Genomic DNA, 72,089 nt, shown 5'->3' with positions numbered 1-72,089 from the left:
TGTTCCACCACTCAGTTTTGCATTCCAAAGATTTGTGTCCTTGTTTCTTGCATTTGTAACTTCAAGCTTAGGTTTCTCTTCACATTGACTTGCTTTATGACCATGCTTATTGTAACTATAACACTTTCCATTGAATTTTTTTTACCATTACTCCAACATTTATTTGGTGTATGATATATCTTACCACAATGATTGGAAGTAGGTCTTTGATTGTTTTGATCTTCTTGCTGAGATGATTTCTTGTTCTCTTTTTAGCTTTCTAACTTCTTCTTGAAGATTGGAATTCTTTTCTAATAGATATTTGATTGCTTCATCAACTTCATCTAAATTTCTTTCAAGATATATATCTTCAATTCTTTCTTTAGTGTAGAGATTATCATTCATTTGTACTGCAAGATCTTTCCTTCTTTTCAATGATTGAGAGAGTTTCTCCTTTGATTTCTTTAGTTTCCCAATAGCAAATTCAAGATTCAAGTTTTTATTGTCAATAACCTTGTCTAGCCTATATAGCTCCATTGCTTCTAATATTTTCTCATGATATTAAACTTCTGATTTGAGAACCTAAAATGCTATGATACCAATTGTTGGAAATGTAAGGTAGGAAAGGTTACTAAGAGGGAGGGGTGAATTAGGAACCAATAAAACTTTATCATACTTCACCAATTAATCCTTCATATAATATTCTGATTTAATTGTATGCATGAAAGAATGAAAGAAAATAAACATACATAACACTTTTACATAAGATATGGTGACTCATAAACCTTCCAATTAGAAAGTAAAATTGGGGTGGGGATGATACCCACAAGCTTTAGTACTACACTATAAAGTTAACCTGTTAAGGCTTACAATTGACCACTTTTGGTGATCTACCCTATTACAAGCAATAAGGACTATGAGGTTCACCTTGTAAAAGGATTTACAAGCATACAATGAAGGATGCACTCGGTTAAGAGATTTAAGAAAGACTCTTAAGTCTACCCTATTAAAGGATTTTGTTGATGCATTTATTAGGATGAGTGAGTGGTTGATCTCTAATTTGTAAATATAATTTGTTGGTTGAGATTCATTATATTACAATGATCATCTAACTATGATAGATAATACTTTGTTATGTCTTATGCTACTTGTAGGCTTCTTCAATTTGCACTTTGTCTCATTATATACTCTTCATATACATTATTTGAATATGATACAATATATTACATATATACCAATCCAAATAACAATTTACTAGAGTCAACTACAATATCAATTCCATCATAATCCATAAAGTTGGCCCAACTGCCATAACTTGGGTTTCGAAGACAAACTTGATGATATTTTGATACATGAAAAACACTATCAATGCTTATAAATCTTTGGCACTCTATTGAACTTGAAGCTCGGTCCACACGAATCACTTCCAAGTTGCTTGAACTCGGTCAGCTCTGTGTGACTCACTACACTCCAAGAAACTTGGTAGTAACTAGATTTCTTAGTTGACACTTCATGACTCAATCAACACTACATCCACTTTGTTAGACCTATGAGCTCAGTACACAATATTGGACATGGTTAACCCTATGTTAACATTTAGTCAATTTTGTTAATAGTGACAACACTTATTCATATGTTGTATGGCTACCAAGCTCATTAAATAGTCTATAGTGTTTGCCATGTAATTCAGTAGCCACTGAGCTCTATAGTTCCTACCAAATATTTTAGTGGTTACAAAGTGAATTTAGTTAGTGTGAAGTGCAACAATTCAAACCAAGTAGAATCAGGTAGTGTGAAGTCTAGCAGTTCAACCCAATAAATTCAGTGGTTAACAAGCTTTACAGTTTCTACTGAGCTAGCAGTTCATGTGAAGAAAAGTTAGTTTTAATTGAGTTGTATGGAGATTAGTGTTTACTAATTAAAGTCACAGTAAACATGTAATTTAGTTTCTACCAAGTTACATAGTATCTACTGAGTCACTAGTGCAGACCGAGTTCAAGACTACTCTAAGATTATTAGTATGGACCGAGCTTCTGCTTCTACCGAGTGCACGATAATGTCAAGTAGTGATAGTGGATGTCATGTATCAGAACTTCACCAAGTTAGTCTCTAGAACTTGACTATCTTCATTTGGGCAGACTTTGTAATATTGGTGTTAACTTGTATATTGGTTTACTTTGTAATTATTTAAATTGTATTGATATATATGTAACATATTGTATCATATCCAAGGTAGTATGAATGTGTGAAAATAATGTGAAATAGAAGCATGTGAATGTGGATCAACATCAGACAAAGTGTATTGTAAGGCCATATCAACAAAGGAGCAATAGAGTCATATCTATTACATAAAGGTGATCATCACTTCAAAGAATCTCTATCAGCAATCTAGTTGTAAGTTAGAGATCTACGATTTTATCCTAATAGGTGAATCAATCCAAATCCTTTAACAAGGTAGATTTAATAGTCTTTTGTCAAATCTCTTTACTGATTGTATACTTATTGTGTGTTTTTAAAACTTCTAACAAGGTCGACCTAGTAGTCCTAATTGCTCCTAATAGAGAAGATCATCAGAAGTGATCATTGTAAGCCTTAATAGGCCAACTTTATGCTGTATTATTGAATTTTTGTGGGTATCATCCCCACCCTAGTTTTACTTTCTATTTGGAAGGTTTTTGGGTCACCAAATTATTGTGTTCAAGTGTTATGAATGTTTTATGCTTTCACTTTCTCAAGCATGCAGTTAGATTTGATTTAATGAATTAAATGGTAATTGGATTATTGAAATTAAGATCTGAATTTGGTAAAGTTTTTAAGGTTACTAAATCACCCCTCCCCTTTCAGTAACCTAGCATAGTCTTCAATATTTCCAACAATTGGTATTAGAGCTTTGTGGTTCTTAGGATAAAGTTTTACAACTTGAGCAAAGATCAAGGCTAGTGGAGATATTTAGACTTGATAAGGAAATTGACAATGAAAAACTAGATCTAGAAATGGCCATTGCACAACTCAATAAAGCTAAGGAGCAACTTTTCCAATCCCTGAAAAGAAGGAAGGAACTTACAAATCAAATGAATGATCATCAGTACATTGAAAAAAAGATTGAAGACTTTTTCCCTTCAAGAAGTTCAGATGAAGAAAATGATACAATTAAAAAACTCTTAGAGAAGAATGGTTCCCTACAAGAAGAAGTAAGAAAGCTCAAAAGAGAACAAGAAATTTAGTTAGTAAGGCTATGTCAAATCTTGGAACAAAGGAACAAGATAAAAGAAAAAATGAATGGAAGGAAAAATGAGATCCAGAACCAATCCCTTCAACATGTAGATCTCATGCATCAAATCTCCAATACAAATGAGGAAATTATGAGCCAAAGATAGATCAAGGAAAATTAAGAAATGATATAAATTTGGAAAGACAAATCAATGAAAAAATAAGAAGTGAGCTGAGATCTTAAAAGAAAATCAATGAAAAATTGAAAAATGACCTAAACACTAAAAAGAAAATCAGTGAAAGAATGATGAAATCCCAAGAAGACATGAATCAATTGAATCAATTGAATAAGTAGAATCTCTATAGACAAAAAGGAAAAGCAAGAATTGGATACAAAGAAGATCGTGAATCCTCCAAAAAAGGTGTTCAAAGGAATCAAACACCTACTTGCAATCATTGTGGTAAGATAGGTCATACATCAAATAGATGTTGGAGTAATGGTAAAGCAAAAGTGAATAGTAAATTCTACAATTGTAATCAACATGGTCACAAGGCTAATGAATACATGGAGAAACCAATGCAAGAAACAAGGTCACAAGGCATCAAACTGTAGAACCAAGTCATTCAATCTATTAGAAAAAATTGTGAAAGAAATATTTAGTTGGGACTATAACACTTGGTGTAGATGTCATTAATGTGGAGAATATGGAAACATTGGCATGAACTATGTTAAACATCATACAAGGAAGAGAGATACCACCATAAGATGTTTCACTTATAGAGAACTTGGTCATCTAGCCAGGAATTGCATGAAAATAGGTAGAATTGAAGATGAAAAGAAAGTAAAAGTAGATAACATTTGAAAGAAAATGAGGTAGCAACGGATTCCTAAATCTACCAAGGAAGCTAGTTCAAGAAATAATGGTTTTGTTTGTTAAGAAGTGGGTGACTCCACATTTTCCAACAAAATTCTTAAGGAAGTATTGGAATTGTGTTATCAAGATCACATCCAAATAGTTCCCAAATTAAAAGGAAGCAAAGATCCAAATCAGTATTCAAGATACAAAAGGATCACTGAAGATCAGTATCAGTTATCACCAAGTTGACTTCTCTACCAAGTAAGGTCAGATCATGGACTCTACTGAGCAAAGTCGGGAGTAACAAGAACATGTTTGATTATTGTGTTATGAAGCCTTTACCAAGAAATCTGAACAGATAGTGGATGATAGCATGTCGTGCATAATGATTTTATCATAGCTACTTTTGTACCAAGCATTAATGGTGAAGTTTTAACAAAGGACAGGAAATCAAATTCATTTTCACCAAGAATTTTAAGTGTTATTGCGATCAAGAAAATTGCAGTACAATCAAGTGACTTCAAGTAGAATTTGTAGATAAATCCTTTAAAGTTTTTCATAGCTTACCGAGTAGCTATGGTAGCATCAAGAAGTAGTAGAAAAGTAAGGAAAGGGTTAGAAATGTTGGTCTAAGGAGTCAAATGGAAAGCACCTGATTTCAAACTTGTGCCAGTGATTATTGAAACCCTTGATCCAAATAGAGTGCAATCATAGATCCCTTCTAAGGTACTAATCAGTAATGACATCCAAACTCATTTTAAGTGTGCATTTCAATAAATTAGAACCCTAGAGATGGATGATTCCCTAGGTGAACTATGTGTGAATGGTATTCTTAAACCCGAACATAAATATTTGGAAGACAAGGGTTTAACCCACATTCCCCACCTGCCTCAAAGTTTCCAAATCAAATGGATCATATACATACTAAGCAAAGTTCACAACATTTAGTTATGGCTTGAGCAACCGGTTTTAGTCACTAAGAAGATGATTCATCACATCACTAGACTTCCCATGCTCTCCAAGATGAAAACCACTAAAACCCTAGACCGAGTGGAGTTGGAAAAGAAAACCCTAGCTAAGTGCGACAAAAGAAGTATGAAGATTAGTAGTGTGACTGATGCAGAACTAAAATTTAGCATACATTTGATAGCTCACAAGATCTACAATTCTAGCCATATAAATAGTGTGTCATGTGAAGTAGTAGACTTGGCATACAAAGTTGTGAAGAATAATCTGTCATGTGATGTTGTAGATTTGTTGTTGAAGTAGTTTAACAAAAACATGGAAAGTATAAGGACTTCCAAAAATGACCCTAGCAAATTTGGTTCTTTGTTGACATGTTTATTTTTCTATTTTCAAAAAATTTTCCCTTCAAAAGGAAAAGTAGTATGGAGAAAGGATATGTCGGTGCTATATCAGATTAATGAATATATTGCAAAAATGGGAAAAAAATTTGTTTGTATAATGGATAATTATTTTGATGTCTTCAAGGAGAAAATGAATAACAAATTTAGGATACCCCAGAAATTGGTTGAAGATTACAAAGATGATGTTTGTTTCATGGTAGATTGTGACAAAGTTTACATTCAAGTAGTGAAACCTAGAGTTGTATCGGTAAAACCTCTTCCCTATGAGGTGAATATAGATGAAGCAAAGGAAATAATTGAAACCTTGATAAATCAACCTATTGATCCAAAGGCACCACACTTTGGAATGTACAATGAAGCCAAGGCAAGAATAGAGCTTGAAATCATGATTCCACAGGTGGTTAACAAAGGAAAGAGGAGAATAGAAAAACTCAAAACAAGCACACCTCTTATGTTGACCAAGGGTAAGGGAGAAGATGCTAAAGAAATAGAGGAAGAAAAGGAGTCAAAAAAGGAAGAAAATCCAATGAAGAAGAAAGGAAAGTTGACCATCACCAAGCCATCCACTATAGTATTCATAAGAATATCAAGGAAGAAAGGCAGTATACTTGTATTTAGAAAACCTCCTCCCACCTTCCAAGACATATTGAAACAATTGGAAGAAGGTGCTAGCATAAGAAACTTCAAATCATTGAGGTATGAAACCATGACAAAGGTTGAGAAGAAATAGGTTGAAGAATTGGTCCTAATAAAGATGGGAAAATGGAAGTATTCCCCTAATTAGATAGCCTCCTAGATCTCTAATTAATTATTAGAGAAAACAAAGCCAAGATGGGACTTTGCTATGCAAACATCTCAAGATGTCTATGCACAAACCTGGAGGTAGTTGCTACCGAGCATCACAAATGCTAAGTTAAAAGAGTCCATAAATAAAAATGAAGACAAGATGACTCTTAGATTTAATGTTTGTTTAATTTTGATAAAGGATATAGAGCATGTGGTCAATAATTCCACAAGTATATGGAAGAATGTTTATCACTTGCATAAACAAAGTGACTTTCCATTAGATGTTAAGGATGATGACAACGATGATGAGGAGAGTGATCCTATGAAGATAGCAGCCACAATCATTGCCTCACTTCCTCACTCTCCAGCTAAAATTGCATCATCATCAAGTTTGGAGAAAACTTCAACAAGTTTGATTGTGACCATAGTAATTACATCAAACATCCAATCACTCTTTGCTCCCTCATATCTCAACACATCACTGATAGAAGTTTTGACCACTTCATCTACTAAGCTACAACCTCCCTCTTCTTTATCTCTTGAGTCAACATCATCAGGCATGAGTGCAGTATGCTCTACAATTTTGAGCTCTTCAGTAGTAAGTACTTTAGTTTTGATTTCTACAATTTTGGATTATATAGTTTTGTCTACTATAGTTTGGATAATTCTATAAATACTTCAAGTTTAGATTCATCAAGCATTCTAGTTAGTATTCCATCTTTTGGTGCTATATCAATTTCCACTACTAGTCCTACTATCTCTACTATTGTTTCCATTTTGGATTCAAAGGCATTAAGTGCAAGGATAGTTGAACCTAAGGCTCAATTGAGTACAAATTTTTTGAGTAGAGGAAAGGAGATAGAGGAGGATATAGACCTAGATGAGGAGGTTGAGATTCCCAAATGGGATTTTGATAATATCACTATAGATCAAATGCATATAGCTGGTCAACTTCTCCAAAAGAAGACAAAATAGAAGAAATTGAGAGAGGAGAGAGATAGACGATATAAAATCATTGATGATGCCAAGAATATTTTGACTGAGGTGATAGGTGGTGAAGTTGATACTTCTCAACACATTCTATTTCAATTAGAAGAGGTAGTCCAAAGGTTTAATGAGGACTCTAGTGGTCAACACAAATTGATTGAGAAAGAAAAAAAAAATTGATAATCAAGTGCTTGAGCACATTGCTCAACAAATTGTCACTTAGCAAGTGGAGCTTCCCTCAATTTTGACCAATCTTGAAACCTCTTGCACAAATGTAACATCACTTTTTGAAAAGTTGTGTAATGTTACCAAGTTCACAAAGGAAATAAAGAGAAAACTAATAAAGATTGATGAAGATCTGAAGGCTAGTACATAGCAGTTGCAACTTCACCCTAGTTCAAGCTTTGCACATCATATGAAAATCATATTCTTGTAAGATATATAGACAGAGTTGTTGAGAGAATAAGTAAGGATCTAGTCTACACTAATAGATATTTAGAATATGATCCTTCCCATCATGGATACAATGTAGAAGCATATTAACTACTCAAAAACATTGATCCATTACAACAACTTCTTCATTGTAGATCACATGATAGAACTCTCTATAGAAGTGCAAGTTTCTCTATGTACGTACAAAATGTTGCAAGAGAACTAGAATAAGACTCTAGCACTCATACTTAAGGTACACTCTACTTTTATTTTCTATATTAGTTTCTCCATGTAAATAAGTTTTGAATAAATCTTTGGCATTATTGTCAAAAAGGGGGAGAGACACATAGTATGTATATATGGGGAGAGACACTTGTTATACTATGTATATTGTAAGGGGGAGAATCATGCAAAGGGAGAAAGTGTATATAGTAGAGAATTTGAAAATATAGTATATTGTATATACTTACAAAGACAAATTTTGAAAAATCTCAAAGAAAAAAAGTATACCATACCAAGAAAAAAACACACTGTGATTATATAAGTTTTGGTTGATAAGCATTTTTGTCACTAATGTCAAAGGGGGAGATTGTTGATATTTAGTTAAGTTCGTTATTAGTGACAATGCTTATTTAGATTCTATATGGCTATAGAGCTCATTGAAAAATCTATAGTGTTTTCCATGTAATTCAGTGGCCACCAAGCTTTACAGTTCCTACTAAAAAATTTAGTAGTTACCAAGTGAATTCAGTTAGTGTGAAGTGCAACAGTTCAAACCAAGCAGAATCGGGTAGTGTAAAGTCTAGTAGTTCAACCTAAGTAGTTTAGTGGTTACCAAGCTTTGTAGTTTCTACCGAGCTAGTAGTTCATGTGAAGTGAAGTAAGTGTTAATCGAGATTTATGGAGATTAGTGTTTACCGAGTGAAGTCATGGAAAACATGTAATTTAGTTTCTACCAAGTTAGATAGTATCTACTGAGTCACCAATGCAGATTGAGTTCAAGACTACTTTGAGATGATTAGTATGGACTGAGCTTTTAATTCTATCAAGTGCATGACAATGCTAAGTAATGATAGTGGATGTTGTGTATCAGAACTTCACCAAGTCAGTCTTCAGAACCCGAGTATCTTCATCTAGACTGACTTTGTAATATTGGTGTCAACTTGTATATTGGCCAACTTTGTAATTATGTAAATTGGATTGATATATATTTAATGTATTGTATCATATCCAAGGTAGTATGAATGTGTTAAAATAATGTAAACTAGAAGCATGTGAATGTGAATCAGCAACAGAAAAAGTGTATTGTAAGGCCATATTAGCAAAGGAGCAGCAGAGTCATATCTATCACATAAAGATAATTAGCACTTCAAAAAATCTCTATTAGCAATCTAGTTGTAAGTCAGAGATCTACTATTTCATTCGAATAGGTGAACTATTCCAAATTCTTTAACAAGGTAGACTTAACAGTCTTTTGTTATATCTCTTTATCGAGTGCATACTTCATTGTGTGTTTGTAAAACCTCTAACAAGTTGGACATAGTAGTCCTAATTTCTCGTAACAGGGCAGATCATTAGAAGTGATCATTGTAAGCCTTAATAGGCCAACTTTATGCTAAATTATTGAAGTTTTGTGGGTATCATCCCCACCCCAATTTTACTTTCTCTTTGGAAGGTTTTTGGGTCACCAAATTATTGTGTTCAATTGTTATGAATTTTTTATACTTTCATTTTCTCATGCATGCAGTTAGATCTGATTCAATCAATTAAATGGTAATTGGATTATTGCAATTAAGATATGAATTTGGTAAAGTTTTTAAGGTTACTGATTCACCCCTCCCCTCCCAGTAACCTAGCATAGTCTTGAATATTTCCAACACACTATACATCTTAGTTAATGCTATGATCTTCTTCACTTCCACTATCTAGCTCGATAGCATCTACTATGCTTGGTTTGCACTAAACTTTGTCTCTAATGCTTGATAAACACTATGTATCTTGAAAAACACTGCAAACTGATTACTTAACTTAGTAAACACTACAAATTGACTACTTAGCTCAGCAACAATTGAATCACTTGTTAAACACTACAAACTAAATGATAAGCTCAATAGCAATGTAACCAATTGACTAAGTGTTGAGTCACTTATAGAAAAATTCACCTTTACGTCAACAACATGTATATCCTAATTATTTACATAATTCCTAAAGAGAAAATATATAGTTCATCCCTTTAATCTACATGTCCTAATTTCATCCCCTTAAGCCCAATGTTCTAATTTGTTCCACTCAAAACACATATTCTAAAATTAGTTACATATGCTAATTTGAATAATTTAAAGATACAAAACACAAATTGAACTTAAATAGTTGAACATGAAAGAGAAAATATATAGTTCATCCCCTTAAGGAAAGTGTTTGAATTTCTTTTGGTCTCAAAATACATGTCCTAATTAGTTATGTATATACTCCTAATTCCAATAATTAGTTACAAATCAAAATGTGAACTTGACAAGTTAAATGAAAGAGTAAAAGTTCAATATAATTAGTTACATGTCCTAATTTCATCCCCTTATGACAAGTGCTTGAATTTTTTCCCAGCTCAAGATACATGTCCTAATTAGTAATGTATATACTCCTAATTCCAAAAATTAGTTACAAATCACAATGTAAATTTGACAAGTTAAATGAAAGAGTAAAAGTTTAATATAATTAATTAAAAGTCCTAATTTCATCCCATTAAGGCAAGTGTTTGAATTTCTACCGAGCTCAAGAAACATATCCTAATTTCAATAATTAGTTACAAATTTCAAGGTGAACTTGAAAAGTTAAATGAAAGAGTAAAAGTTCAATATAGTTAGTTGTAAGTCCTAATTTCATCTGCTTAAGAAAAGTATTTGAATTTCTTTTGGGCTCAAGACACATGTCCTAATTAGTTTTAGATTATGGTAAAATCAAGTTTTGAAGGGACTCAAAATGCTTTACAAAAAGCTAAAGATAAGCATTAAGCACTACCAGGTTTTACAAGGACCTGAAACCTAAAGTTTTAAATGAAGAAACTAGGTTTTATAGGGACCTAAAACAAAAAGTTTAAACCATAAGAAACAACCATGTTTTATAAGGACCCAAAACCTAAATTTTTAGAGAAGATGGAAAAAAAAATGCAAAAACTAGTAGAACCACCTAGATCAACACCCAACACACCCACTCCATAACTAGAACCTACAAAAATTCTTTGATGATATTTGCCACCTCTTTACTTTCTTCTACAATACTTTGGATAATGTCTATTGAAGCTAACATAGGAGCCTCAAGAGCCTTAGTGGCCTTATTACACATGTCCTAATTAGTTACATATACTCCTAATTATAATAATTAGTTACAAATCACAATTTGAACTTGACAAGTTAAATGAGAGAGTAAAAGTTCAATATAATTAGTTACAAGTCCTAATTCCATCCCCTTAAGACAAGTGTTTGCATTTCTTCCGCTCAAGGAACATATCCTAATTTGGTACATATTAGTTTCTAATTTCTATAATTAGTTTCAAATCACAATTTGAACTCGACAAGTTAAATGAAAGAGTAAAAGTTTGATTGCAATGTATGTCATCCTCTTAAGAAAAATCCTAATTTCATCCCCTTACAAAAAGTCCTAATTTCATCCTCTTAAGAAAAGTCCTAATTACTTACACCAAATTTCAAATTATTCAACCAAATTTAAAACTATGCAACCTACTCTGTAAAGTAGTATTATTCTTGAAGTTGTTTTTGAGAAACAAAAGAGTAATTCTCGACAAACTCAACAATGATAAAATTGTTACGAGTGGGAAAGTTTCTCTTAGTATTTGAAACTATTATGTTTTCTTAGTAAAAAAATCATGTCATATATATGGTTGAAGCAAGTTATGAAAACTTGACATAAATTCACTAGTAGGTATCTCTTCCTCTATATATTCCAACCTTGTTGATTCTTTTCAAACTTTTGTTTCTAATTTTATGTACTTACATCTCTTACATTTTACTATCCTCATCATATCAGTGTCTTCATTTCTCAAATTAAATTTACTCAGGTTACCACATATTTCACAAGTACCTCTTATGAAATCTATATCACCTATTGCACTATCATCTAGTTTGTCACATAAGATTAATGTTATGAAATTATTTATTCATTTAGGAAATGAATTTTGAGAACTACCACTTTCTTCTATCATCTTTCAAAATTCTCGATGATAAATATCAAATTCAACATGATATCGGCAAAACATTTCAAAATATTTATTGTCTTATCTGTCCAATCTTTGTGTTTGGATTTAAATTACAAAATGAGAGATACAATTCATGTTGTGTGACATCCAACCAATTTTTTGCATGTTGTAAATATTCCTTAGGTTCAATCCTCTACTTGATGATATCTCTTCTATTTGGTGAAGGATGAGTATTATCAATCCAAAATTGAATAAATAAGCTTTTAATTGTTTCCCCAATCCTATCAGATCAAGGAGCTCTACACATTAGCACCCAATTTCTTTCTAAATTATCATCCAATTTGTTTCTCCTTTTCAGATAATGTAATAATGTCTTTTGAATGAACTTGCTATGAGATGATAGTGAAGAGATCTATCTTTTTTGGAACATTTTCTTATTTAAAATAGTTGTCAACATTTCTCTTCATCCAATAGATTTATCTATATAGATTTTTTTTCCCCTAGTGGAGTCTAATCCTTCCTTCACACTTTAAACAATATTTCTTTTTTTAATTTAGATGTCCACATCCATTTCAATTAAATGATCTATGTTTCTATGACTAATTTTTCTCTTCAATCTTTCAACTAGATTAACATTCTAATTTGTTGTTTCATCTCAAGTTGCAAGAATTTTTTTTAAAAAGTCTGAAGATATAATACCTTTTTAGGGGACATATATATGTATATACATAACTTGAAATATTATATATAACTCGTAAGAGTTTGATTTACATACTTTTTTGACCATGGGATGATTGTTCTTTGATATCCATTGCTTCAACTTCAATTTCCTCCTGTGCAACATTTCCATTATTGACTATTGCACACACGATATAACAAATAAAATCTATAAGTTTTTAAAGGGAAACGTCTCCAAAATTAAAAATTAAATTTATAAATTTTGCCTAGACCTAGAAATCTAAAGAGAAATTATACTTGTGAGAGATACATGTCTTCATCTTGGAGCTTGCGATGAACCTTCACCAACCTTGGTAAGTTTTGTTGGTTGACTACATCCAAAATATTCATAATTTAAAAATCATAGGGTCAGTGCAAGAATTTGGGTCTCAGTTTTGACCAAAAATTGGAAGTGTTTTTCCTGTTTTTGAAATATCTTGTCAATTGATGCCAAAATTTGAGGCATTTAGAGATAAAATATAAAACAACTTCAGAAATAAAAATTGTAGTGCTCAAAATCTCTTTTTTGAATATGTAATTATTTTTATACCCATATGATAGAGCTTTTTTTTGGTATGGATCTTTAATAACCAATTTTTTAAAATGTCTATTTTAGGACCATACCACACTCATGTACATACACCATAATTTGACACAGTTAAATGAATTTCTGTGAATCCTTTTAAAATAAGTTAGCTAACACATGAAATATTGACATGAATAATTATCTTTAATTTTAAATGATTTTTTAAAATTAATTATTAATTAACAATTAAGCTAATTTCTAAACCCTCTCGTGTCTGGACGCAATAATTTAATCACAAATCAACATTTTTTATTTCATTTATTTAACTTCAAAAGAATTGTGTGGAGATTGATGACATGTAAAATAATTTAAGAAATATGAAAAATTAAAAAAATTATTAGAGTTTTAGTAAATCTCACTATTTTATGTTTACATGACACTTTTGATTAATAAATAATGCAAAAAAAGAAAATGAACCCATCACACTATATAATTTACATTTTTGAAATCAAAATACTAAGACCTATAATAGGTTTTCATTTTGTCAAAAAATTCAATGAAGAAGACTCTATAAAAATTATTACAATGCCTTGTCGAATAATTGCCTTAGTCAAAATTTGATATATAAAGGCATAGACATGGTCCCACCAAGCTTTTACAATGCCTTTTCGCAAGGCAAAACCTAATGCCAAAGGGAAATTATTTCTCATGACTTTAGAATTGAGAACTTGGTTCTTAATTCAAAAATCTAGTTATTGATTCTAATTTATCCATTATAAGAATCAGGCACTTAATTTTTAAATAATCAAGTACCTGATTCTATAAAATGGGTACCTAATTATTTAAAAATTAGGTTTCCAATTTAGGAATTGGGAACCTAATTCTTAAGTACCCATTGGACCCCAAAAGCTGACCCACAAAGTAATAAACAATCATTGCAATGATTGATTAATAGTTTTGAGCCGCAAAAATGAATTTTAGTCATATTATCATGCTTTCTTCTCATCTTCTACAATTTGGTAGCTCTGATTAATATGAATTGAAAGTTGGTGCAAATATGGGATCAAAACAACAAAGAAAGAAGAAAATAAGTTTTGGTAAATAAGGAAATTGTAACAAACAAAGAGAAGGAAGCACAATGTCAATGAGAGAGAAGACAAATAATTAGAGAGTTGAACAATGTTGGAGTTTCAATTTCAACTATTATTCTAGAATAGAAAGGCATTGAGGATACTTGCTAAAGAGGCTAAAGAAAAGAACCTAATACTTGCACTAATTTTATTCTCATGATGAAATTGGTGATTTTATAGAAGCATGTTATGATTTATATGATATAGGTTTTCTTCATGAGAATAGATTTTCAAATGACCATGCACAACAAAATCCAATGGAAATGCAATCCCTAAAAGAAATAAAAAGAAAAAATGAAAATGAGATTCAAATTCCAAATAACAATGAAAATGAAATGCTAATTGAAAATAACAACTATATGAATGTAGACATGGAAACACCAAGTACTAAAGAAACATGTTTGAATGATACTCAAGTGCATGAACATAATTTTTGTTTTTCTAATGATGCACTAGATAATCTTCATGGATTGGTTTCATGGAGAAATATTAGGACACATGCTAATAGATTATTTAGACAATTTTTTTATAATAAGATATTTGGGTTTCAATGTGAGTTGATGTTGCAACTAATTAAAATATCTTAAAAGAGAAAAGTAATGAAAAGGTTAGGAATGCATGTAAAACCCAGGAATAAAAATGAGTATTTAAAACAAGTCATATCCATTGTTGCTAGTGCCTTTAATGTTATTAGAAAGAGAAGGCACTTTAAAGATAAGAATGTAGTACAACGAGAAATAACAATAGCTTTAGTTAACAAATCAACTATTGACAAAAGATTGATTAGTAACATAAGTGGATATCTTAATGTGAGCCTTAAAACTTTAGAAATAGTTGTAAAGGGAAGGGTTAACTTTGAATGTGATCCAACAAATAGTTTGTGGACTTCTAGTGGTAGACTCCCAATATCTGGTATGAAACTTTCTTGTGAAGTCAAAAGTTTTGTTGAAATTTTTTGGCATGATAATACAAAAGTATGACCTAATTCAAGATATGTTCTTAAATTGAGAGTTGGCTAAAAAATGTGTGATCCACATCCTAAACACCTTTTGGACATGACTCAAACTGAAATGTTTAAAGAAAATTTAGATGATAAGGTGTTACCTATCACCATTAGTCAAAGATCTTTTGAAAAGTGTAAACAATGGTATGTAAGGATTAACAAGGAAAGAATCACATGTTGTAAAACTAATGTTCAATTTTGTTACCAATATGATGTATTTAAATCTATACACAGTACCATGCATATTAAAATTTTTTTGTAGGGATGTGGTATAAAAATACCACCTCAAACTATAAAGGATTTCATCTCAATTTTTTTCATAAGCCACTTAATGACCAATATTTTCTTTTCAATGCATATCTTTTTGGTGCATGTGATATGTGTGGTAATCTTTCTTTGTTAGATGAATGTTTGCATGAAAATTCATTGACAACTTTTGGACAACAATTAGTTGATCTAAAAAGATTCAAAACTATTGAATATCCATTAGAGGATGGGAAGATTGCAAAAAGGTGTGATCTAGTTATAGAAAAAGTTAGTTGTCATGTATTTATGGATGCGTTTAAGAGTGTGATCATACCAAAATATGTTAAACACTCTCAATATTCTAGATGGACTAATGAACAATTTTACATATGTAAGAATAAGTTTCCAATTGATACTATACTTTTAGTTGTTGATTTTTTTAAGAACTACACACTTGCACTCCAAGATGAGGTACACACACAATATTACAATTCAATGCAAGTGGCATTTTTTGTTTGAATAGTTTATAGTCATGCACCTGATTGTACAAAAGAGGATCAAAAATTATTGAGAGAGTATCATTTCTATATGAGTGATAATAAACTTTATTGATATAAGTTTGTCCAATATTGTTTCAATGTCTTCTATGATAATTTAAGAGAGAGAAATTCAAATGACACAACATGGGATATGATTAGATAATTGTACAAGACAATTCAAGAATTCTAGAATGTTTAATTGGTTGACTAGGACACAAAGGAAAACTAATATCCAACATATGTGGAGTTGTTTGAGGCTGGACATGGTAAAGGAGAACATGATAGTGCAAGTGCATGTGTGAAGAGAGCCTTTTGCATAAAACAATTAAAATTTGAGGAAAAATCCAAATTCAAAAATACACCTGATATTATGGAATGGTGTAACAAATATTTGTACACAAGATCAAGTTGGAACTCTACAATCAAAAATTTCTTCTGCCTAATTGAAGAGAAGAATATCCTTTCAAGATATGACTCATCAAGTTGATGATAATGATGAATAGACTGAGTATTGGCTCGCTAGATGTGTGGAACCTAAGAAAAAATTGATGTATCATCAAGTAGATGATGATGGTTTTGAGTATCCAATTGGGTTTGTGATTGTAGCTGGCACCTAGTTGCGTACATACCTAACAAGAAGAAACGGTTTACCAAATTTGAAGACTACCAATTAGAAAAGAAGATTTTACATGATTCTCATTTGGTTGTGGCAACAATTATCAAATTAGAAAGATACGAAGGGAGAGGATGTCAATAAGGTATTATGAACAATTTCAATGGAAGACCATGAGGCAATCATAAATGCATTGCAAAAGAGAGAGGATATATGGTATAGTAGGATGACTACAACATACACATATGTAATGTTTTTCTTTATTGTGCTCTTTTTATATATGTACTTCTATAATTTAAATATATGCATGCATTGTCAATAGAAAATTAGAGAACTTATATATACCTCATATTTAGGTCTCAAGTACAACTTATGCAAATTTAATTGTTTTAGGTGCACCCAACATCAACATCTTGTTTAATTATGCATAGTGAGTACATACATTAAACATATTTACATAATATAGATAGGTCTTATTAATTTATGCTTTTACTAACATTTCAATTTGTGTTTTTTCTTAAAATTTATTTTGTAGGACCTCATTTGAAGAAATGTGTTCAACCAATTTTTTATTTCAATCAAAACATGTTCTAAACATTTAAAAATAGGAGTTCACTTATATTTATGTTCTTCACATTATGTTACATATATATGACTTCACTTTTTTTTTATATGAGTTCAGTTGTGTAAAATATAGGAGTTCACTCCCATTTTAAAGTTAATGGTGAGCACTTGATATTAAATTCTTTGTTAATTCAAGTAATGAGCCCCAATATTTTTCTATTAATTTTACATTTAAACATGTTTAAATTAATGTTCCTATATTTAACTAACATTATTATAATTATTTTTCATGTATGATATACTAACAAAATGTGTCATAACATGAATAAAATGTATCACAATAAACAAAATGGGTCATAATTACAACATGATAAAATAAGAATCTCTACTAGATACACTAGCATGATAGTAAGTTGTAAAAATATATATAACATAGTCTAACTTTTGATAACATGATCTATGAAGTCAAAAATATATATAATATAGATAATTTTCCTAATACAAAGTATATCATAATAAACAAAATGTGTCAGAAAAACATAATGAAAGGTGTCAAAAGACCTAATCTATTTGATTTGCAGTCCTCTTTCCTCCATGCAAAGAGGACTCAGATGGATCATCCTATGTAACATGGTGTGTCTCATGATGTGGGGCATCATATGTCACATCCTATGGGGAATTGTGTGTCACATCATGTATGGCATCCTGAGAAGACAATATGTGCATGCTTAATTGAAATGGGTTACAAAATCTAGCTTGCAAATAAAATAAAAGATTTAGTACTTTTTTAAAACAATACCATGTGAGATAATTTTCCCTTTGTAATATGAGGAGGTGCAATGTCATAGCTACTAAATGTGGCAGTGGTGAGGTCCTATAATAGAATACATATATTTTAAAAATTTGATAAATATCATAATGAACTATTTTTAAATAACAATATTGGTCTCAAAGGATGATATTTGTCCCTCCATCTAGCTTAAGTCCTATAGACCCACCAACACTCATATGTGCAGAGGTTCTTTACTCTTTTAACCAAATCACACACACACATGCATATGCATATGCACACACACACACACACACACACACACACACAGAGACATATGCATATACATATACATACATAGGTATGTGCAGGATCATGGTCAACCAAACTATGGCCTTAAGTCTTTGTGAAAAATTAGCAAAGCAAGGTTATGTCAACCTGACACATAATTTTATAGTGGTTCTAGACTTTATATCAAAAGTTAAAAATATTTGATTGGTCAAAAGTTTGGATTTTAAGCTACTAGGCCTTATCTAAAGAAAAAAATATTTGATTGGTCAAAAGTTTGGATTTTAATGCAGTACTATGAAAATTTCAGGGAGAAAATAAAAAGGTGTACATCTGACCACCTTAATCAAAATCAAATGATAATACTTTTTAATATAATTAGAGATATAAAAAGTAGACTCATGCCCAAATGTTACACATATTTTTGGGTATATTTATTTGAAATAAATAATTAAATATGAATTTTCTACTAAAATTTTTTTAGAAAAAAAAAAGTTCCCACATCTGACCACCTTAACTAATAGAAAACTTTACCAAATTAATTTATTTTATTTTTCCTTATACTAGGAAAAGCATAGAATGTGATGCAACTTTTGGATTTAAAAAATGTTATACCATTTGAAAGTTATAGCTATTTTTCAATTAGTATGTCAATCAACACTTTACAATCATCTTCATTGAAAATTAACTAACAAATACTTATCAAACTTAGAATTTGAAAGCAATTATATCAATGGAATCTCAAGAGTGTTATAAAAAAGCTCTTTTTGTTTCACTCAATTTTGATGAAAATAACATTGTTAGATGGCTACCCGAAGTCTGAGTGTCAGTGAAACCCTTCTCAACATGTTTTTTGGGTTGACCAAATAGCCTTGGTAAATACCCAACCTAATCGGATACCCAAAATAAAATTTTATATCTGATCTAAAATTAGATATCCAATATGAAATCAGGTATCCAATCACTGTTTGATTTTTCAATTGCAATTTTGGAGGGAGGGAAATTTATTTGGAAGAAGTGTGGAAATTGATATTATTATTACATAGGATTATGATTATTATTATTAACTATTATTATTATATATGAAAATAATTATTATTATATATAGTAGTATGTATGATTATTATTATTAAATATAATATAGTTATAAATATAATAATTATTATTATAACTAAATATAACATAGTAATATATATGATAAATATTATTATTATTAAATATATATAGTAATATTATATGACTATTATTATATATAATAATATATGATTATTATTATTAAATCTATAATCTAGTAACATATATTATTATTATTGTTATATAATCTAATAATATATTATTATTATATTAAAATATATAGTATTATATTATTATTAAATATAATATTATCATAAAATGCATCGAAAGGGGTCATAGGTTAACCTTTGACCCCTTTCAACGAATTCCCAATGGCTCCCTAGGGGTCCTAGGATCCCTAGACACATATGTTGTCATGAAATCTATCGAAAGGAGTTATAGGTTAACCTATGACCCCTCACAACAAAGTATAACACAAAATATGTGTCCCTAGAGGTCCTAGGGCCCATATGGACATAAATTGTCATGAAATGCATCGATAGGGGTCATAAGTTAACCTATGACACCTCTAGACACACTAGAACCAACCAAATGTGTCCCTAGGGGTCCTAGGACCTGCAAGGACATAGGTTGTTATGAAATACATCAAGAGGGGTCATAGTTTAACATATGACCCCTCTCAATGCATTAGAACCAACCACATGCATCTCTAGGGGTCCTAGGGCCCCTAGAGACAAACATTGTCATGAAATGCATTGAGAGGGGTCATAGGTTAAATAAGCATTGAAACCAAACACATGCGTCCCTAGGGGTCCTAGGGCCCCTAGGGACATACATTCTCATGAAATGCATCGAGAGGGGTCCTAGGTTAACCTATGACACTTCTTAACATATTGGAAACAACCACATGCATCCATAGGGATCCTAGGGCCCCTAAGAATATAATTTGTCATGAACTGCATCAATAGGAGTCATAGGTTAACCTATGACCCCTCTTGATGCATTGAAACCAACCACATGCTTCACTAGGGGTCATAAGGCCCCTAGGGACATAGGTTGTCATGACTTGCATTGAGAGGGGCCATGAGTTAACCTATGATGCCTCTCAACACATTAGAACCAACCACATGTGTCCCTAGGGATCTTAGGGCCCCTAGGGACATACATTGTCATGAAATACATCGAGAGGGGTCATAAGTTAACCTATGACACCTCTCAACATATTATAACCAACCAAATACATCCCTAAGGGTCCTAGGGCCCCTAGGGACATATGTTGTCATGAAATGTGATGAGAGAGGTCATAGGTTAACATATGACCCCTCTCAATGGATTATAACCAACCAAATGCATCCCTAGGGGTCTTAGGGCCCCTAACAACATACATTATCATGAAATGCATCAATAGGGGTTAACCTATGATTCCTCTTGATGCATTGGAACCAACCAAATGCATTCCTAGGGGCGCCTAGGGCCATAGATTGTCATGAAATGCATTGATAGGGGTCATAGGTTAACCTATGGCCCCTCTTGATGCATAAGAACTAACCAAATGCGTCCCTAGAGGTCCTAAGGCCCTTTTGGACACACATTGTCATGAAATGCATCAATAGGGGTCATAGGTTCTAGATGCATTGGAACCAACCACATGAGTCCCTAGTGGTCCCCAAGGTCACTAAGGACATACATTGTCATGAAATGCATCAATAGGTATCAAAGGTTAATCTATGACCCCTCTCAACACATTAGAACCAACCACATGCATCCCTAGGGATCATGGCATCCCTGAGGATCCTAGGGCCCCTAGGGGCATAGGTTGTCATGAAATGCAACGACAGGGGTCATAGGTTAACCTATGACCCCTATTGACACATTGAAACCAAACACATGCATCACTAGTGGTCCTAGGGCCCCTAGGGACATAGGTTATCATGAATTGTGTCGATAGCGATCATAGGTTAAACTATGATACCTCTTGACACATTAGAATGAATCACATGCATCCCTAGAGGTCCTATGGCTCCTAGGGATATACATTGTCATGAAATACATTGACAAGGGTCATATGTTAACTTATAACCCCTATCGATGCATTATAACCAACCAAATGTGTCCCTAGGGATCCTAGGGCCCCTAGGGAAATACATTGTCATGAAATGTATCAATAGGTGTCATACTTTCTTGATGTATTATAACCAACCAAATGCATCCCTAGGGGTCCTAGGGACATACATTGTCATGAAATGCATCGATAGGCATCATTGGTTAACCCATGATGCCTCTCGACACATTAGAACCAACCACATGCATCTCCAAGGGTCTTAGGGTCCATAGGGACATAGGTTGTCTTGAAATGCATCAAGAGAGGCCATAGGTTAACTTATGACCCCTCTTGATGCATTAGAACAAATCAAATGTGTCCCTAGGGGTCCTAGGGCTCCTAGGGACATACATTGTCACGAAATCCATTGATAGGGGTTAACCTATGACCCCTTGCAATGCATTATAACCAACCAAATGTGTCCTTAGGAGTCCTAGGGCCCCTAGGTACATACGTTGTCAAGAAATGTGTTGATAGGGGTCATAGGTTAACCTATGATACTTCTTGATGCATTATAACCAACCAAATGCATCCCTAGGGCCCTAGGACCCCTAGGGACATAGGTTGTCATGAAATGCATCGAGAAGGAACCTATGACCCCTCTTGATGCATTAGAACAAATCAAATATGTCATTAGGGGTCCTAGGGCCTCTAGTGACATACATTGTCATGAAATGTGTCGATAGGGGTCATATGTTAACCTGTAACCCCTTTTGATGCATTGGAACCAACCAAATGCATCCCTAGGGACATAAGTTTTCATGAATTGCATCAATAGGGGTCATACGTTAAACTATGACCCATCTCAATGCATTGGAACCAACCACATGTTTCCCTAGGGGTCCTAGTACCTCTAGGGACATCGATTGTCATGAATTGCATCAAGAGGGGTCATAGGTTAACCTATGACACCTCTCAATGCATTAGAACCAACTACATGCATTCCTAGGGGTCTTAGGGCCCCTAGGGACATATGTTGTCATCAAATGCATCTAGAGGGGTCATAGGTTAACCTATGATGCCTCTCGACGCATTACAACCAACCACATGCATTCTTAGGGGCCCTAGGGCCCTTAGGGACATACATTGTCATGAAATGCTCGATGCATTATAACCAACCAAATGTGTCCCTAGGGTTCCTAGGGCCCCTAGGGACATATATTGTTATGAAATGCATCGATAGGAGTCATAGGTTAACCTATGACCTCTCTCAATGTATTATAACCAAACAAGTGAATCCCAAGGGGTCCTAGGGCCCCTAGGGACATACATTGTCATAACATGCATCGATGGGGGTCATAGGTTAACCTATGACACCTTTTAACACATTAGAACCAACCACATGTGTCCCTAGGGGTCCTAGGGCCCAGAGGGAAATAGATTGTCATAAAATGCATCGATAAGGGTTAACCTATGACTCCTCTTGATGCATTATAGCCAACCAAATACACCTCTAGGAGTCCTAGGGCCCTTAGCGACATACATTATCATCAAATGCATCAATAGGGGTCAAAGGTTAACCTATAAACCCTCTTAACACATTAGATCCAAAAAAATGTGTCCTTAGGGATCCTAGGGCCCCTAGGGACATACATTGTCATGAAATGCATCAATTGGGGTTAACCTATGACCCCTCTCAATGCATTATAACCAACCAAATGTATCCCTAGGGATCCTAGGGCTGCTAGGGTCATACATTGTCATGAAATGCATTGATAGAGGTCACAGGTTAACCTATGACCCCTCTTGATGCATTAGAAGCAACTAAATGCATCGCTAGGGGTCTTAAGGCCCCTAGGGACATACATTGTCATGAAATGCATCGATAGGTGTCATAGGTTGACTTATGACCCCTCTCAATGCATTAGAACCAACCACATGCATCTCTAAGGGCCTAAATGCCCCTAGGGACATAAATTTGTCACCAAATACATCAATAGGGATCATAGGTTAACCTATGACCAACCTATGACCCCTCTAGACACATTAGAACCAACCACATGCATACCTAGGGGTCCTAAGGCCCCTAGGTACATAGGTTGTCATGAAATGCATTGATAGGGGTCATAGGTTAACCTATGACCCCTCTTGATGCATTGGATCAAACAACATGCATCATTAGGGATCCTAGGGCCCTTAGGGACATAGGTTGTCATGAATTATGTCGAGAGGGGTCATAGGTTAACCTATGATGCCTCCTGACATAATAAAACCAACAACATGTGTCCCTAGGGGTCCTAGGGCCCCTAGGGACATATATTGTCATGAAATGCATCGAGAGGGGTCATAGGTTAACCTACGACCACTCTTGATGCATTATAACCAACCAAATGTGTCGCTAGGGATCCTAGGTCCCCTAGGGACATATGTTGTCAGGAAATGCAATGATAGGGGTCATAGGTTAACTTATGACCCCTCTCGATGCATTATAACCAACCAAATGCATCTCTAGGGATATACATTGTCATGAAATGCATCAATAGGGGTCATAGGTTAAACTATTAACCTATGACCCCTCTTGACACATTGGAACCAACCAAATGTGTCCCTAGGTTCCGTAGGGCCCTAGGGACACAATTTGTCATGAAATAAATTAACCTATGACCCCTCTTGACACATTAGAACCAACCAAATGCATCCCTAGGGGTCTTAAGGCCTATAGGGAATAACATTTTCATGAAATGTGTCGATAGGGCTCATAAGTTAACCTATGACCCCTCTTGACTCATTGGAACCAACCAAATGCATCCCTAGGGTTCCTAGGGCCCTTAGGACATAGGTTGTCATGAAATGCATCGAGAGGGGTCATAGGTTAACCCTTGACACCTCTTGACACATTAGAACCAACCAAATGTGTCCCTAGGGGCCCTAGGACCCCTAGGGACATAGATTGTCATGAAATGTGTCAGTAGGGGTCATAGGTTAACCTATTACCCCTCTTGACACATTGGAACCAACCAAATATGTCCCTAGGGGTCCTAAGGCCTCTAGGGACATAATTTATTATGAAATGCATCGATAGGGGTCATAGGTTAACCTATGACCCCTCTCGACACATTGGAATGAACCACATGCATTCCTAGGGGTCCTAGGGCCCCTTGGGACATAGGTTCTCATGAATTGCATCAAGAACTCTCGATGCATTTTAGAACCGACCAAATGGATCATAGGTCATAATAATAATAACAGTAATATTATATGTTGTTATATTTAATAATAATAATATATATTAATAACATATATATTGTATTATGTTATTATATTTAATAATTATATTAAAAATAAAAATAATATAATATAATAATCACATATATTAATAATAATAATAGGTCATAATGATATATAATACATAAATCATTACACATTATAATCTTAATCTTAATCCTTATTTCCCTCCAAAATTTTGGCGTGAATATCAGATATCCATTCTGAAATTAGATATCCAATTTATTATCAAGTATTCGATCTCAGATTTGATACCCAATTATACTGGCATGATTTTCCCAAAATATTCCCTATGACTGCAGACCTAAGAACATCGCTTTTTGTGGATCATTTTCCTGAGTTTTGGGAAAAGTCACGTTTTGGGGCCCAAATGATCAATTTTTTTTGGTAATATATCATTAGGTGTCTGATATTATCATCTAAACGGGGAGCAATAGTTGTCAAAAGGCTAAATGCAAAAGGAAGGTATCAAATAAAGACATTCTGACATATAGGGAAAGGGACAAATTAAATCACCGAAGGAAAGGATAAGGTATGTTAAATGTGAGTGAAGTTGACAATCAATTAGTCGAAGGTGAAATCATAGGGTCAGATAATGAATATGTGCAGTTGGGGAATGAAAATGTACCAATTGAAAATGATAATGGTAGGATTGAAAATTTAGAGAATGAAAATTTGGAGGATGAAATGCTACCAAGTCATAATGTAAATTGCATGATTGACCATGCCAAATGTGACAATGCACATGAACCTTATATATCTTCTAATTATAATCAACATGAAGGTTCTAGAACACCAAAATGGATAATTGAAATTGATGAAATGATTATGGCCAATTTGGAAGGGAAAAATAAAAAAGAACCATTCGGTTATGGACTTTAAGACTATATACAATTTTTTTTGGCAACAAGATAAGGGTGGAGCAATGTCACCTTTTTATGCACTTATTAAAGATGGAAAAGATGAATCCTATGCTTTCCAAATTGAAGATTTATGTCAATAAAAAATTGGAAAGAAATGTCATTATTGTGAAGAATCTTTTTAGTGATCTCAATTGCATTGGAAAAAATATTAGGGAGAAGGATAATAGAGCTACTCGAAGGGTTATTACAACCTCTTTGGTAAGTCATAATTTGAGAAAGGGTAGATATATGAAACAAACTTGTATTGACTTGAACTTAAATCATACTACTTTGAGAAGAGCACTTAGTAGATGAGAGAGAATTGATGATCCTTTTCAAAATGAAATATAGACTTTTGGTGGGAGACTTCCACATTCTAATAAGAAGCTATATGATGATGTGAAGGAAGAAATTACACAATTTTGGCACTCTTTCTCAAGAGTATCACCCAATGCTAAAGACGTGTTAAAGTTGAGAATTTTCATTAGAGAGTGCATGCCACATCCTAAACATTATTTGGAGGTAAGTTAAACTATGTTGTTCAAAAAATTTAGAGAGGGTCATCCAAGTCTCCATATATGACAAAGGGATTTTGAATCTTTGAAGCCATTTTATTGTGTGCCACTTAAAATTCTAAATACATGTTCTTGTAAATATCATGTCAAGTTTTCTATGCACCATGAACTATTATGCTTCGTTCATTCTACTTTTCATAGCAAAGAAATTTTGGAGAATTGTGGTGCTAGTGGGCTTCCAAAATCATCAAGAACTTGTTGGATAAATTTTTATGTCATAGAGTTGATGGTTGTTTCTTTTATAGAAATGCTTGTTTAAATGAGAAGTATTCAGAATGTGGTGGCTTATCCAAGTTTAACACATGTTTCCATGAGGGGTTTGAACAAGATCTCAGAAAGACAATAGTAAAAAAAGGTATATGAAATGGTGAAATACACATTGAAGAGGGGTGGTGAGGTCTCTAGATTTGAATTGGTTGCAAAAGAAATCAATGTGGCTAGTTTTATTTCAGATTTCAAGACAAATCTTTTCTACAAGTATGTAAGACATAGTCACAAGTCTCAATGGTTGCATCAACAATTTAGAATGTGTAAGTAGACTTTTCCCATTAGCACTATTATATCAGTTGTTGACTTTGCTGAGAACTACATATTGCAACCTCAAAATGAGACACAATCTCAGTATTACAACTCCATTTAGATTTCTATTTTCATCCACATAACATATAGACATGCCCTTGATAGTGTAGAAGATAATGAAAAGATTATTAGAGAGTATCATTTTTATATGATTGATGATACATATCGCTCTCGTGACTTTTTGCAACATTGTTTTGACAATTATTTTGATTTCTTACAAGAGCATGCAATTGCTATGGATAGACATGTCATTTGGTCAGATAACTATATAGGTCAATTCAAGAATGCTTGCATTCTTTATTGGTTGTGTAGGATGCATGTAGAGAGGGGGTACCTCATATTTGGAGTTTTTTAGAGTCTGGCCATGGGAAAAGGGAATATGATGGAGCAAGGGCATGTGTGAAGAGAGCTCTAGCTAAGGAGAAATTAAATATTTTAGGAGTAGAGCTTCTTGATGCTCATAGCATTGTTGATTGGTGTAGTTTAGCATTATCACTAGGGGGACTCTTGATTCAGTGGTATGCAGGTTCTTTTGGTTGGTTGAGGAAGGGTCATAGGTGATAGATTAGAGTGTGCTACAATGAGAGATTCATCAAAAATGCATTTATTTTGGAGCTCTAATTCTAGTACATTCACCATTTAGACATGATAGATAACTTGCTTTTGTCCTAGTTGTTTTTAGTGTGATTGGGATCACTATGAGTCAAGTGAGTGGGTGGACACATGGGCTCCACATTATCCTACTCCATTGTCTATCATACCCTCTATCAGAAATGATGACATGGAAAGTTCACTTGAGCATAACCATCTATTAGATCTTCTTTAGCCAAGACATATCTTTGCATTGGTTGCACCATAGGGAAATGATGAGAAATCCAATTATTAGTTAGCACATTATGTAAGAGGTAAACAAAAGCTTGCACAACCAATCACAGATGATGATGGATTCACATAGCCTATTGGTTCAGTGGTTTTCATTAGAACATGGCTATGGATATACATGCTTAGAAGTAATGGAATTTTTGCATTCAAAGACTATGAGAAGCGCAAAATAATTCTCATTTATTCGCATCTTATTACAGCAACAAATGTAAAGTTTTTGAAGCATCAAGGAAGACCAAAACTAAAATAATTTTTTACTATTACTAATGCTGATCATGAAGCCTTGTTGGAGACCCTAAAATAGAGAGAGAACTCTACTAGAACACTCGACTAGGTATATTTACTTCTTATGTTATTTTCTTCATAATGATTCAGTGAACTGATGATTATCTTGTTTAATACAATAAGTTACTAATATTTTTTATGATATTGGAATGTAGGTACATCGTTAAGAGTAGCCAAGCATGAAGATAAAAAGTTAAATAAGGAGTACAATGAAGAAAAATCTATTCTATTTTTGACACTATGATTTTTGACAATATTTTTATTGATACTACGATTTTTGACACTACTATTTATGACATAATGATTTTTGGTAGTTGTGTATTGATGTAATAATTATGAAACACTTGAAATATTGTAAATGTGAACTTGTTGATTTAATTTAAGAACCAAAAATGATTTTACTTAATGCAACTTATGTTGTGGGACCTAAAAAATGATGATTTTAATACATATTAACACCAAACTTGCATTGTGCCAAATGCAAAAAACTTGAGAGAGGTAAAAAATAATGCTTTTTCTTTTAATACTAACCCTATTTACACCCTTGTTCTAGCCATGGAGACCATCCATCATCCGCGGTCACCTTGTACCAAGGAGTCTGAGATGCTCTACGTGCATTTCTACGTTGATCTTCCAAGGGTCATAACTCAAAGCTCATGAGGGCTATCAATGATACATCAAATTCTAAAAGATGTCGATGCCAAGGAATAAAATAACCTATCTCATTTTTGAGAGATCACATTCTGTTTGGATTTGGCATAGCAATCTTGCTCAATGCCAAAACTTGCAGTGTGCCCCAGTTCATAGGTACACCACAACGTAACTTTGAAACTACTGATCTTGGTATCGAATCATCAGTACCATTAGCTCTAGATGGGTGGGTGAGCCCTAGTGAGACCCTTGTTCTATCCATGAAGACCATCCATCATCTACAACCACCCCATACCAATGAGTCTCCAAGGTGCTCTAAGTGCATTTTGAGGTTGATCTTCTGAGGGTCATAACTCAGAGCTTGTGAGGGATATTGATGAAAAATCAAATGCTATAGGACGGTGATGCTAAGGTCTAAAATAACCTATCTCATTTTTAAGAGATCATGTTCCATTTGGATTTAGCACAACAATCTTGCTCGATGTCAAAACTTGCAATATGCCTTAGTTCATAGTTGCACCATAGCATAACTTAGACACCACTGATCTTTGCATCCAATTTTCAGTTCCATTAGCTTTGGATGGGTAGGTGAACCCTATTGACACACTTTCTCTGACTACGGAGACCATCTATCATCCATAGCCACTCTGTACCGAGGAGTCTCTAATGTGTTCTAAGTGCTTTTCGAGGTCGATCTTCTGAGGGTCATAACTCAAAGCTCATGAGGGCTATCGATGAAATGTTGAATGCTAAAATGAGGTAATGCTAAGGCCTAAAATAACCTATCTCATTTTTTAGAGATCACATTTTTTTTGGATTTGGCACAGTGATCTTGCTCGATGTCAAAACTCACAGTGTGCCTTAGTTCATAGGTGCACCACAATGTAACTTTGAAACTACTAATCTTGGTATCGAATTGTCAATACTATTAGCTCCAAATGGGTAGGTGAACCCTAGTGACACCCTTGTTCTAGCTACAAAGACCCTCCATCATTCGTGGCCACCCCATACTAAGGAGTCTCCAAGGTGCTTTAAGTATGTTTTGAGGTTAATCTTTCAAGGGCCATAACTTGGAGCTCGTGAGGGTTATCGATGAACTATTGAATGCTACAAGATGATGATGCTAAGGCATAAAATAGCCTATCTCATTTTTGAGAGATCACATTCTATTTGGATTCGAAATAGTGATCTCGCTTGATGCCAAAACTCATAGTATGCCTTAGTTCATAGGTGCACCATTGTGTAACTTTGAAACTACTAATCTTGGCATCGAATCGTCAGTGCCATTAGCTTTGAATGGGCAGGTGAACCCTAGTGACACCCTTTTTCTAGCTATAGAGACCATCCATAGTCCGTGGCCACCCCATATAGAAGAGTCTCAAAGGTGCTCTAAGTGCGTTTCGAGGTCGATCTTCCAAGGGCCATAACTTAGAGCTCGTGAAGGCTAGTGATGAACCATTAAATGCTACAAGATGGTGGTGTCGAGGCCTTGAATAAACTATCTCATTTTCAAGAGATCATGTTCTATTTGGATTCGGCACAACGATCTCGCTCGATGCAAAAACTCACAGTGTGCCTTAGTTCATAAGTGCACCACAACATAACTTTGAAACCACTAATCTTAGCATTAAATTGTCAGCACTGTTAGCTCTAAATGGGTAGGTGAACCTTATTTACACCCTTTTTCTAGCCATGGAGACCATCCATCATCCACGGACACCCCATACCAAGGAGTCTCCAAGGTGCTCTAAGTGCATTTCAAGGTCGATCTCTCGAGGGTCATAACACAAAGCTCATAAGGGCTATTGATGAACCATTGAATGCTATAGGATGGTGATGTCAAGGCCTAAAACAACCTATCTCATTTTTGAGAGATCACATTCTATTTAGATTTGGCACAGTGATCTCGCTCGATGTCAAAACTCACAGTGTGCCTCAATTCATAGGTACACCACAACATAACTTTGAAAACATTGATCTTGGCATCAAATCATTGGTTCCATTAGCTCTAGATGGGTGAGGAACACTGATGACACCCTTGTTCTGGCCATGAAGACCATCCATCATCTGCAGCCACCCTATACTAAGGAGTCTCCAAGGTGCTTTGAGTGCATTTCAAGGTCAATCTTCCAAGGGTTGTAACTCAAAGCTCATGAGGGATATTGATAAACTAGTAAATGCTATAGGAAAGTGATTTCAAGGTCCAAAATAACCTAGCTCATTTTTGAGATATCACATTCCATTTGCATTCAGCACATCAATCTTACTCGATGCAAAAATAGATAGTGTGCCTCAATTCATAGGTGCACCACAATGTAACTTTGAAACCACTAATCTTGGCATCAAATTATCAATGTCATTAGATCCAAATGGGTGGGTGAACCCTAGTGATACCCTTGTTCTAGTCACAGAAACCCTCCATCGTCTGCAGCCACTTCGTATTGAGGAGTCTCCAAGGTGCTCTAAGTGCGTTTCAAGGTTGACCTTTTGAGGGTCATAACTTAGAGCTCATGTGGTCTATAAATGAAACATTTAATTCTATAGGATGGTGATGATGAGACCTAAAATAACCTATCTCATTTTTGAGAGCTCATGCTCTGTTTGGATTCGGCACAACAATCTCATTTGATGCCAAAACTTGTAGTGTGCCTCAGTTCATAGGTGCACCACAACATAACTTTGAAACTTCTTATCTTGGCATCGAATCATCAATGTCATTAGCTTTGGATGGGTGGGTGAACCCTAGTGACGTACTGAGGAGACTCCAAGGTGCTCTAAGTGCATTTCAAGGTCAATCTTCTGAGGGTCATAACTTAAAGCTCATGTTGGCTATTGATAACCCCTTACCAAGTTTGGTGAACTCATCTAATTAAGAATTTAAAGTTATAGCAAAAATTTCTCAAAATTGCAAAAGGTGCAAAAGTTGCAAAATTGCAATTTTGCAACTTTCACAACTTTTGAAACTTTTTCTTGCAAAGTGAAAATGAGTACAAAGAGTTAGTTAGGGGTTTGATCATAACCATACAAGGTTAGAAACAAATATTTAAGGTGTGAAATGATAACATGCATTAATGATGCCAAGAGTTAGTTTCAAGGTTGAAGGTGGAGTTTAAAATCAGATTTGGGGTTATGTGAACCTTGTGTAGGAGGTTAACAAGTGTGTTTATGTCATGATAGCACTTCAATTTAAACATTGCATCCAAATTTGATAATAAAGGTTGTTAAAATTTAATTAACAAATTATTACATTTGAATTGAATGTAACAAACGTGATCAAAATTAATGATATTCCAATGAACAATACACATGATCCACGATAAATTGAACAATACTAGATACTAAATCAATATGTATATCATTGTGCACATAAATGACAAAAATATATATAAATACATATATCCATAGACAAATTACACAAATATATATCAAAGTTCATGTATCCATAGACAAATTATACAAATATATATATCAAAATACATAGATCCATATACAAAATGTAGTTGTTCAAGCCATCAGAATGTGTATAATATCAATATTTCAATAAAAAATATGGCATATTTCATCTCAAAATGTCTCATGACACATCCTATGACAACTATACTATCCTAGGGTGCTAGTGGATGATCAAAATGTAGCCTCTTCCCTGCCCTAGGTGAATTAGATGCCTCCTACATAAACAAAAAAGGAAAACCCAAAGTTAGACTACTAAATTTATATGATTCTTTGTGTCTAACATTGAATTAATCAAATGCATAATGATCTTTTTTTTAATGATATTTTATACTATTAAACTTTCATAATAAATACTTCTCTCATTGACCTCCTGCATCGGTCAGGAGTCCTCTCGTATGCCCTCGGCAATGCTTGTACCTCATTGATTATGGCCTATGTATGTTCAAATATGTTTGTTAGATGAATCTATAACTTAAACCATAACATTATAATTTATAACATATTTAATCAAGAATTCAAACTACAACTTACTAGTGTAGGCTCCTCCTTAAGATATAGTGGCTTCACCATCAAAGATACAAAACTCTCCCATCCAACCTCGTGTGCACTAGGAGTTTGATATGAGATAAAAATAGTAGCTTTTAATATCATGGAAATGAATTTTGAATTTATTTATGAAGATAAGGAAAATAAAAAATAAATGATACTTATACATACAATGGGGCTCTTAATACAAATAGAAATGCCTGAGCGTCTATGACGCAAAATTTGGATGGGCTTATCGCCAGTAGCCACGCCCTATACAATAAAGAATGCAATTAAATTTTATTACCAAAAACATTTTACAAGAATGCATCAATATTTAATCAAATAGAAAGCACCCAATTACCTTTCCTTTGTTAATCGATCTTGGCTGATCCCCTACAGTTTGTCCCCTAGGGATAGGTGGTACCTACAAGATAAAAAGAAAGATTAAAAACCATATAGGCTACAATATCAAATATAAAAAACAATGAGAACACAACATAATGTACCGTAGATGTCTCAAGGTCAAATGAAATGGCCAAGAGTGTGGCATCATCAACCTATCTCAACTTCTCCTTAGTCATCAACTAAACATGAATGAAGATCACATACAAGTATAAGTCAGTATGGCTTAAAAATTAAAATTACTCTATTATAAAAATTAACTTTAAATCGTATATGTCATAACAAAAAAGTGTATAAATGTACTGACACAGAAGGAGTCCATGCATCTTCTATGGGACCTAGACAAATATTTTTGCATGTAATGCAAGTATGAGGAACACAAACATGTGATGATCTATCTGATGATGAGCTCGTGCCAGCATCATCAACACAGGGAGGCAGGACTGACCTAGCCTAAGATATCAATAGGCTACTCAATCTATAGATGGCTCTAATGGTCTAAGAGCTAGCCTCTGTGACAATATCAGGATGTTGCATTTGAAGAGGGGGGAGACATCAGTAGGGGGGACAAAAGTGCCAAGTTTCTTTCACTAAGAAGAATGTCTATCCTGTGGAGCTCCTAGTCCTACACCCATGTTCGGCTTCATGCTCCAATAGTTCACTTTGAGTTTCAACACAAATTCTGCATACAATTTTCTAAGGAAATAAAATGGCACCTCTAAATTTCTATGTGGAGGGATGTCAAAAACCATCCACCAATGATCCTAAAAGTTCATATGTATGGCATTATTTGTGCACCATTTAATCGATAGTTTGGATTTTTTGCGATCAATTGGTAAACTAGTTTTTGCATTCGCAAAAAGGGCAACCAAATCATCTTTACTTATATTAAGGGCTGCAACCTCATCATAGTCTAACCCATTCATGCCAACGAAGAGTGGCATTTTTTTCCTCAATAAGTGTTATAATGTTATCCACTATAGTGTTTAATGTGGATAACATAGGAGCCAATGTTGGTACATTATTATATGTTGTTTGCAAAGCCCTCAATTCAGTGAGATTTTCAAATATCAAATCCTCGATTCGAGGCGGGTTTTGAGGGGGTAAAGGATCATTTGGTAGATGATTTTTTAGGGGCACTAGATCATTTGGTGGGGGGTTATGACGAACACCATTCCTTGCCTTAGTATCATCATTTTGGTCTGCCATACCTATTAATTCATAAAACATAGTTTATATTTAAAAAAACCAAAATTTTAACAATTTCTATTAAAAAAAAAACCTAAATTCTAACAAATTCAACTAAAACTAATAAATTTATACTAAAATTGATTAAAAGCAAAAAAAAGCTTACCTCTTATCATGTATTTGATCAAAAAATGGATATCCAAGCAAGAAAACACAATATCACTATGCAAACACAACCCATGACTTGTGTTTTTCTTTAAATAATAGTGATAGTTATTAGATATCCAATATGATATAAGATATATGATATTATCAGATATTTGATATAATATTAGATATTTGATAATATCGGGTATCCGATATCAAATTAGATACTTGATAAGGGTTGGGGGCGTACTTTCTAGGTTTGGTACTAGGATGGGTAGAAAAAAGTTAGAGAGGATTTTGAAATGATTTTAGATGTTTTCAAACTCTATTTTTTTCACAGTGCCACTGTTTGGCACACCATTATCTTGCATATACCCACATACATACATACATGCACACTTGAAAATATGTGTGTGTGTGTGTGTGTGTGTGTGTGTGCACGCGCGCTGATGTGTGCATGTGTGTTTTAAATCATTTTATGATGGTGACTAGTTGCCTTATCATTGATTTTGTAGACTATTCTAGACATAGAAGAGGTGACTAAAATAGGTGATTGACTAGTGAAAAGGGTTGTTAACTACTTTAAAATGGTATAGAATAATTTTGAATGTCCAATAATTTTGTTGTGTTTTGCATACCACTTGACCACCTTATTTACATAGGATTTCAAATGGGATGGGGATATCCATCCACAAATGGGCATGTCTCCCATATCTAAGGCTCTTCCATTCATGGATAGGTCTCCCCTTTCACAGACATAGCTAAAGTCATGGGCTTTAATAAGACTACATATATATAACCAAATATCTATATACATATCTATATCTATATATATACATATGTACACATACACACACACATATAGATGTATATATGTATACATATGTGTGTGTGTGTGTGTATATATAGTTGGTAATGTATATATTTAATATAAATACTAATTTATAATTTATTAAATATAATATAATATACACATAACAAAGAATTATATTATACTTAAATTTTTATTCATATTTATATTTATTTGATTAAACTATAACATTAACAAAAGTATGTGTCAATGTTTCAAAAGCATATATTAGTTATGTTGGCTCCTGATTCAACAAAGATTTTAACTACCAAGTAGCCAAGACAAGATTGCATCTAAAAGAAGCTATCTCCTATGATGGACACAATTTGTCTAGAACTTGGGCCAACTATAAGGTCAAACTCCTACTTCACTTTAGGCTCTGCGAAACCTAGGCAGGTAGACCTCAGATTCATCTATATGGTACTAATTCCTAAAACATAAATTTGTATTTGTATTAAGAAGATGAAAACCTCAAAAACTTCTATGCTCATACAATGAAAAAGACATGAAATAACTAATAACATGATCTATGAGATTCACAAGCTAAGTTTGAGTATCCTTTTTAGCTCTACAACCTAAAAGGAAAAATGGATTTTATTAATTGATTGATATCAGCTTAACCCACACATGAAACAACAATATACTTGTAGATCTTATGACTAATCAGTGCCCTATCCATTAGGTGTTTCACAAATCACAAAATACATTAGGCATTAGATCTATCCCTTCACTTAGAAATCTAACATCCGTGTTCAAACTAAATCATATGCTCATACTATCCTTCTTATGAAATCTATAACCCTACCAAGATATATTAGGAATTTACATGATTCTTTGAACCACAGGTAAAAAATATCAACCACAAAAGGGTTACAAACACTAGACATAGGAGATAAGAATTAGAATGAAACTAAGTAGTTTGTTTCTCTTTGTATTCATTCCTTTGAAGAAAATACATTCAATATGTATGGAAATGACTCATTGAACACTAAATAGATCATAGCTATACACTAAAATTTCATTAATGTTGTTCATACAAGAGAGAAATGCCAAGGATGGTGGTAAAACAACTATGGAAACTTGTCCAAAAGTCCAAAACCAATCCTCTTAAATGAGAGAAGAAAGAGAGATATAGAAGACAAAGGAATCCTAGATCTAATACGGAATTGACACTTGTATACTTGAATCTCCATCCATTTTTGTTGCAAAGCTTCTTTCTTCTCTCTAAAACTGAAATCTAGACCAAATCACATCATTGTGCCCAACAAATTCACAAATATCTTTCAAGAATGATGAGAAAAAACCCTTTCTAATAAAATATTGGATCTAGTATCAAAATGTTGCCAAAAAATCCACCAAACTGATTTGGATGTTAGATAACACTGCTACTAAGAACCTCTCCAAATTTGGTGCATACTTATTTCACTATTTTACCATAAACTGAATCTAAACTACCCATACCATAATGGAGTTCGTAAGAATTTTCATAAGGAAGTAATTCAATGCCAAGATCAAGAAGTTCAATAGATAGCACAAGATAGACAAATAGTGATCAAATGAGAATCTCAATAATGATCAAAATAATAATGGATATCAGATGAATACACACTAGAAGTGCCTATATATAAAGGCAACTAGAATGACTAGGAGTCAGCAAAGAGATGATCATCGCAACTAAGCACATGTCCACCAAGAGTGGATTATCCTCCATTGTGCATGAATATACATGCAAAAATAAGAGGATAAGAATACAAAGGTATATCTCATAAAGAGATAAAGTAGACAACATGTACTGAATTGGAGTGCAAACAATTGTGTTGTCTACCTGACAACTCATATGAATATGCAAACTCCTAGGTGTCTATATAACAACTAATATAAAAATGAATTATCCTAAGGAAACTTAAGTAAAGTATAAATAGTAAATACTTATTTACACCAACAACCCCCCTTAAATGCAACTTAGGGAAATGTACTTAAGCTCACAAAAGCAAGAGAATAATGCAAGATGGGTCCCGACTACTAGACCATGTTAGGTACCCATGTACAAACTGCAAGTGCAAAAAAATACAATGCAATCTCTCATAAAGCATAGAAAGAGGGAAAACCACATGGAAAAAACCCCCCTCCAAAAAGAGAGATAAGTATAATAATATAAAATGAGAGAGAAGACCTCATGTGAGTAAAGGATCCCTCCCATAAGAAAGAAGAGAGAAGTCAAGTGACTCCCCTTACTAAAATATCATGTACCCCCAAGATATCTCACACATGGATATACTTGACCTCAATGAAGGGTTTGGTGTAGATGTCTGCAACCTGCTCTATTGTAGGAAAATACCTCAACTCAATGACCTATGCATGTATTAATACTCTGATGTAGTGCATATGAACCTTAATGTGTTTGGTGTGTTGATGTTGAACTAGATGTTTTGAGATCTCAATAGCACTTTAATTATCACAATGAATGACTGTAGACTATGGAAATTTGAACCCAAACACCTTCAAGATATGTCATAGACATATAACCTCTATAGCTATAGTAACAACCCCTTGATACTTAGCCTCAACCAAAGAAATAGCAATAGTATTTTTCTTCTCAGTTTGACAACAAATGGGGTCGAAACCAAGATGAAACATGTAACTTGAAGTAGATTTGAGGGAATCAAGATCTCTTGCATAATTTGAGTCTATGTATCAAACCAACTAAAGTCTAATACCTATTGTATAGTGTATCCAATGTGTATGTGTACATTGTATGTAGTGCAAGATGCATTTTGTGGCCTTCCAATGAAGCTCGTGTCACTCTTGCATGAAGTGAGAAACCATGCCAACTATAAAAGCTATGTCAGGGGTTTATGTGTCAAGTAAATAAGACTCCCAACCAACTATCTATACAATGTAGGATCAAAAAGTCAAGTGGAACACTTGACCTCTAACTTAACACCTAAAAGAAAGGGAGTAGGTGCAAGCTTACAATTTCTCATGCAAAAGTAAGAAAGTAAATCAAAAGCATCCGTTGGTTAAGAAAGTGTGATCCTAGTTGAAGACTGTGTGATCTCAATACCAATGAAGTAATGAATTTAGCCCAAGTATGACATAGCAAATCTATCCTAAAAATAAATCTTGACACTAGCAATAATGGATAAAGTATTTCTTGTAATGATCAAGTCATCTACATAAAGCACAAATATCAAGTGTGATTCATCCCTCTAAAGAATGTAGACATTTGAATCTAAATGAGACCTAGTGAATCATGCTGAGAGTAGGAACGAATCCATCTTGGCATACCAAGCCCTAGGAGCCTACTTAAGTCCATAGATAGAATTCCTCAACCTATAAACCATAGTAGAATCTTGCATGAATCCCTGAGGTTTCATAGATCTCTTCACAAAGATGTTGGAATTAATTTAGAATAATTGAGAGGAGGGGTGAATCAGTTATTCAAGAACAAAAAATATAAATAAAACTTTTTCACAATTCAGTCAATCCATAAAACATTCATACCTATGCATGCATCCACTAGAATTTTCTTTCACTCATCTCTAACTGACTTTAAGCTCATCTTGCACTAACTTTTCTCAACACCTACTATCCACTCGGTCAAGCTTGGAAGACAAAATTTACTTAACTTATTCTTCTAAAATTTCTAAGTGTATCCAATCATTTTGTAACTTTAAGAAGATCATCAATTCATCATGTCATCACTATCTTAACCGATCCTTGTACTTCATTACACAATCATAACTCAATCTTTCCTCTTGGTTTTTTTGTTACATCTTGTTGATCAAATCCTCTACATTAATCAACTAAGTGATATTACTTGAATCTTATAAGAAATTATCTAACCAAAAAATAGTAGGTTTAACATTAGTGAAAAAACAATGATTGAAACTCATAATCTTCTTCAACAATATCCCTCTTTTTAAATCAGATTTCAACAATCTCCCTCTTTGGCATTGATGACAAACCAAACTAATCAACCAAGTAAATCAAATGATGAAAATCTTGTTCAATCAATTTGACTAGGTTAAAATAGTAAGGCAATAAAAAATATAGAGCTTGTATACCTCCCTCTATCAACAACTTCCATCTTCTAATTAGGTCACACAACTCTTTCTTAAAACTCCCTCTAAGTTCCTTCTTGTATCTCCCTCTTACTAGGTAGATTAGGATTTTTCCTTCTAATCTTTATTCTATATTGATCAAAAAAGTATCTCCCTCTAATGTGATCTTTTTGACTCTCTGATCAATGTCTCCCTCTTTGTTTTGACTTGATTCTTCATATTTTTTTCCCTCTCTAATCAACAGATTAGTTTAAGGCTTTCTTCCACTTTTCTCTTGCACTTGATTAGTAAAACTCTTCTTTTGATGATGAATAGTTTAATGTACATTCTCCCTCTTTGAAAATCATTCCAAAGACCTATAAGAAAAAAAAATGTCATCTTTAAAATATGCAAATATAAGCCTTGCAGATTCCTCAGTTTCTCCCTCTGTCACCTTGCTTGTGACAAATTTGAAGTTTTAGGTCTGTGATTACTTTAGGTAGTTTCTAAAGTAAGATCCACTACATCAATTTATATTATATAAACATCAGCTTGTTTGGTGTAGGGCACTCCTTCTATTTCTTAAATAGCCTTTGATATGGATATTACCCCTAGTTTACCTCTTAGATACTCATGAGCATCGTTAGGTAATGGTTTTGTGAAGATATCAACAATTTTCTCCTTTGAGTTAACACATTCCATCTTTGCCTCTTTTTCTTGAACTAATTTTCTCTTACATAATGAAACTTGTTTGCAATGTGCTTTGTCTTTGTGTGAATTACTAGATTCTTTGATATATTAGTAGCACTTGTATTATCACAATAAAGTATCACTAGTTCTATGATTTCTTCCTTTATTTCTTTAAGAAGTTGTTTGATCCATACAATATTTGTGTAGTTTGCAGTAGCAACAACATATTTTTCCCTAGCAATAGAGTGTGAGGTACAACTCTATTTCTTTCTTGTCCATGTGACTAGTATCTTGCCTAAGAAAAATGCTCCTCCACTAGTGCTCTTTCTATCATCAATGTTTTTAGCCCAGTCAGCAATAGTGTAGGCTCTCAAGTCAAACCTTTCATTATTCTTGTAGTATAGACCAAACTCTTTTGTTCCTTTCAAATATCTCATTATCCTTTTCACAACCATTAAGTGATCCTCCCTAGGATTAATAGAGAATCTTGCAACTATCCCTATAGATAATGCAATATCAGGTCTATTGTGTACTACACATTGCAATTTGTCAATCATAGACTTGTACAATATTTGATTCACCTCAATTGAATCATCATTCTTTGATAACTTGTGTCCTATCACCATAGGTGCACTTATTGATTTGGAATCTTCTAGTCTAAATGTCTTCAATATCTGTTTCACATACTTTGATTGAGTGATGTATATACCATACTTCATCTAATATATTTGCAATCCCACAAAAAAATTGAATTCTCCAAACATAGAAATTTCAAATTCTTACTTCATTTGATTTGCAAAATCTTTATATAAAGCATCTTGTCCTCCAATTACGATGTCATCAATAAATATTTTAGATAAAAAAATACCTTTGTCTTTTTCTACATTTATGTACAGATTGTTATTATCATCAGTCCTTTCAAATCCAATCTTCACAAAATAAGTATGAAGTCTCTCATTCCATGCTCTCAGTGATTGCTTCAATCCATATAGGGATTTGTGTAGTCTACATATCATGTTTTTATTGTTATAATCAATAAATCCTTCTAGATATTCTATGTAGACTTCCTCTTCTAGTATGCCATTCATAAATGCAAATTTAGAATCCATCTGATAAACTTTGAAACCTTTGTATGCAGCATAAGCAAGTAGAGTTCTTAATCCTTCCATTCTTGCAATAAGAGAAAATTTCTCCCCATAGTCAAGCCCTTCTTCTTGGGCATATCCCTTGCAAACTAATCTTGCTTTGTTTCTTGTCACTTCACCATTCTCATCTAGCTTGTTTCTGAATGCCCACTTGGTACCAATCACATTCTTGTCTTCTAGTCTATGAACTAGACTCCATGTTTTGTTCTTCTCTATCTGTTGAATCTGTTCTTCCATGACCTTGTACTAGTCATCATCTTCTAATGCATCTTATACTATTTTGGGCTCCTTTATGCTTAACAAACATGATTCACTTCTCAACCTATTTCTTGTCATTGGCCTAGGATATTTGTTACCAATGATTTGATTAGTAGGATGATGTCTTTTAATATATTTGGACAATCTTGGTTCAGCTCTTATTTCTACATTTTTTTCATTTAGCTTTAGAGTCATTATTTGCATCTTTGTCAGGTATCTCAACATCTCTTTCATTTGTACTAATCTCAAAATTAGAATGTGCATCTTGTTCATTTTGCAACTTGACATCTGAATGTAGCTTAGTTCCTAAATGCAACTTGGCATTCACAGGATGTGACTTAGTAGTTACTAAAACTTGTTGTTGATTTGTAACTTGATTTGCAGTGTCTTCTTTAGTAGGCATTCCTTCATAGAAGTATACAAATGATTTGTATTCTTCTAGTTCTTTCTTGACTTGTACATGGTTCAAGGTATATATAGCAATACTTACAGCTTCTCTCCAATATTTTGAAGCAATATTCTTGTCCATCATAAGTGTTTTGGCATTGTCAATTATAGACCTATTTCTCTATTGAGCAATTCCATTTTGTGGAGGGGTCCTAGGGGAAGATGTCTATCTTTTGATTCCTCTATCATTATAGAAAATCTCAAACTCATTTGAAGTGAATTCTCCTCCTTTGTTAGATCTTAAGCATTTCAAACTCTTACCTATCTCTTTCTCAACTCTTGCCAAATACCACTTGGACATTTGAAAAGCATCAAATTTCTATTTCAAAAACATGACTAGCATCATCCTAGAGTAATCATCAACAAATAGCATTATGTAATTATCTCCTTGGTAGCTTTACACTTTAATTGGTCCACATAAGTTAGTATGAACAATTTATAGTATTTTTTTAGAGGTATAAGGGTGAATGCACAAAGTTGGGTCACAATTTTGCAAAAGTAAAATTCATGAAATGAGACCTCTTAGAAATGGGTACCCAATTTTTAAAAAAATGGGCACCAATTTTTGGCTCGGGCACCCGATCCTAAATTTAAAAAATAAGCACTCGTTATTTTTAAAAATTGGGTACCCATTTTTTATTTTCAAAAAATGGGTACCCGTTTCTCAAAAAATTTAAAAATTGAATTTTTAAGAAACAAGCACCCATTTAAAAAAAATGAAAAACGGGTACCCATTTTTTTAAAATCAGGTACCCATTTTTTAAAAGTAAAAAATGGGTACTCATTTCTTAAAAAATAAATTTTTTAAGTTTTTGATAGATTTTACATGCCGCTTTTAGGTTTTCAAAATGAGTACCCATTTTTTGAAATTCAAATAACGGGTGCCCATTTCTTACAACATGAGGCAGGATTTTTTTTTTCTGCCTCAGATTTTGGTTTGGGATAGGCTTGGTGAGACCAAGCCTATGCCTTGGCCTCTCAAGATTTGGCTAAGGCATTGAAGTGACAAATTCATGCCTTGCCATAATTTTTAGAGGGTCTTCCCGATCAATTTTTTTACAAAATAAAAACCCATTAGAGCTCTCACTGTCTTGATTTTAGAAATATAAATTTTATAGAGTTATAATTTTATTTACTATTTTATTATTATTTTTTAATCAAAGTTGGTACCTAAATGTAAAATAGCAATATTCACTAAAACTTTAATAAATTTTTTATTTTTTATTTTTTCTTAAATTAATTTATATGTCATCAATCTACATACAATTCTTTTAAAGTTTTAAAAAATTTTGAAAAAAGTAAAATTTTGATCAAATTATGGTGTTAGTACACGAGAGGTTTAAAAATTTTTCTTTATAGCCAATTAAAAATTAATTGAAAAAAAAAATATTTATTAAAAATTTCAAAAAAAATATTCTCATCAATCTTTGGTGTGTCAGGTAACTCCATTTAAAAGGATTCGCAAAAATTCATTCATTTGTGTCAAATTATGGTGTTTGTACATGAGCGCGGTATGGTCCTGAAACAAGACATTAATTTATATATCATCAATCTATATTCAATTCTTTTAAAGTTTTAAAAAAAAAATTGAAAAAAGAGAAATTTTGATCAAATTATGGTGTCCGTACACGAGAGGTTTTAAAATTTTACTTTATAGCCAATTAAAAATTAATATTAAAAAAATATTTATTAAAAAATTCAAGAAAAATATTCTCATCAATCTTTGGTGTGTTAGGTAACTCCATTTAAAAGGATTTGCAAAAATTCATTCATTTGTGTCAAATTATGGTGTTTGTACATGAGCGCGGTATGGTCCTGAAACAAGCATTTTGAAAAAGTGGTTTTTAAAGATCCATAACCTAACAATAAACTATCATATGGGTATATGAATAACTTACATATTCAAAAAGAAGATTCCAAGCACTACAATTTTTATTTCTAAAGTTTTTTTATATTTAATCTCTAAATGGCTCAAATTTTGGCATCAATTGACAAAATATTTCAAAAATAGGAAAAACACTTGCACTTTTTGGCCAAAAGTGAGATGCAACTTCTTGCACTGACCCATAAGCTTTACTCTTAAAGCTTGACTTTGACATTTTGCCTAGTTGACATTGTTTACACACTATATTATCAGGTTTCTTGAACTTAGAAAATCCTATAACTCTTCATGTTACTGATAGTAACCAAGTTATCAAAATTAACATGACATAATATCTTGTGTTAGTCTCAGAATGGTTTTGAAATTTGACTGCCAACACACTTAACCACTTTCTACATTGGAGCCAAGCATACTATGTATGCCGAGTTAGGAAATCTAACAGGTGCCAACCAACCTTCAGGTGCCAAGCATGATATAGGAGCTGAGTGATATTTGAGTACCGAGTCACAGACAACGCCGATCAAAACAAAAATAATACAGGTGCTGAGTAAGCTAGTTTATCATATGTACCAAGCATCAGGAATCAGTAAGTGTCAAGTAACACAGAATGCACACATGAATTTGTAACTTCACTAATTCAGATGTAAACCATTTTCATGGCTGACATATGACGAATCTCATAAGATTAAAATGATAAGATCAAATATTTTGTATTTTCTATGTAATCTACATGCAACCAATAAGAAAAATGGAGAAGGCATGCAACCAATAAGAAAATTGCAAGGAATAAGCTAGAAATAGAGATTCAATATGGATCGTAGATCCATATCTAACCCTAAGTCTTTGAATGTCTTTATAAGGAAGACAAAATCTCATTGTATTATGATGGATGAAGGAGTGTATGAACAAAATATATTGGAGTTCAGAATGGAAGAGTAAAAGGACTTGGAGAAACAGAGAAACAGTGAAATATTCAGTTGATCAATAACAAAGCAAGGGATACAAACAAGAATTAGATCTTAGAGGATCAAGATCAGAGTAAGCAGAACAAGTGCATGCATTCAACAATCAAAGGATTGTAAAAATCCGATTTATTATGTCTAATACTCTCTAGCAATTGTATTAGAAAGGAAATCCAATATTAATAGGTTAGCTTAACAGCTATTTTGTAGATCCTTTAAATAGGTGATTAAATCCTTTAATAGGGTAACACTTAATGTAAAGTGTTTGTAAATCCTTTAACCAAGTCACTAGTGACATGGTGTAAAGCCTTTAAGAGGGTAGATCATCAGAAGTGGTCAAACATTATTGCTGCAATAATTTTGTGGGTATCATTCCCACCCCAGTTTTACCTTCTTATTTCTAGAGGTTTTTTAGGTTACCAAAATCTCAAGTGTTATGTGGTGATGCATATATGTTTTTCACATGATTGTTTGATTTTTTTATATGCATGCAATCTATTTTCAGTTAAAAAGTTTTAATGGTCAAAGTACAATACTTCTGATTCAAAGTGCAATAGTAGAATTGATGGAGAAAAATGGAGCTCAAGTAGAAGAGATAAGAACTCTTACGATAGAGCATGAATCACAAGCCACGATGCTATGTGAAATCACTAAACAAAAGAAAAGAGTAGTTGAGGATAGAGTTACAATGGAAGATGGCAAAAGAGATCTTGCAAATAGACTTGAAGAAAAATGCATTGAATTAACAAGAATCTCAAACATGTAGATGGATACACTTGCCCAAATGATGAACCTACATCATGAACTCAATATGAAAGATATTGAGATTTCTACTGTGAGGATACAGAATGAATTAAACAAAGAAAAAGAAATAGCAGAGAATATCAACAAGTCAAGTGAAGCCATCATGTAATGCCCCGCCCGGAGATCCTTGGAAACAAGGATTCAAATCAAGCCAAGATATATATATATTTTTTACAAGTATGAATGCACATGACAACATATAAGGATCACAACGATCACAACAGAAGACTCCAACACAATCCTGGCAACCAACAAATCTCTGAATGCCACTACCCAACTGACACACACAAAAAGAAAACCAACAACGACAACGCACATGATGAGGGCACAAGAAACAACCACTCATCAACAAAACACCAAGCTGGGGTAAAATGCAGAATCCCGAAATTTGGCTAAGCCTGAAATCCTGAAGCCCTGAAAATTGGCTAAGTCTGGATTTCTAAAGCCCTAAAATTTCCTAAAATCCATAACTTATCTCTGAGAGGTTTGAAACCTATCTCAAATGATTTGTCGCATATATTAAAATATATCTTAAGTATAAGGAATTATTAAACCCCGAAGAACTACAACAGAAACCCAAAAATTGAATTTCAAAAGAAACCTCCTGAATTCAAAATGCAACAACATAGGCTTGAAGAACGCCCAAAAGGGTATCCAAAAAAACTCTCAAAAAGATCAGAACCTATAGAAAAGTGCCCACTGATGGCATGCGCAGGTTTTTCACAAAAATCGTGCAACACTTTTTACTAAGGGAGGGCGACACTTCTCCCTTACTGCATATGACACTTCTCAAGAAGGCATGCGATACTGGAAAAGTATCGCGCGACATTTCTCACAAAGCCATGCAACACTCTTCCAGTGTTGTACGACATTTCTCCAGTAATGCGTGCGACACTTTATAGTATCGTACGACATTCTTTCTATGGGTGTGCGATACTTTATCAGTGTCACACAATGCTGAAAAAATGTCGCCTATAGAAAGTAAAAACACTTTCAAAACACAAAAATGGGGAAAAAATGACAAAAGAACCTCCACACTAGGGAGTACCGGATCCACGAAGGCTCGAGGAATGAACACTCAAGCACAAGAACAACACAGAAAGGAGAACATCTATTCATCTAAACTATAGCAGCAAAGAACACACTAAAATTAACATCGCAGAGAACAAAAGCAACATTGCGACATACATAAATACATCTCAGGAACAAAACAACCAAACTAAGTACGCGGTTCCTCCCAACCATCAATAGCATCATAAGACCATCGTGGATCCTAGCCATCCCCCGCACGTAACATCCCAAGCCACCGACCAGATCGTCGGTACTGTCATAATAGGTATATCACTACTAAAAACATGCAACAATATAAGCATAAGGAAATCTAACATGCTAGTGATAACGCATTAGATAATCCTACAGTAGATAACATCACCTATCACATGCTAAACTGTAGTAAGCAATAGATATACTACTAAAGCAAATCACGTCATCTAATCATATGCTAAACATCATAATAAGGGAATGTGTCAAATAAAATAACATCATCTAAACATGATATACAAGCATCCTAAAGAAAGCATAAATCACAAGAAAGCATACTCCGGAACCCGAAGTACCAAGTGAAGACATCTAGCAATGGTCACACTAGGACAAAAGATCGTCTCTGTACATCGATCCCTAGTAGTGGTGTAGGTAGCTACGCCTCCCAACCATGTGGCACCCATAGGTCCACACCCGCCATGCTAATGGAGATAGTGATCCAACCACAAACACACAAAAATCACAACATACATGGCTAACACTCACGCCAGACAGTATGATGGCTGCAACCAAGAACCTAAGACAATGCAAGGAGTACAAGTCCTGGTCAGGCACTCAATAGGCTACTATGTAGGGACTAACATCATGGAGAGTTGCTTGGCATCAAAAAGCCCAAGCTAGGACTTGCGTAGATTCAACATCCCTCAACGAAAAGGCTCTTGCACCCCAAACCTTTTTATTATCTTAAGTTTTATTACCAGTCACACATTTTATTTTATTTTCACTTAATTAAAGCTTCCTTCGCCAACCCTCTAGGCACAATGATCACCAGGCTGCGAGGTAGAAGCCCCCTCCATATGCTACCCTACCCTACCCAAGCTCATCCTACGACAAGTGCCCGTGGGAATGCATACTCTCATCCCAACCCCAATGATCATAACTTCCGGCAAAACCACAGAAGATCGAGCCTCGCAAGTGACCCAACAAATGTATGCGTACATACTCATGTGTGGCACACCACCATCACAAAGATCATAACACAAGGACAGGAATGAGAACACAATGCAAAACAAAACACCCAACGAAAAGAAACTCAAGAGGATGAATTCTACACGAATCCCAAAGCCAATAAAACCATACATCATTAAATCACTCAATCAGCCGCAATCCAAGAGTATGGATTCTACATGAATCCCAATGATGCAACAAGACCAAACTTCATGAACTCACTCAACCGGCCTCAATCCAAGAGTATGGATTCTACATGAATCCTAGCGTTCACGAACAAAAGCAAAGGTCCAAAAGAAACCATAACAAGTATAAAATCACTCAACCGAACACAACGTTGAGAGTATGGATGCAACATGCATCCCAATGCAACATAAAAGTGCAAAATTGGTTTGACTGATATCCAAACAGATCATCAAGGCCCACGACCCACATTGTGCCAAGAAAACTCGAGAAAACAGGGTGGCACACAAAACGAAGTAAAAACCCCAAAAATTTGGAAAACTTCAAAATTAAAACCCATTTTGCCTTTGGGTTCAAAAATCCCAAAAATCCAAAAATAAATGGAATCAGACACCGTATGCAAAAATGGCCAGCATAATGGCGTAAAATCCCAAACCCTCATCCCAAAAAATAGGGAAATATTCATACCAGCCCAACCGAGTAGAACTAGCATACAAAAATGGAGGGGAACACTAGTTCTCAGCCTCCAAACAAACGGCTACTGAAAACAAAAGCTAAAACGGAGCAGAAACAATAAAACGGGAAAGCCCTACCTCACAGCCAAAAGGGAAAAATGGGAATCTGAACCATAAAATAAATATCTCGCAAAAGTAGCTAAAAATCGCAGCAATCCAAGGTTTCCTCGAGCTGGATCCAACGAGCCCAACCTCGCGACGATCCCACGCCCATAGCTCCCACAACGAACAAAACAGTAAATCCTCATGAAGAGGATCTTGGGTTTTACTCTCCAACTTTCCAATTCAAAAGTGAGAAGTGAGGAATTAAATTCTTTTTTGGATACTTATTCACTTTTCGAGTGAATAATCGATTAGGGCATTTAACCGGCCAATCTAGTTAAACCCCGAATCCACCCAAACGAAAACAAGCTATTCCTATAAATAGGAATTCATCTATGGCAAAGCTGTCAGAAATTTAAATAAATCAATTAAAAAGCCCGAAAACCCAAAAACACATAAATCTCCTGAACAACTTTTGCGACAAAGAGAAACTCTAAATGCACAGACACGCTTATTGGTCTAATCACATAATGCAAATGAGTTCAGATTTAATAATCACCAAAAGGTTTAAATTAAACATTTAATTAAAGATACGTCGACCATATAAGGACGACATTGGTAAAATATGAAAGGCTGAATCACTAACTCCATGTGCCACTGCTAGGGATATAATCATGCACACTAAACAACATGATCAAGTGGAATTGCATATAATAACATAGCCAAAGCAATAATGCGTTAAATCACCTAATTAAACCATTTATTTAATTATATTAAAATAATTTATTTACATCACTCACATTCGCATAACAACATAGAAATGAAGTAAATAACCATAGCAAAATCAGAGGTATGTCCAAATACCAGATAACTAGATATCATCATAAAACACACTGTCATCTCAAAATGGCATCATCATGCAATATGATTAACTGAACAACATAGTAGTCTAATATCTATGATACTGGAATCAAAGAGTAGCATTTGACCCTCTGGTCATCTCAAATGTAAAACATAACATGAGTAACAAATATCTTTCTAATCAGAAATGTAACAAGGTAAATGTCCGCAGTACATAACCAAAGAATCCAACATGAACAATCCATTCTCATTACTTAAGCATTTAATAATGATTGATTACTCTGCATTAAAAGGAATTTAAAACACATAAACAACCATAGTCATAAACATGACTAACCATTGCTACAGGAACCTAGTCCAGTGTAGCATGGTAATAGAACATAGTGCAATCTTTGCACACATCTCAAGGTAATCACGAAACAACCTTATGATACCACATCGATCCTGATAACCACTGGCACAAACCTCAGTGAACCAAAAATCACATCATAATCTCAAAGATTAGTCAAAAGCATAATCAACGCAACTGATAAAGAAACATAAATCCAAACACCTCAATAGTGTAGACCACTTAGGGTCACAATCATGATCCATCACAAAAAAAGATTAGCAAGGGTGCATCCATCAGGATGACTTACAAAAGTCAGATGGGAGAGGCACTACACATCAAGTACTTTGAATAGTTGCTGAAATCTCCAAGATTAGCCCATGATACATCAGGACTTGGATACAACAGCACTAAAGTTGGAGAATCATCAAAGAGTGGTGAGAAAAGAAGTGACAAAGGTAAGGATTCTAAACCCACTTGTCATTATTGTAACAAAAAGGGGCATACTACTAATGTTTGTAGGAGTAGAAGGATCAATCAGCCAAACACACCCAAAAGCAAGGATTACTGTCACAAGTGCAACATGCAAGGACATATGACTCAAGATTGCAAATCCAAAGTCACAAGAACACAAAGATTTGATGGAAACTATCATAATTGCAAGAAGTATGGACATAGAGCATTTGAATGCAGATCAAAGTCTATGTGGACACCAAATGAGCATGTAAGAAGGGACAACTATGAACACCATTACAATTGGGACTATAACACTAGGTATAGTTATCACTATTGTCAAGAATATGGACATATACCCCAGAATTGCATAAGAACACATTTCCAGGGGAACTATAAAAGATGGTTGAACCAAACCACATGTTTCAATTGCTTGAAAATTGGAGATGTCAGTAGGAATTGTCCAACAAAAGCCAAGGCACCCAAGACTGAAGAAAATAAGGGCAAAGAAAGGATTGATGTGGAACACATTAGAACAGACATGAAGAAAACATGGCAGAAAAAGAATGAATCAAGTTCATCCAATGAAAGGGTCACTTCACCCATGAGGTCAAGTGATCATTTCTCATCCAATTAATCACAAAATGAGCCTATAGGGCCGATACTTATAAGAAAGTAGCATACATCAGCCCTAAACCATGAAGAAGAATTGCAACGTATAAATCTACATGAGATAAGATGCTAAGACTAAACTTGAATGATGATGTTGAGCTATCTTTGGATGCCAAGTGAAACTGCTTTGGAAGCTGAGTTATTAATAAAGTATGTAGATGCCGAGTAAGTATAACTACCAAGTGGATGCCAAGTTGACAAAACCTTTGAAAGCCGAGTGATAGATGTAAGTATAAAAATGTATTTAATGCAAGAGTTTTGTGTCACTTAAAGGTGAAAATTGATTCATTTTTGAGCCACTCAAATGAAGAGCAATTACCAAGAGAATGACTGAGCAATTTTCAAGCCTTCAACCAGTGTTCTACAGAAATTCAACATCTACCCAAGCAATCTAAGCATTTATCCAGGTATTTCCTTCAGGTGCTGATTTTTATAGTTTGTGAAGTTTCCTTTAATTGTTAAACCCTAGTTCAGATATAAATGGCATCTAGTTCAAAGACAACCCAAGGGAAATTGAGCCATTCGATTCAACTTGTCAGCAACGAGGTTAAGCAACCTGAGTTTAGACCTATACTAGAAGTTGCATATAAAAACAATCCTGATGGTGCCCTATCCGCCATCCCTGAAAAAGTTGTTATGGTCAAGGATGTGCAAAAGTGTTATAACTGTAAAATAGGAGCCATAAGGGACTTGGAAATCTCTAATGCTTTTGACAAACTCTGTGATAATGGTATCTTGAAAGATGAGTTTTCTATCATAGAGAAGAAGGGTTTAACCAAAGCCCTAGTTTTTCCAATCATATTCAAAATCAAGTGGATATGCATAATACTTAGTAGAATCCATGATGGATCATTTTGGTTAGAACAAGGACAAGTCAAGATTACCAAGAAGATGGTTCATAGGGTTATAGGTTTTCCAACCCTAGATTGGCCAAAGACATTGAGAAGTGAAAGAAGGAAATAATTGAGAATAAAACAGGTGCAAAGTTGAACAAAAGAGGCATGACCATAGATACCATAACTGATCCCCTCCTAGACTTTACTGTAAGGATCATATCACATAAGTTTTATCAATCTAGCAGGTTAAATAGTGTACTCTGCATAGCAGTGAATGTGGCATATAAGCTTGTAAAGAAAGACCACACCTATGATCTTTCAAAGCTCATGTTGCAAGAGATCAATGAAAATCTTAGAGCCATTAGAAAATCCAAGGGAGCACAGTGTAAATTTGGTTCAGTGTTGGTTTGTATATTCTTCAATGTAATGAAGGAATTCCCTTTATTTGGAAAAATTAACTGGAGTCAGAATAGAACCATTGTTGATCAAATTAATGATTTCATTGCACAAATGGGAGATAGTTTTGATGATCAAATGTCTATCTATTTTGATGATTTCAAGAATGCAATGAAGAAAAGAATGAGAATACCAGTTTCACTAGTAGAAAAGCATGTAAATGATATATTTTTTCTTGTTGATATTGATTATACTTACATTCAAGTAGTCTTTCCAAGAATAAGATGGCTTAGACCATTGGGATATGAGCTTGATGTTGACCAAGCTTCTGCAGCCATCACAACATTACTTGTAGAGGAAATGGACAAATCTGCAAAGGCATTTGGAACATATGACACTATCAAATCAAGAGTTGTTACAGAACTCAAGATAGCCACAGCAGTGAAGAAAAAGGACAAGCTAGCAAAGAAGATAAAGAAGAAATTTGGTGTTGGAGAATCAAGTACAGCAGGCGAAGCAAAGAAGATTAGTGAAGAAGAAGAAGATGATGAAGAACAAGGCCAAGGTGAAGACAAAGATGAGAGTGACAAGGAAGAAGAAACCAAGGAAGCACCCATCAAAGGAAGAGTCATTAAAAGTAAGGCAAAGACACCTCCTACTTCTCAGCCTTCACCAAAGAAAGTTGTTGTGCAAACACCCAAGAAGAAAATAACAAGAGCTACAACAAGGGCCACTACACAAAGGACAAAAGAGGAAGTTACAAAGAAGAAGAACACAATAAAAAAGGTACAAGAAGAGCCAAGGAAAAGGAAAAGATATGTGGCTCAATCTGATACTGATGAAGAAGATTAGATTGAAAAGGTAAGTCATCCTCCTAAGTCTTCAGTTGATATATTATGTGAGAAGATTAGGAATGGAGACTTAAGTGAAATAAAAGAGATTGATTTCAACTAGTTCAGTAAAGAGGAACAAAATAGCATAGAAGAATCAATCTATGCATTAATGGCACAGTTCAAATATACACCTCTTGAACTAGATCGAAAATTGCTGAAGGAATTGTCAAAAATTGTAGAAGACAGATGGCATTTCTGTCTAATGATGGAGAAGGAAATGAGGGAGTCAACCCTAGCAAGCATACTACCTGATTTAACCAAAGAACAAATAACTCAAGCAGTCAAGAGGCATAACACTAGGTTTACACCCAAGTATAGAGCATTCTAAATCCTACAAAAAAAAATGGAGGAATTTGTACAAAGAACCAGAAGAGTTTGGAAAAACTTGTACAAGAAAATTGAAGATGTCTTTGAAGAGGAGTATAGAGAAGAAGCTAGTGCTAAACCTAAGGAAAGGAGGAAAAGAAGAGAAGAGAAGATAGAAGAAGAAAAAAAGGTTGAAGAAAAGGAAAACAAGAAAGAAAGAGAGGAGAAAGAAACAGAGGAGGAGGAGACACCAAAAAAAGATGAAACGAAAACAGTTGAGTAGAAGCAACAATAAGACCAAAGTGTGCAAGACACACAATTGCCACCTCCAAGTCCTCCTCACTATAGTACCACACCTATAAAAACCATAAAGATTAATGATGTTCCTGATACTTCTATTTAGAACATCAATCCTTTAACAATAGAGGATCTCAAAAGAATCCTTGACCAAATAACTCTACAAACACAAAAATGTACAAGTCCCATATTGGTCAGTGTGGATAATCTCCAAAAGTCAGTAGACAAACTCAAAGAAGCCAAGGTGTCACCACAAGAACCACCTCAAAACATCCAAACTACTGGGCTTAAATTTCTACCACCTCCATCACCACCAAAAATAACCATTCAAGATCATCAGGAGCCTAGTGTAATAATAGAGGAAGTCACAGGTATAACAGTATAGACAGAAAGTATACCTCTAGCAGCATTGACACAAGAAGAAGAGGATAAAGAAGAAACACAAGATAAAGAGGAGTCTGCAATACAAACTTTGGTTGAATTACCAAAAATAGGAACTCCCACCAAACCCAGTCATAAGCTATGTGCTGAAATGATGACCTTACATCTCAGTACACCAAGCTCAAGTTCTACCAAGGTAGCCTTCAAATATAAATAGGCAATGAATGAAATCAAAGATATATTCATGGATGCCTTCTGCCTACAACCTTCACATTCAAGAAAACCAATCCTTGAGAAACTATCTGATATAGTTGACCAAGTGAATAATGAAGACCATGATACAAATGCAAAACTCATGGAATGGTCAGACAAGAAGTTTGAAGGAAAAGTCAACCAAAAGATAGCTAATAACATCATTTTGGGATAGGTTGATTTAGCCAAGAAATTGGATAATGTAAAGATTGTATAAGGGAATATCTTTTACCTTTATAGTAAATTGTGTGATTTTTCCAGGTTCACTTAAGAAATAAGCCCAAAAATTTTGAACCTTGAGAGCACATTAAAACTCTCCAACATTCAACTACCCTCAGATCCTACACATAGTGAAAAGCAAGTTGTTCAAACACTTCACACTTAGAGGGAATTAACTGCATTATCAGTAGAAGAGGCCATTATTAAAGAAAATCTGATGTAGATACAAGCCTCTATCACTCCTCACTTGGAAATATTACACAAGAAGCAAATACATGTAGAAATAGTCCTAAAGAAGGATCCAAATATTTCTATACATGAAGGACTTGTCAATCTAGCAGCAGAGCTTGCAATCCAATGCAAGTCATTAGATATTGGCTTGAATAACTGGGATGCAGGTCTCAAAATACTCCTTGAGGTAAATAAGACATTTTTGGCCGAGCATGGCATTGACATTTAGGACCCTTTGATATAAGTGTCAAAAAGGGGGAGATATTATAAATAAATGGGGGAGACAAGTTAATAGGGGGAGACAAGATAAAAAGATAGCATAGATAATGGAATAATTAACTCAAGGGGAGTTACAATAATTTTGAGGTATATATATTGTAAATTACAAAATTTTGATCAAGTTTTCTTTAACCTCTGTATATATCAAGCAGATTAGTGAATATACTCATAAGGTAAGATAAATAATGCTTAGTTAAGTGTTTTTGTCACTCATGTCAAAGGGGGAGATTGTTAGTCTCAGAATGGTTTTGACATTTGAGTGCCAACACACTTAACCACATTCTACATTGGAGCCGAGCACACTATGTATGCCAAGTCAGGAAATCTAACAGGTGCCGAGTAAAGTTCAAGTGCTGAGCAACCTTCAGGTGTCGAGCATGATATAGGAGCCGAGTGATATTTGAGTGCCGAGTCACAGATGATGCTGAGAAAAACAAAAATAATGCAAGTGCCTAGTAAACCAGTTTATCATATGTACCGAGCATCAAGAATCAATAAGTGTTGAGTAACACAGAATGCACACATGAATCTATAGCTTCACTAATTTAGATGTAAACCATTTTCATGGATGACATATGACAAATCTCATAAGATTAAAATGATAACATCAAATCTTTTGTATTTCCTATGTAATCTACATGCAACCAATAAGAAAAATGGAGAAAGCATGCAACCAATAAGAAAAGTGCAAGGAATAAGCTAGAAATAGAGATTCAATATGGATCGTAGATCCATATGTAACCCTAAGTCTTCAAATGTCTTTATAAGGAAGATGAAATCTCATTGTATTATGATGGATGAAGGAGTGTATGAAGAAAATATATTGGAGTTCAAAATGGAAGAGTTAAAAGACTCAAAAAAATAGATCAGCAGTGAAATATTCAGTTGATCAAGAACAAAGCAAGGGATACAAACAAGAATTAGATCTTAGAGGATCAAGATCAGAGTAAGCAAAACAAGTGCTTGTATTCAGCAATCAAAGGATTGTAACTTATCAGGTTTATTATGTTTAATACTCTTTAGCAATTGTATTAGAAAGGAAATTATATATTAATAGGTTAGCTTAGCAACTATTTTGTAGATCCTTTAAATAGGTAATTAAATCCTTTAACAGGGCAACACTTCATGTAAAGTGTTTATAAATCCTTTAACCAAGTCACTATTGACATAGTGTAAAGCCTTTAACAGGGTATGCCTTTAACAATGTAGATCATCAGAAGTGGTCAAACATTATTGCTACAATAATTTTGTGGGTATCATTCCCACCCCAATTTTACCTTCATCTTGTGCCAAAGCCATACATCTTCAAGTTTTGCAACAATACAAGTAGCATCCTCTATATCCAGATAGAACATATTACTTCTAGTTTCATCACCTTTTCCAATCAATTTCCCATTCGTGTGATATATCTTGGCAAATTTGTCTCCAAATTCAACCTTGCATCCCAAATTATTCAATTGTGACAAACTTAACAAGTAATAATTCAGTCCTTCAACATAGTAAGCATTGTCACATGAAGTCTTGTTTGTGAGTTTGATAGAGCATTTTCCTTTTATCAAACATGGTGCATCATTACCAAATCTTACACTATTTCCATCATAACAAGTTAAGGTAATGAACTCACTTTTGTCTCCAATCATGTAATGTGAGTATCCACTATCAATGATCCATCTATCATTCTTGTTCACACAAGTCACAAGTGTAGTTACCTCATCTTCATTAGATTCATCCTTCACTACAACATATACTACTTCATCATCATGTTCATCAACAATGTAGCATGATTTTTTTCCTTTGACTTTGTAATCTCTATTGTCATCTTCTCTTTTGTTGTTATACTTGCTTCCTTCTCTGTAGTTCTTCTTATGTGTACATCATCCTAGTAGTGCTTCCAATTATTCAATATCTTCCTTATTTGTATCACTGTCACTTGATGCATACTTTATTTTTCTTTTCTTCTTCTTCTACTTCACCTCAATATAATCCTTCAATAACAACTTAGCTTTGAAAGAAAACTCAAGACTCTCTAGTTTGTAATTTTCAAAGTTAGATAGCTCAAAAGTAGTGAGTATACTTACTAGACCTTCAAGGGTTAGATCATATCCTTGAATACATCTCAACTCTTGGATTGTAGAAACTCTAATAGCATAAACAAGCAATAATGTTCTCAAGACTTTACCTAAGACAGTATCATCATCTATATAGCCAATAGCTCCTCTTATTTTACTAACAACTTCTTTTATCCTAGCAACATATTGAGCAATCTTTTCACCTTCTTCCATTCTCATATCATCAAACTTACTGTGAAGAACCTCCTTATAGAAATATCGTGAGAATGCTCGAAATAACAGAATACAAAGTGATAGCAGAACTCAGAATGAATCTACTGATCGCAGGCCACTTCGAGGGGGTAACCTCCTTTGAGCAAGCTCAATACAATAAATTTGTCCGTGCCCATCAAGGGCCTCAACCTATTCTTATATACTGGGTACGATCTAGAAAAGTAATACTACCTATGCATGTGGGATAATAAAATATACTCACGGGACGACTTACAAAGCATATGCGTCCAACAACACTACTCTAACAAAATAAACAGAAGGAACACACAGGTTCCTAACATCCCCTCTCCCTTAGAAAAAAGCTTTGTCCTCAAAGCTTAAGGTGTGGAAATTGTTGTTGAATCTGAAGAAGGGGTTCCCAGGTAGCATCCTCTGGTTGCATGCCATGCCACTGAATCAAGACCTCAGAGATGGAGCGAGAGCGAAGCTGGCGAGTGCGCTGGTCAATGATTGCCACTGGCTCCAGGATAATGGATCCTTCCGTATCCATTTCAGGGAGAGTAGTTTGTGCTCTGACAGTGGTACCCAGAACTTTCTTTAGACAAGAAACATGAAAGACTGGATGAATGCAGGAAGAAGGAGGAAGTTCCAGTTTATAAGCAACTGAACCAATCTTCTGCAGAACCTTATAAGGCCCATAAAATTTTTGGGCCAGCTTATGATGCCCTTTCAGCTTTAGGGAGGATTGTTTGTATGGCTATAGACGAAGAAAAACCATATCCCCAACTTGAAATGAGCGCTCAGAACGGTGTTGATCTGCTTGTTGTTTCATCCGATTACGGGCCATGTGAAGATTATCCTGTAAGGTACGAAGAATCTGATCCCTGCTGCGGAGAACTATGTCAACTGCCTGGACTGGTGAGCTGTTGGGAGTGTAGGGAAGGAGCACTGGAGGTGCCTGACCATAGACTGCTTCATATGGAGTCATTTTAGAGGTAGTGTGGTAAGAGGTATTGTACCACCATTCAGCTAAAGGGAGCCACTTGGCCCACTGATGTTGCTGTTCGGAAGTGAAGCAACGAAGATAAGTTTCCAAGCATTTATTGACAATTTCAGTTTGACCATCAGTTTGTGGGTGATAGCCCGAACTCATCTTCAGTTTGGTGCCAGTTTTCTGAAACAGTTCAGTCCAAAAATGACTGGTAAAAGTTGCATCACGATCAGAGACAATGGAAGAAGGGAGTCCATGAAGACGAAATATCTGGTCCATGAAGATTTGTGCAACAGAGGAGGCAGTATAGGGGTGGCTGAGGGCACAAAAATGACTATATTTCGAGAGACGATCAACCACAACCAAGATCACTGTCTTGCCACCGGATTTAGGAAGCCCTTCAATGAAATCCATAGAAATATCAGTCCAAATCCGTGTAGGGATGGGCAATGGTTCGGGCAATGGTTCGTTTCACCCTTGTGGTTATCCAAAGTATTATGCAAGGGGGACTTTGTGGTTATTTTTTTTTTTTTTTTTTAGAAGTGAGAGGAACCTGAAGGCCACGACAGAAAAAAAATTTGATGTAATTTCCACCCAGCGAGCCCAAGAGAGTGCTCTGATACCAGATGTGAAGAACCTCCTTATAGCAATATCGTGAGAATGCTCGAAATAACAGAATACAAAGTGATAGCAGAACTCAGAATGAATCTACTGATCGCAGGCCACTTCGAGGGGGTAACCTCCTTTGAGCAAGCTCAATACAATAAATTTGTCCGTGCCCATCAAGGGCCTCAACCTATTCTTATATACTGGGTACGATCTAGAAAAGTAATACTACCTATGCATGTGGGATAATAAAATATACTCACAGGACGACTTACAAAGCATATGCGTCCAACAACACTACTCTAACAAAATAAACAGAAGGAACACATAGGTTCCTAACACTTACCTCTGACATTGTAGTGCCTCTCGTGATTGCAATCTATACCTTGTCTATTTTTGGTTCAAGAGATACTTGATACTCTTTTGATATTTTTACCTTGAGATGACCTGAGGGTCGAATGTTATACTTTGATTTCCGTACCATAGATGCTTTGTTGCTTTTCTATTCATTTTAGCATATTTGCATGTTGATGCTATTTTGAGATAATAGTAGATCTATAATGATATCTGGTTATATGATGTATTGGACCTATTTGTTGACTATGTTATGAGATGGATTCTACACTATGGTTATTTATTTCATTCTTGTATCTTCACGCTTTCTGTGAATGTGAGTGATGTAAATGGATTAAATAGGTATTTCAATACATGTTGCTTCGACTATGATATTATTTGCCATTGCACTTGATTGTGTGTTTTAGTGTGCAGGAATTATATCCCTGGCAGTGGCCTATGGAGTTAGTGATCCAGCTATTCATATTTTGCCAATGTCGCTCCTATATGGTCGACGTATCCTTATTTAGTTGTTTTATATTAAAACCTTTTGGTGATTAGCAAATTCGAACTCAGTTGCATTATGTGATTAGACTAGTGACCATGTCTATGCATTTAGAAGTTTGCATTCGTCGTGAAAGTGTTAAGGGTTTTTCTATAATTTTGGGTTTTCGGGTTTTTAATCTTTTGGATTTAATTTCTGGCAGCTTTGCGTTAGGTGAATTTCCATTATGGATAATAACCTATTTTTGTTTGGGTTGTTTCAGAGTTTAACTACTCCAGCTAGCTATTTTGCATTATCAGCCATTCACTCAAAATGAATAAATATTAGAAAAGTGAATTCATTATTGACTTCTCACATTTTGGAAAATTGGGTTTGGAGAGAAAATTTGGAAATCCTCTTCTGAAGGATTATTGTTTTGCTCATTGCGGGAGCTGTGAGCATGGGATCTTTGCAAGGTTGGTCTCGTTGGAGTTGGCTCAAGGAGTTCTTGCTTTGCCGACAATTTCAGCAGTTTCGACAGAGTATTTATTTTATTCTATGGGTTTCAATTTTGGCCCTTTTTGTTGTTAGGTCGGGCCTTCCTGTTTTAATGTTTTTTCTCTATTTCTACTTTCGTTTCTTGTAGGAATATGTTAGGAGGTTTTGAACTAGTGTTCCCCTCCATTTTTGTTTGCTAGTTCTGCCCGGTTGGTCGGGTATGAACGTTTTACCTATTTTTGAAATGGGGGTTTGGGTTTTTGGGCCGTTATGCTGGCCGTTTTTGCATACGGTGTCCATTTTCAATTATTTTTGGATTTTTGGGGTTTCTAAACCCAAAGGCCAAATGGTTTTTAATTTTGGAATTTTTCCAAAATTTGGTGTTTTAACCTCGTTTTGCATGCCACCCTATTTTCTCGAGTTTTCTTGGCACATTGTGGTTCGTGGACCTGGATGATCTGTTTGGATACCAGTCAGAACACTTTTGCATCTTTTGTTGCATTGGGATGCATGTAGCATCCATCATCCTGATTATGTTTTCGATCGATTGACTTTTGTTTGCATTCTCATCCTGCCCTTGTGTATGATCTCTGTGATGGTGGTGCACCACACACATGTATATTGTTGGGTGACCTGCAGGGCCCGATCTTCCATGGTACTTTTGAAATTTGTGATCATTGGGGTTGGGTTGGGAGTTTGCATGCCTTCGGGCACTCATCATTGAATGAGCATGGGTAGGGTAGGGTAGCATATGGAGGGGGCTTCTATCTTGTAACCTGGTGACTACTTCCCGATTGGCAGAGGAAGTTTTATATAAGTGATAATTAAATTAAAACTTGGGGTGGTAATAATATTAAAGATAATAAATGGTACTTTTGTGTATTGGCCTTCCGTTGAGGGAGTTGAGCTACATAGTATATTGGCCTTCTATTGAGGGAGTTGAGCTACACAGATCCAAGCTTAGGCTTGTGATGCCAAGCGACTCTCCATGATGTTAGTCCCTATGTAGTAGCCCATTGAGGTGTCTGACCAGGACTTGTAGTTTATGCATTGTCTATGTCTTGGATTCAGTCATCATACTGCTTGGCATGTGTGTTAGCCATGGTTGTTTTTTTGTGTGTGTGTGCTTGAATCATTATCTCCATTAGCACGGTAGGTGTGGACCTACGAGTGCCACGTGGTTGGGAGGCATAGCTATCTTCACCACTGCTAGGGACTAGTGTACAGAGATGGTCTATTGTTCTAGCATGATCGTTGCTGGATGTGTCACTTGGTACTTTGATTTGCAGAGTATGCTTTCTAGTGATTTATGCTTTCATTGGGATGTTGTGTTCCATGTTTACATGATTTTGGTTTTATGCATTCCTTGTTATGATGTTTAGCATATAGTAGATGATGTTATCTGATTACAGGGTTATCTTATGTTACTACTAGCATGTTAGATTTCATTTACTTATATTGTAGCATGTTTAGTAGTGATGTCCCTATCAGGACAACACCGATGATCTAATCGATGGCTCGAGATGTTATGCACGGGGGATGGCTAGGGCCCATGATGGTCCTATGATGCCATTGACGGTTGGGAGGAACCGCATACTTAGTTGGTTAATTTGCTCATTGCAACGTTATCTATGCTATTGTGATGTTATTTTAGTTGTCATGATGTTTCCTTTTTGTACTTTCCCTTATTTGTTTGATAGATGGTTAGATTTAATTTTTTGTATTTTTGTTACTCAATTTTGGTTCGAGTTTTTTGGCCTCGAAATGTGGATCCGGTACTCCCCAGTGTGGAGGTTCTTTTGTTTGTGTTTCCCTATTTTTGAGTTCTGGAAGTGTTTTTACTTTCTATGGGCGACATTTGTTCAGCATTGTGTGACACTGATAAAGTATCGCACGCCCATAGAAAGAATGTCGTACGATACTATAAAGTGTCGCACGCAATACTAGAGAAGTGTCATACGACACTGGAAGAGTGTCGTACAGCTTTATGAGAAATGTCGCGCGATACTTTTCCAGTATCGCACGCCTTCTTGAGAAGTGTCGCACGTAGTAAGGGAGAAGTGTCGCCCTCCCTTAGTGAAAAGTGTCGCACGCCTTTTGGTTAAAACCTACGCGTGCCAATAGTGGGTACTTTTTGTAGTGTTCTAATCTTTTTGAGAGTTGATCTGGATACCCTTTTGGGCGTTCTTCAAGCCTATGTTGTTGCATTTTGAATTTAGGAGGTTTCTTTTGTAATTCAATTTTTGGGTTTCTGTTGTAGTCCTTCGGGGTTTAAAATATATCGTTTAAGTATAAGTTGACGTATATTTAATTTCTAATTCCTTATACTTAAGATATATTGTAATATATGCGACGATTCATTTGAGATGGGTTTCAGACCTCTATGAGCTAAGGTTTAGATTCTAGGAAAAATCAAGGCTTCAGAAATTCAGACTTAGCCAAATTTTAGGGCTTTAGGATTTCAGACTTAGCCATTTTCCAAGAGTCAGCTTATGTCTATCAGCTTGGTAGGTCTATGTGGTTTTCGTGATTTTGTTCTAGTTGGTAGTGGCGTTTGAAGATCCGTTGGTGCTTGGTTGTCTTTCAGTCTTCCGTTGCGATCTTTTGGTTTGTGTAGATGGTATCATGTGCTCTTACACTTGTTAAAAAAAATTATTCTGGCTTGTTTCCAAGGATCTCTGGGCAGGCCATTACAGACGCTTTCATATTTGGCTCTTTGAACATTTTTTTCTCCTCCATAGATGGTGGTCAAGGAATCCCACATTTTATTTTTAGTCTTACAACCTTTGATATCATCAAATTTGGCATAGCTTAGAGCATGTTGGTGTTTCAAAATGGACTAAAACTACTAAGTAGCAAAATGCTTAATACCAAGATGACAGTACTCATACAATCTAAAGACTAGCCAATTCTTGTTAACAATTTCATGTCCAAAGAATTTGGGCCCAACTTCAACAAAACCAAAGGTGGTTTTCGACTCTTCTGGCTCTGCAAAACCAGGGTGGGTATACCTAGGGATGATTCAAGATTGGGAAAACTATATGAGGATTATTTCTAGTTTCATTCTAGTTCTCATCTCAAATCCTCAAATACATACATAATTCTTGATAACTTGATAAACACATCCCATATAATAGATATGGCATAAAATTCTTCTATAAATTTGCAGATGTTCTCGACAATAGTGGCTAACTAAAGCTAAAACATTCCATGCAGACAAGTATAGGCAAACTTTTAAGATCTATAGGAAACAAAAGTAAAATTGATTTAATTCTGCATTTTTGACAACTATTTTTGATATATTCCTCTTTTAGCTGGATCAAATTTGATCAGTGCCTAATCCATTGAGGTTCAGAGTCTAAAAAAAATCCTTAGATCTAATTTTTTGTCTTACAACAAATTTTATCAGCAATTCTTATCAGAATTTATCATTGAAAACACTTTTCACTACTAAAGCAACCTTATCACATTCACCAAAGCTTTTACTTAATCCATTGAATTATCAACAGTGATAAACAGATATACAATCTAACTAGATTGCATTCAATTGCACAAGCCTTTACTTATACATTATCAAGATAACCAAGTAATTAAAAGGAGACAAAATTCAGAAAGAACTGATATGGGGACAGTTCACAAATTGTATTCATTTTCTTTGAAAATTGTATACCATTTACAATAGACTCAAAATGACCTTCAGATAGAAACACATATCATTCTGTATTCATGTATTCTCAGAGAAATGATAGAGAAAATACATCACAAACTTGCTTTCAAAACATTGGACTAAAAACAGACTAAGCATATCACTTACAAAAATAGAATTCGAACCATTCTTTAGCCTTGGAATCTCACTTAAATACTGTGGGATGCAACAAGCTTCAGGCTAAAAGAAAATGACAGGTGTCTTTTACAAAAGGAAGACACAGACATCTGTCAAAAAGAAAAATACTAACAAGAAGTTATGTCAATCACACATTCTCTTTCGGGCTTTTGTCTATCACCTTCTTTCATTGATTTTTCTCCAACAGTGATCATGTCGTATATGTAACTGCTAAGCTTGTCCCTGACAATTTTTTTTCTGATGATTGCACTCTATCCTCGACCCATGGGTTTTGTCAAGATAACTACTTTGTGAAATTCATCCTTACTTCCCACTCTTCTCTGATCGCGCCAGGCTTAAAAAATAGTGGAAAAGTTACTTAGTGTGCAACCTTGGAGAAGGGAGACAATGTGGCTGTCAAATATAACAAAATGGGTAACTTCTGTTTCCCAACCACGTCTTCTTTCTTAACCACCCTTTGACCAAAACTTGCCATCCACTGATACAAAAAATGTGCAAGCTAACAAAAAGCAAGAAAGATCATACCCGTGAGTATGAAATCTTCCTCATCTTCCTCAAAAACTATGCATAGGACCCCACACATTTCTGCTACCCTGGCATCAAGCTATGATATCTTAAAAATTTGTTTAAAGGATGATGTTACCATTGAGAGGGCTATTATCTTACTAGGTTCATTCATTATCCTTCTCAAAACCTTGGTTACTTGACTATGACATCTTACCATAGTTTCAAAGAGATGAAAATTTAAGAAAACACTTAGGATTACTAGTTTTCCTCTATCAAAAATTCAAATACTTCTACACGGGACAAAACACTTTTTTTCTACAAACTAGTTCGAACTGGTATGTGGGATATTACAATCCTAGGCCCAAGTATTTTTACCAAGTAATCCCTCTGCTATCCACAACCCATAATCTAGTGAACTCTTTAGAACCATCCTTTGATTAAACCATACAAGATTGAAAAGAAAATTTGGAAACTATGGCATGAGAACTTACTTGGAGTTTTTTGCTCTTTGTAATTCTACAATTTATCTTTGAACCAGTTGCTTCACGCTCATGCCAGATTTATCTCAGTCCTTGCAATAATTAATTTTGTTCAGAAAAGATTTCAAAATCTTTGTTCGTGCAAGGTGAAACTAAGAAAATCTTGCTTGTTATACTCTGTTATTAACTTCACAAGCGAAACTTTTCACATCTTATTAATATGTAAAATGCCACCACCTTTAGTATTTAAAACTTTTCTATCAATCTTAAAATCATATGATCATGGGCTATAGAGAGAGACAACTAGGTATCACACTTGAAAAGTTGGCCCTCTAATCCAATGATGATTTCCCACATACATAGCTCTTTCCTTGATGGTGCTTTTGTCTAGATCCACTAGCAACTGAGGACACGTGTTGACAGGTCGCTACTTCGCTATGCATAAAGAATGAGCACCTTGCCATAGTGAAGCACCGATAGCCATCGATCTGATCTTAATCCAACAGATGATATGTTACTGTACTTTGTTAGAAAGATGGCGGTGGGCCCTTATTCGCTATCTCACAAAGACTAAACATCATGCAACTCTTTATAGCGAGATGGCAATGATCATTGATTGGAACTTGATCTAGCAATTGGGATCTCTCAAATGCCTTTACGAGTCCAAGACATTGCTGACGTAGGAGAAATTGCACTATTGGCAATAAAAAAAACCTTACTTTGAGCCCGGTCAGCCATCCACATTTCCTTAGGTCCTATCGACCATTGGTTTTTACAATGCCCTACTACTTCGCTAACGGCGAGGAGTTAGGTTTTTTCGATAGCAAGGTAGCAAGCTTCGATGACTTGATTAGAACTCGACACCATAAAATATAAAGACCTATCAAATTGTTATCATTCATGCCAAGTGTTTTTGACAACAATTATTGCTTGGCATGCCACCTAGTCATACTATAGTTACTGATAAATTTTGAGGCCACCGTGCTTTTGATTTTGTGGCACCTCACTACTTTGCTAACGGAAATATGGAAAACTTTTTTCATAGCGAGGTAGTGAGATATCAAAGAGATCATCATTCTAGTGCCAATTTTTGATTGTCTCCAACTGGGTCCCTTTTCTTGATTTGACAACATTTTCTACGTGTCCATGACTGAATGGTCAGTTAAAATTTTTTGCCTACCGCGTCTTCATCTTGCGGTCCCATTTTACACTTTCAAGCACTCGCTATCTCGCTATACATAAAGAGTGCCCATGTTTTCATAATGAGGAAATGAAAATGATGGATCTACTTAGATCAAACGGCTGGGAAATTTTGGGAGGAAAAGTAGATCAGGATGCAGAAGACATAAAGGGAATAGAATATTTGCTTGATTTTAAAAATTTAAATAGTTCGCGCCCAACCATTCAGGAAAGGAAAAAGACATAGGGTTTTCATAAAACTTTCAAAGGGTTGCGAATAGACAATCTTATCTAGAAACCCTATTTATCAATTTATGGAGACAATCTAAAGATTTTATATCTAGGCAAAGGATTTCTATCATTTGAAAATTCAGACCAATAGTGGCTCTGTCTGGGGACATTGAATTCTCTAGATTCAAATGATGGCTCAGAAATTTTGGGAGAAGTAGATCACATACAGACTCCCAAAATTTTATTTTTCGGATGGCTTCATAAAAATTAAGAAGCTACCACTAAGGTTATGTAAAAATGATGGCCCCAGGCCACCAAAATTCAATAAAAAGTTTTACCTCTATCATAAACATGATTTTCATCTGAACTCGCATGAGATAAACTGGGATTATCACTTATATCAGTTTTTCCAATCAAATATATATCTTGAATCTCACTACTTAGAAAAATTGAATCTAGACCTTGACTTCCACAATGCATATAAAAAATTTCTTCATCTTCAAATATTTGCTTATCATGAAAGTTCTGATCAGCATGCTTAAACATACCAAACTAAAAATCCTCTTTATTTAATGACTTATACATGTTGTCAATCTCAAAAATGAAAATTTCATATTCAACTTGAGGAAAAGGATCACTCATACATTCAATTTGTGTATCCATGTGCATATCCTGATGGTACTCTGAAGAAAAATTTGACTAGTACTCACATATATCATCAACATTAGAATCTGAAACCAATCTGAAATCTTTAAGTGATTCTCTAAGATTAGCAAGTGGGTTAGTCACCTCATTAGAATATCCATCATAAAATTCATTACAAGGTGCATGCTGACTTTCAACATCTTCATCAGACACCTTGTTATAAATTTCATAAGATGCCATCTCAACAATAATTCCACCATCATATCCAGAAGTAGAACAATCTGATCCCTCACAACAGTAAGACAATGTATCATCATTAAACTCATTCTCAACTAAATCTGGACTTTCCAGCTTTAAATATAGGATTGATAACTCCATGCAATGACCCTCTTCGAACGTTTTGACAAAAATTTGGTTGATCATCCTCACAAACATCATCATATAAAGTGTTATCATATGCTTTAAATTCACTACCCATTTTATCCTCATGGAAAATTTCATTGTATGAAGAAAAGTCAAAACTATATGAAGACTCCCTATCTATTTCTTCTATCAAATATATAGTGTCCATAATTACATCCTCTTTATTAGGTTATTTAGGATAACCATTATAAATGGATTGTGATTCATTCCTAAACATCCCACTATATGCTCGATCTTTATTGTCTGATATAAAAGCACTTGACAACTCTTCCCTGAAATCTCCATATTCGAAGTTATTAGCATCAACTGACCTTACCATCTCTTTATCTTCATACTTTTTGTATAAATCACTTTCATATTTTTCATTTGCTAACTAATTCATGTAACACAAAAATTGAGATGCACTTTCTTTTTTCGATTCAAAAGAGGAATTCATACCCTTATCTTCAAATGAGTGTTCACTATCATCATTACTCTCTTCCTTCCATTCAGTATCAAACTCATATGAAGTTGAACATATTGTGTCATTGTCCTCACTGTGATTCAAGTTACCACTCTCATCATCTCCTTCATACAACTCTTCTCGATAACACACTAGGTCAACAATTTCATTATCATCATTTAAAAACTAGCTTCCAACTTCTTCATCCTTATGTTGAGATGCATATTTTTCCATTTTAATTTTTAAAAAATTCTCATCATAATACCATCTCTCAATAAGATAGTTCATTTCCTACACATTTTGCTAATCGACCTTATCATCTCGTGTTATCTCTTCATGGTCTGTTGGATCAGTAACATCAGGTCCATGATCAGAAGGATAACTTTTAGTTTTCTCATTTGCACAAAACTGAGATCTAGGTGCAACAACTTCATTAGCAATAGAATCATATATATAATAAATATCACAAGAACTTGCTAATGTATATAATTCTTGATCTCCAATATCAACACATTGCTGAACCCTATCAAGGTATGAGATACATCCTATTGTTGTAGCATCATGAGCATATGTGTTGTCATTTGTAACCAAGCTAACCTTACCTACACACATATTCTGATCAAAATTTTCCATTTGATTAAAACCTATAGCAGGGGTATGGATATGCTTATTTGAAACTAAAGCATCAACACCATATTCATCCTTTCTTTCAAATACATTATACTGGCAGTCATACATAGAAAAATGACCTTTAATCAATCTGCATCTCAAGTTATTTTCAATATCCCTAGCGGTCACAAAAGCCTGATATAATGCTTGTGGTTCTTTATCCCTTAGTAGATAATTCATTTTCTTGTCAAATGCATCAAAATACACTACTAAACACATTTAATCATCAGGTCTATAGTTCTTAGGGATTTTGTTCAAAACTCTTGAAAATCTGATGTTAAAATGAGAAACAAGTTCATCACTCTGTATATGAATCTTCAAGAACTTATCATAAGAGTCAGCTATGCTTACCCTTTCTCCAAATTTCTCCATGAAGGCAGAATGCAATTTACCCCAAGATGAAATAGAACATGCTTGTAGAAAAGAAAACTAATCTCTAGCATCACCTTCTAAGGTTTGAACAAATAACTTCATATGCAAGTCCTAATGAGAAATTTCATAGTCACCCATCAAATCAGAAAACAACTCAATATGGTGACTGGCTGTAACAAGATGGTCTCCACTAAACTTAGGAAAACTAATTCTAACATCATTCAGAATGACATTTGGGAAACCATGAATACCATTAAAACTTAATGGCATATACTGCTTGGTAGAAATGGATCTATGCATTTCATTAACTGGCTGCATCCTAGGTGAACTAAATCTTGACACTCTTAACAAATTTGAACCTCATTCACCTATAACAACTTATGATTTATATTTTGTAGCAAGTCTATACCCTTCTACCAAATGAACACTTAAAATACACTCCACAACTTCAAAACAACAAGCTAAAACTTAATCAATGAAGTGTATGAAACTTTTCAAACTATTCTATTCTTCTTAGTGCTGAAACTTCACTTGAAAGAGAACACATATGTAGAACTTACTTTCATTGAAAAGAAATCATATGAAAGCGTAAACTACCTCAAGCATTTTTGTATGAAACCACTGATCTGCTGATTGGCTTGTTGCTGATCTGAATTCCTCACACCATTGATCATAACCTTATAGAGTCGCCATCTCCTTGAGGAGAGAAATGAAATCACAGTAGTGATTCGCATTTATCATTTCAAAAACTTTTAATAGAAAATCAAACAACACTTTGAAACTTACTAGTCAGAAACTTATATAGATCTCTCTTCTTGCTTGAAAATTCACACAACTTTCAGATCTACTTATTTCAACTGAAAACTCTTGAAAAAAAATTTAGATAACCAATCTATACTAGTTCAGACATCCTTTAGATAGAGTCACCACTCACTATTGTGAAAAATATTTTAAGCATGATTCATAACACTACAGAACTGAACTCAATTGTCAACTTTGTAAAATTTTGAAAATCTTCAAAACACTTAGAAGAGAGAAACCTTTATTCAACAATTTTGACTCTGATCTTATAGTAGTATTTTAAAAACCACAATCGACTAAATTGATTGAAAATAACACTTAATAACAACACAATTTGCGTTCAATTTTGAAGAATACTACTGCAACTGGATAAAACATACTGGGTGCATGACAACTAAGTATGAAAACTAGAAAAACACATCAAAGAGATTACTTTTGCAACATTTCCATACACATCTCCTTACTATATTGAATCCGTTCTTAAATTCTCAAGGTTTTTCTATCATTTTGATTCAATACAGTTCCCTAGTAGAGTAGCCATTTTCTTGGTGTTTTAAAATGGACTAAAACTACTAAGCAGCAAAATGCTTAATACCAAGATGACAGTACTCATACAATCTAAAGATTAGCCAATTCTTGTTAGTAATTGCATGTGCAAAGCATTTGGGCCCAACTTCAACAAAACCAAAGGTGGTTTTCTACTCTTCTAGCTCTGCAAAACTAGGGTGGGTATACCCAGGGATGATTCAAGACTGGGAAAACTTTATGAGGATTATTTCTAGTTTCATTCTAGTTCTCATCTCAAATCCTCGAATACATACACAATTCTTGATAACTTGATAAACACATCCCATATAACAGATATGGCCAAAAATTCTTCTATAAATCTGTAGATGTTCTCAACAATAGTGGCTAATTGAAGCTAAAACATTCCATGTAGACAAGTACAGGCCAACTTTTAAGATCTACAGGAAACAAAAGTAAAATTGATTTAATTCTGCATTTTTGATAACCATTTGTGATATATTCCTCTTTCAGCTGGATCTAATTTGATCAGTGCCTAATCCATTGGGGTTCAAAGTCTACAAAAAATCCTTAGATCTAATTTGTTGCCTTACAAAATTTTTTATCAGCAATTCTTATCAGAATTTATCATTCAAAACCTTTTTCACTACTCAAGCAACCTTATCACATTCACCAAAGCTTTTACTTAATCCATTGAATTAACAGCAGTGATAAACATATATACAATCTAACTGGATTGCATTCAATTGCACAAGCCTTTACTTATACAATATCAAGATAACCAAGTAATTAAAAGGAGACAAGATTCAAAAAGAACCGATGTGGGGATAGTTCACAATTTGTATTTTTTTTCTTTGAAAATTGTATACCATTTACAATAGACTCAGAATGACCTTAAGATAGAAACACATATCATTCTATATTCATGTATTCTTAGACAAATGACAGAGAAAATACATCACAAACTTTATTTCAAAACATTGGACCAAAGATAGACTAAGCATATCACTTAGAAAAATAGAATTCAAACCATTCATTAGCCTTGAAATCTCACTTAAATACTGTGGGATGCAACAAGCTTCAGGCTAAGAGAAAATGACAGGTGTCTTTTACAAAAGGAAGACACAAACATCTATCAAAAAGAAAAAGACTAACAGGAAGTTATGCCAATCACACATTCTCTTGCGGGCTTCTGTCTATCACCTTCTTTCATTGATTTTGCTCCAACGGTGATTCTGTCGTATATGTAATTGATAAGCTTGTCCCTGAGAAAATCTATTTTGATCATTGCACTCTATCCTTGACTCGTGGGTTTTGTCAAGATAACTACTTTTTGAAATTCATCTTTACTTCCCACTCTTCTCTGATCATGCCAGGCTTCAGAAATAGTGGAAAAGTTACTTAGTGCGTAACCTTGGAGCAGGGAGACAATGTGGTTGTCAAATATAACAAAATGGCTAACTTCTGCTTCCCAACCATGTCTACTTTCTTAACCACCCTTTGACCAAAATTTTCCATCCAATGATACAAAAAAGGTGCAGGCTAACAAAAAGCGAGAAAGATCATACCTGTGAGTATGAAATCTTCCTCATCTTCCTCAAAAACTATGCACAAGACCCCACACATTTTTGCTACCCTAGCATCAGGCTATGATATCTTGAAAATTTGTTTAAAGGATGATGTTTCCGCTGAGAGGGTTGTTATCTTACCAAGTTTATTTATTATCCTTCTCAAAACCTTGGTTACTTCACTATGACATTTTACCATAGTTTTGAAGAGATGAAACTTTAAGAAAACACTTAGGATTACTAGTTTTCCCCTATCAAAAATCCAAATGCTTCTACACAGGACAAAACACTTCTTTTCTGCAAACCAGTTCGAACTGGTATGTGGGATATTACAATCCCAGGCCCAATTATTTTTAACTAGTAATCCCTCTGCTATCCACAATAAAAGATCTAGTGAACTCGTTGGAACTATCCTTTGATTAAACCATACAATAATGAAAAGAAAATTTGGAAACTATGGCATGAGAACTTACTTGGAGTTTTTTTTCTCTTCATAATTCTG

The sequence above is a fragment of the Cupressus sempervirens genome, chromosome 11 (assembly GCF_028749045.1).
Source record: "Cupressus sempervirens isolate cs-2001-9-10 chromosome 11, ASM2874904v1, whole genome shotgun sequence".
NCBI classification, from domain to species: Eukaryota; Viridiplantae; Streptophyta; class Pinopsida; order Cupressales; family Cupressaceae; genus Cupressus; species Cupressus sempervirens.
This window is presented reverse-complemented; position numbering follows the sequence as displayed.